This window comes from Phaseolus vulgaris, chromosome 3, assembly GCF_051622355.1.
Source record: "Phaseolus vulgaris cultivar YP4 chromosome 3, ASM5162235v1, whole genome shotgun sequence".
In the NCBI taxonomy this organism is placed as follows: domain Eukaryota; kingdom Viridiplantae; phylum Streptophyta; class Magnoliopsida; order Fabales; family Fabaceae; genus Phaseolus; species Phaseolus vulgaris.
The window spans coordinates 21,754,479-21,826,567 of NC_143500.1; the positions used below are offsets into that span (position 1 = coordinate 21,754,479).

The window sequence follows — 72,089 nt, forward strand, 5'->3', positions numbered from 1 at the left end:
ATCAATTGGAGATAATAAGTATTTTTTAACCTTTATTGATGCTTTTTCAAGGAAAACCTGGATTTATCTATTGAAAGGCAAGGATGAGGTATTCCACTGCTTTAAAATATTTAAAGCATTTGTTGAAAGACAGAGTGACAGACTAATTAAGATGGTGTGTAGTGATGGAAGAGGTGAGTACAAGTCTAATGAGTTCAAGAGGCACTATGAAAAACTTGGGTTGCAGCATAACATAACCTGTCCCTACACACCTCAACACAATGGAGTTGCCTAGAGAAAGAATAGAACAATCGTGGACATGGCGATGAACATGCTTAAAGCGAAAGGTATGCCAAATTATTTTTAGGTTGATGTCGTAACATGTGCGGTATATTTGATAAACAGATCACCCACTCGGAGTGTTCCTAACACAACCCCGATTGAGGCATGGAGCGGATTCAAACCCAATGTGTAGCACTTGAAGGTATTTGGGTCAATTACTTATGCTCATGTCCCCAAGGCAGCAAGATTGAAGTTGGATGATAAGGCAGTGAAGATCATTTTCATTGGATATAAGCATGGGGGATACAAACTGTACAATCCAATGACAAAGAAGGTGATTATCAGTCGTGATGTTACATTTGCCGAAGATGAGGAATGGCAATGGAATGCAACAACTGAAATGGATTCGAAAAAACGATATATTTACGTTTTGAACAATGATGTGGAAGATGGAGTCACTCTTGAAGCACCTACAGTTCAACCTGAAGTTGCAGCTCCAATTGCAACTATGATGGAGCGACCAAGAAGGCAGCAACGACAACCTGTACACCTTTAAGATTGCGAAGTAAATCTTGATGATGAAGTTGATGACAATGGAGATTTGGTTCACTTTGCTTTTCTTGCAGATTCAGAACCCGTGAGACTTGCAAATGCCATTCAACACCCCAAATGGCAAGAGGCTATGAATGAAGAATCGATGGCGATTGAGAAAAACAATACATGGCAGCTCACTGATCTTCCAAAAGGACACAAAGCAATTGATGTGAAGTGGGTGTATAAGATTAAAGTGAAAGCAAATGGTGAGATTGATAGATACAAGGCAAGGTTGGTGGCTAAGGGATTCGAGCAAAGAGAAGACTATGATTACGAAGAAATATTTTCTCTTGTAGCTCGAATGGAAACAATGAGATTAATCATTGCTTTAGCTGCACAAAGGCAATGGAAAATTCACCAAATGGACGTCAAGTCTGCGTTTCTAAATGGCCCACTTGATGAAGAGGTTTATGTAAAGCAACTGTCGGATTTCATACAATCTGGAAAAGAGGAGAAGGTGTATAGACTAACTAAGACTTTATATGGTCTTAAATAGGCACTAAGAGCTTGGAACAAAAGGATTGATTCATTTCTTCATGCCACTAGATTCAAAAAAATGTACATCAGATCATGGTCTTTATGTAAAGACTAATGATTATGGAGATTTGCTAATTTTATGTCTTTATGTTGATGATGTGATTTTTACAGGAAGTAATCTCAAAATGATTAGTGACTTCAAGCATATCATGAGGAAGGAATTTGAGATGAATGATCTCGGTCTTATTGTTGAAGATGGATGTTGCCCCTTCAAGACATGTGTTTGATGAAGCCAATTGTGTAATTTTCCTTAGTGTTTGCTTTTGATTTAAGGATGTCTTAGGGATAAATAAATAGATTATTTTCTTAAACTGATGCTTTGACAAAGTGCTTTTGAAAATCAGGTTTTATGCATCAAGTATCTTAACTAAGTTTTCATTCCATCAAAACGATAGTGATAAAATGTTTCTGTTATAGTTTTGAAAATGAATTTGTTCATTTGTAAATTAATAGATTCTTTTTAGTCTGGTGCCATGTTTACCTTAAAAGGCTTTTTACGTTTTATCCTTGCACTAGGGTGTTTGACTAAGTCTTCTTCATATAACAAATTCTCTAACTGCCTTTGAAAATAAATCTGTTCATTTTATTTTCAATCTATTCTTTTTATAACAGCTTTAACTATTTTTTGAAAAGTCTGTTATAAAATGTTTTTCTATAAAAGGAGAGTTGTTAGAATATATGGCTTTAAACTAGAGGGGGGGGGGGGTGAATTGTGTAAAGAGAGTTTTCGCAATCTATTAAGCCTTGAATGAAAATACTTCAAAAATACCTTGATTAAGAAATCAGTTTTTCAAAACACAAAGCCAAAAGCACAGCACTGGGAAAACAATCGGTTGTTTCGCAGAAACGATCGATTGTTTATACCAGTAAACAAATATCAAAACTGAATTCTAAAGAGTTAGGGATAGAGAAAATGTACACAGATGTTTATACTGGTTCACTCCAAACCCAGAGCTACATCCAGTCTTCTCAGAAACCCTGAGGAATTCCACTAAGCAATCACACCTTGATCACTTACACCACAACCAAGAAAGTGACCTTGAACACCTCAAGACACACACTCTTCTTGGCCAACACACCAACACTTTTGAAAATGAATCTGTTCATCTGTAAATGAATAGATTCTTTTTAGTCTGGTGCCATGTTTACCTTAAAAGGCTTTTTACGTTTTATCCTTGCACCAGGGTGTTTGACTAAGTCTCCTTCATATAACAAATTTTCTAACTGCCTTTGAAAATAAATCTGTTCATTTTATTTTCAATCTGTTCTTTTTATAACAGCTTTAACTATTTTTTGAAAAGTCTGTTATAAATTTTTTTTCTATAAAAGGAGAGTTTGTTCTGTCTTTTAAGGGTTGTTCAAATAATCGAGAAAACAAGTTTTACAACAGAGAAATAAGAATTTTCAGAGGATTAGCATGTGTTCTTGAAAGATTTTCCAAATCACAAAGTGTGCTTGTTCTTGGTTGGTTCTAAGGCTTGGTTAGAGGTGTTGTCACTATGTGAGCAATCTGTTCTACTGGTTTAAGGCAGATTTCTGCATTCTCTATCAGTGTATTCGTTTCTTTCTTCAATTTCTTGTAATGTGTGGTTGTAAACTCTTCTTGATAGGGTTTCTTGAAGAGTGGTGTGTACTGGAATAGTGTTTTTCAGCAAAGTGTGCCATGTTCTTGTAGGGTTCAAGAACATTGGTTTTTGTAATTGTTTTGAATTGTGGTTTAGTGAATTTCACCTTGGATTAGGTGAAGAATGGATGTAGCTCATTGGAGTGAACCAGTATAATTGTTTTGTGTTCATTCTCTCTTAATCCGTGCACTCAATAACTGCTGAATAAATTGATCTGTCAAGAAATAAATCTATTCAATTGTATTTGAATCTGTTCTTTCTGGGCACGTGCATACTGTTCTTGATTTTCTGGAAAACTCCCTGAAGAACTTCTGCATAAGTCTATATGTGTTGAAACATCAGAGAAATTCATGTTTTGTGGAAGTTAATACAATTTGTTAAGTGTTTTAAAAACAAGCATTAACATCGCATTCAAAGGTTGTGATTAACTATTGTAGTCCTCTGTGTTAGTTCTGTGAAAATCTATTTGATCTTTGCTTGTAGATCATCTAACTCAATTCTAAAATCAAAAGTCATTCAATTGAGAAACGCCTTAAAATGCATAAATAGTATACAAATAAATCTGTTCATTGCTAAATAAATCGATTTATTTTCTGTGTACTGTGATAAAATTTGGTTATGCGCGAAAGTTTTAAAAGCTCAATTCACCCCCTCTTGAACTTTGGCACTATTGAACCCAACACTTATGTCCTACTTTTTGGACATTGAGGTCATCCAAGGAGACGATGGAATCTTCATTCATCAGAGGAAATTTGCTACTGAGTTTTTAAAGAAGTTTAAGATGGAGGATTCAAACCCAGTTAAGACTCCAATTGAAATTGGAATTAAGCTCGCGAAGGAAGGTGATGGGCGAACTGTAGATGCAACATACTTTAAGCAGATTGTTGGGAGCCTTAGATATCTCACGTGTACTAGACCTGACATATGTTATGTTGTGGGATTTGGTCAATCGATACATGGAGTCACCTCGACAAGTTCATTTACAAGTTGTAAAGAGAATTATGTGCTACATCAAAGGTACTACAACTTTTGGTCTATTTTACTCTTCATCTAAGAAGATTGAGATCGTCGGGTACTCAAACAATGATCGGGGTGAAGATTCAGACGAGAAGAAGAGCACTAGTGGTAATTGGTTTATGATCGGAAAGACTGTTTGCTTGTGGTCATTAAAGAAATAGTCAATTGTTGCATTATCTACTTGTGAAACTGAGTATGTAGCAGCATCAACAAGTGCTTGTCAATCAGTTTGGCTTAGCAATATCATGACTCAAATTGGTTTTAATCTAGATGTTCCAATTAAGATTTATGTTGACAATGTCTCTGCAATTAATCTTGCAAAGAATCTGGTTTTTCATCAAAGAAGTAAACACATTGATATTTGATATCACTTCCTGCGAGACCAAGTTGGGAAGAACATGATCAAATTGGAATATTGCAGATCATAAGATCAGATTGCATATATTTTCACTAAACCATTGAAGATCGATGTTTTCATCAAATTAAGAGATCTGTTGGACATGAAGGTTGTTCCAAATCAGAATTAAGGGAGGATGTTGGTTACTAATTCAGATTTTATTAGCCTTAAACGTTGGTTATTAATTCAGATTTTATTACCCTTAAATTATTTACTGTTAGTATTCCTATTTTATAACTTTCAGTATTTGTAATTTTATTATATATATTATTGAAGTAAATCAAAATGTATGAATCAGTTCAACAGTTTTGCAATTTCGTGCAATTACGTTCAAACAGTTTCTATAACCTTTTTGCCTTCTGTTATTTTCTTCAATTAGTTTCAACAAATATAAGAAAATATAAAAAAAATAAAAATAAAACAATGTTCTCCATTCTTTTTTGAAAGTCTTAGCATCAATTTCATACAAGTTTCATTATATATTGCATACCATTCTATAACATAACATTTAAAATTCCACATATGAATTCAATATACAAAACAAATGTCTACTTTGCATAAAAAAGTCATATATAATTCAAACAATTGAAAAGACATGAAGAAAAGAAAAGAAAGAATGAAAAAAAGTTTTTTTTATGCTAACTTGAGCAAAAATTTATAACTTAAGCGAGAATGAGTTTGCTTGAGCGAAATGAAGTCAAGATGACTGATTTTTCAGTATGACAAAAAATAAACTCACTTTAACAAGAACAAAACTGAAGAACAAGTCAAGTCCAGATATATTTTTGCTTGATCGAGAATTATCTCACTGAGCAAAAATATCATAAAATCAACCTCAACAAAGTACTTAAATTACATTTCCATATCTTTTTCATAAATATTTCAATACTATCACTTCTAACCAATTCTAAATGATTAATGCAAATAATTATTTTCTCAAACATCTTTCTTAAATCAATTTCATACACTCAAAATCATTCAAAAATTCAGTTTAACTAACTATATACTTAAACATGTATAATATAGTTTCCAAATTAAATTAGTATCTAAATCAGCCACCTTAAAGTTATATTAAAATATAATAGCTTCCCTTACTTGAAATTCTTTATTCCAATGAAAATTTCAGCTCAATCAGAAAAACCACTCCATAATTTAAGGACCTAAAGCATGTTATTCAAACATCATCAAATCTCAATATGTGTTAAAACAAATTGAAATTGACTGTAATACTTTTCTAAACTATTCACGTCAAGATTGATGATTAAATCATAACAAAAACAAATAATAAAGGATATTTATAGTAGAAATGAACTTACTCTGATTAAAAATATGACCGAATAGAAATGTACTCTAACTCTTTAACTATGACATGGAGTGATCAAATTTTAGAATAATTGAGAATTAGTTAGAAAAAAAAAAGTAAAGAAAGGAAGAGAGAAATGAGAGAGTAGATAAACATGTGGATAAGAAATTGCATTCTTCAAAGTGTAAGAATTGAACACATATAAAAGTAATTTTACCAACTTAAACACCATATTTAACAAAAGATAATTGTTTATAAGAAGATCATTAATATTAAGAAAGAAAAATTTCATGATTAAATATTCAAAATACATAGTTTTTAAATCTAATCACCTAGCTGAGACTTCTTAAATAGTTGAAGTAAAAAAAAAACAAGTAAACCTTTTTTTTCTTTTAATCTCAATCACTCAAATACTCTCCATCCCTGATTTCAAGACATTGTTGTAAAAATTATTTATTTCTTTTTTATGAGACTATTTTAAAAGTATTATTATATTTATTATTTTCTATCAACTTTTATTATTGTTTTAGTTCATAAATAATAATATTATGAATGGTCAATTACTTTTCTCTAATAAATATTTGGAGAATTGAAGAGTTTAATTTTAAAAGCATACATCATAAGATTATCCTCTCTACATACATTAATTACGTAAGGATTGTTTAAAAATATAATTACAAACAAAATTTATACTACTAACTAAATTAATCAAATTTCTTTATAAATATAAATTAATTATTATTGTCTTATATTTAATTTCGGAGGAAGTATAGTATAGTGGTATATATTTGTAGTTTTTTTTTTTTTTTTGCATTAAACAGACATTCTCAAACGAGTTGTTATTTCTCACTGTATATATAAAGTAAAATATAAACAAACAAAAAAAACATTTGGGAGATAATTGTGACAGGAATCAGTACCTTCATTGTTGCAAATTGCAATCAACAAAATCCTTCTTAAAATTAAAAAAGGCACAAGTTGTTCGACAATTATGACCTCTAAATATATTATAACTCATTAAAAATAATCTACGATAATTATAAAGGGAACTTTAGGATAATTGATAAGCTTCTTATTAGAAAAAATAATACAAACTTTAGTAAAAAATATACATCAAATGCATAAATTATACAATTTTTTATTTTTCTGATCAATTGTGGGAAACTAACTCTAATTGTATTTTTTTAAGTATTTATTGAGGGAATTGATAGTATTGATAAAACAGAAAATTAATAAAGAGAATACGTCAAAATAATAATCCTGATTTATTAAAAAAAATCATTAAATATAATTAAATTTAAAGAATTAAATAATTAGTTACTATATTAACTAAATTAGATATTATTTTAGAGACTAAAAAATTATTCAAATTTAAAGTGGTTTCTATTATTAATAAAAAATTATAAAATAGTTTATAAATTTGTATCTAAATAAATTACTTAAATTTTAGTGATTAATATTTTAGATTTTGTACCGGTACGGGGCGAGGCCGGGACCCACCTGGCTGCCCGATGCCCAGTCAACCTGACCGAGACCAGGGGAACCTGGCTGAGGCCTTAGAAGACTTGGCCGACAGGCCGACAGGCCGAGACCTTGGAAGACTTGGCCGACAGGCCGATAGGCCGAGACCTTGGAAGACTTGGCTGACTGTCCGAAAGGTCGAGACCTTAGAAGACTTGGCCAGCAGGCCGAGACCTTGGAAGACTTGGCCGACTGTCCGAAAGGTCGAGACCTTAGAAGACTTAACTAAGACGACCGAGACCACAAGGATTTGGCCGATGGCCGACCCACACCACGGGAACTTGGCCGATAGCCGAACCCTATTACAATTAACACTCAAACAAAGGTCAGTAAAGCTAATCCATCATCAAGAAGTAGGTAATGCAACCCTAAGCGGTATCTACCTCGATAAACGGGCCCAACAAGGTAGGCCCATTAGAATAATATAAATAGCGCGCATCCCAAGGAGTAAGGTATGTCATTATTACTGTTCACCTACCTGAGAGCTAACCACCCGCTTTACTGACTTGAGCGTCGGAGTGCCTTCGCAGGTACCCCCACCATCCGGTGTTCACCCGACGACCGAGTCCCGAGTGCCGAAAGATAAGCAGAAGGAAGAGAAGGATCCCAGTTCATCACTCAACCACCTGCCCGACCGAAGGAAGGAGAAGAAGACTTCAACAGTTCTCTAGGTCCCATCTCCCTAGCAGGAACAATTGGCGCCCACCGTGGGGCCGAGGGAAACTAGCTGAAGGAAAAAAGTAGATGGTTTCGACAAGAAGCATGGAAAGAATGACTGAAGCCGACCAAACAATGCTGCTGCTGTCTCTCCAGAGGGAGATGGCCGAGATGCGAATAAAGGCCGAGGAGGCCGCTCAGAAAAATGAGCAAGAGCTGCAAGTTCTCCGCAGGGAGAACGAAGATATGAGAAAGAAGCTGGGGGAGGGAGGACCCTCTGTCATACCGACGAACGTGGTCGGAAAGTCCTACACCTCTCCCCCCAACCCGGATGTGGCCGAGGGGACGAGAGGCCAACCCCCTCCCCGCGAGACTGAAATGGGCGACGAGTCGTGCCTAATCAGATCCACCCGGACGACCCTGACGGCCGACCCGAACCGCCGTCACCCCTTTACGAACAACATCATCGAAGTCCCACTTCCTGAGAAGTGGAAGGACTTCAACCGAGACCGATATGACGGGTCGACCGACCCGGACGAGCATATGGACGCCTACACCACCCATATGAGTCTCTACACCTCGGACGACGCTGTCTTGTGCCGAGTGTTCCCCACATCCTTGAAGGGTGCAGCCCTTAGCTGGTTCACCAAGCTCTCACCCAACTCCATCGACAGCTTTGCCACGCTCGTCGCAAAGTTCGAAACACAGTTCGCGACCAGCCGACCGCATCATCTGACCTCAATCGCCCTGGTAGGCATCCGCCAGGAGAAGGGAGAGTCGCTGAGAGCCTTCGTGGATAGGTTCAGTAAAGTGGCGATGAGCATCCGAAATCTGAGTCCGGATGTCGCCATGCACCACATGCTGACGGCCCTGCGCCCGGGGCCCTTTGCCGACAACCTATGCATGCAACCGGCCGACAGCCTGGATGAGCTGAGAAAGAGAGCCGCTAAGTACATGCAGCTGGAGGAACTAAGAGAGTTCCGCAACCAGGCCCGTGCCGAGGCCGGCGGAGAAAGGAAGGAAGAAAAGGACCGCCAGGCGCGGCCGATACAGAGAACTGACCGGCGACGGGAGAATCGAGACCGACCAATTCGATTCTCGAGATACACGTCGTTGACGGCTGAGAGAGGGAGGATCTTGGACGAGGCCCTCAACGCCGAGTTGATCCCTCCCCCAAGAAAGGTAGCCAGCCCAAATAATGCCGACCGGAGGAAGCAGTGTCGGTACCATCAAAACACCGGACACTCGACCGACAAGTGTCAGGCCCTCAAGGATAAGATCGAGGAACTTATCCAGGCTGGGCATCTCCGCCGTTTCGTCAGGAATGGCCGAGACCAACCCGGCCGGGCGGATCCACCCAGGCGGACGAGGTCACCCCAGCGCGGCCTAGAAAACCAAAATAACAGAGGCGACCGGCAACCCGCAAGGGCCGACCCCTCTCGAAGGGACGATCCCCCAAGGGAGGGCGATAGGAGAGGTAACCGAGAGGTTATCAACACCATAGCCAGCGGTTTCGCCGGGGGAGGAAGCACAAACAACGCCTGGAAGAAGCACCTCCGGGCGGTACACCAGGTAAACGCCGTGGCGTTCCGACCAAGGATGCCACCCATCACGTTCACGGACGAAGACTTTAAAGGCGTGGACTACCGCCAGCAAGACGACCCGATGGTGATAGCGGTCGACATAGATCGATTCACCATAAGGAAGACCCTCGTGGACCAAGGAAGTTCGGTAGATATCCTCTACTGGAAAACTTTCAAGGCCATGAGAATGACCGAGGCCGAGATGATGCCATACGACGACCACGTGGTAGGATTCTCGGGCGAGAGAGTGGGTACCAAGGGATATATCGACTTGTACACCACCTTCGGAGAGGGGAAGAACACCAGGACCATCAAAATCCGGTACCTGGTCATCGACGCCAACACCTCCTACAACATCCTCCTCGGCCGACCATCCATCAACCGGCTGATGGCCATAGTATCAACCCCCCACCTCGCAATGAAATTCCCTTCAAAGACAGGAGACATTCTCACAGTCCACGTGGACCAGAAAGAAGCACGAGAGTGCTACGCCGAGAGCCTCCGGGTGGAGCCTCTAAGGGCAGACACCTCTCCCCTTCGGGCGAGAAAGTCCTCCCGAAAGGACCGCTCCCCCAGGAAGGACCGGCTGAGAGAGGCCCAGCCAACCGTGGCACTAGTAGACCTCAATCCCCGGGCAACCGAGGACAGGCTAGAGGCAAGAGAGGAGCTGAGGAGGGTCCCCCTCCTCGACGAAGAGCACAGCACAGCTGTAGGGACAACCTTGGCGGCGGCCGAGGCCGAGGTCATGCACGCCGCGCTAAAAAAGAATGTCGACATGTTCGCATGGACGCCGGCCGACATGCCGGGAGTCAGCCCGGATGTCATCACCCATCGGCTGTCCATATTCAAGGAAGCCCGCCCGATCTCCCAAAAGAAGAGGGACTTGGGCGACGAAAAACGACTCGCGGCGAAGGAGGAGGCCGGAAAGCTCCTGTCGGCCGGATTCATAAGGGAGGCCCGATACACGACATGGCTGGCCAACGTCGTCATGGTTACCAAGCCTAACGGTAACTGGAGGATGTGCGTCGACTACAGAAACATCAACAGCGCATGCCCGAAGGACACCTACCCCCTCCCGAACATTGACCGCCTGGTGGATGGGGCGGCCGACCACAAAATTATGAGCTTCCTGGATGCTTACTCTGGCTATAACCAGATAAGCATGCACCCGCGGGACAAGGAGAAGACGGCCTTCATGACGGCCGATGCCAACTACTACTACGAGGTCATGCCGTTCGGCCTCAAGAACGCCGGGGCGAGCGCCTCATGGACAAAATTTTCAAGGGTCTGATAGGCCGGGCGGTAGAAGTCTATGTGGACGACATAGTCGTGAAGTCCGACTCGTTCGAGCAACATCTGAAGGATCTGGACGAGGTCTTCAAGGCCCTTAGGGGAGTCAACATGAAACTCAACCCCGAAAAATGTACCTTCGGGGTGGAGGGAGGAAAGTTCCTAGGCTTCATGCTCACCCACCGAGGGATAGAGGCCAACCCCGACAAATGTCAGGCCATACTCAGCATGAGAAGCCCGAACACCGTGAAGGAGGTGCAACAACTCCTAGGACGGCTGACCGCCCTCTCTCGGTTTGTCCCCCGCTTGGCCGAGAGGACGAGGCCGATCGTTCAGTTGCTCCGAAAAGGTAAAAAATTCGTCTGGGACGACCAATGCGAGGAAATCTTCAAAAAATTCAAAGAGTTCCTCGCGTCTCCGGCCGTCATCCAGAAGCCGAGACCCGACATCCCAATCCTGGTATATCTAGCAGTCTCGGAAGAAGCAGTCAGCGCTGCCCTAGTGCAGGAAGCCGAGGGCGAGGAGCGACCCATATACTTTGTCAGCCGAACCCTCCACTCGGCCGAGACCCGATATCAGATGATTGAGAAGGTGGCCCTCGCACTCGTCCTCACGGCAAGACGAATGCGCCCCTACTTCCAAAATCACTCCATAACTGTAAGAACCGACTACCCTATTTTTAAAATTTTATCTAAACCGGACCTTGCAGGGAGAATGATAGGATGGTCGGTCGAACTCTCCGAGTTCGACATACGTTATGAGCCGAGGGGCGCCATCAAGTCTCAATGCTTGGCCGACTTCTCGGCCGAGCTGACACCACTGCCCACCCTCTCGGCCGGTTGGACTCTCTACGTGGACGACTCCTCAAATAAAACAGCGTGTGGAGCGAGAGTCGTCCTGGAGGGGCCGGGCGATCTCCTCTTGGAACAAGCCCTCCAGTTCGGATTCCGGGCGACCAACAACCAGGCCGAGTACGAGGCCTTGCTGGCCGGGCTGAACCTAGCCTACGACATGGGAGCGCGCGAGGTTACATGCAAAAGCGACTCCCAGGTGATGGTCGGCCAAGTTAATGGAGATTTCGAGGTTAAAGAACCTTTGCTGCAGCGATACTACCATGCGGCCAAAAACAGTATCGCCCGCTTCAGCAAAGCACCCTTGCAACACATACCGAGGGAGGACAACAAGAGGGCCGACATCCTGTCCAAGCTCTCGGTCACCAAAAAGAAGAGCCATCAGAGGTCGGTCATACAAATATGGCTGAGACACCCAACTGTGACGGAGGCCAAGGCCGAGTGTCTAGCTGTAGAAGAAGAGGCTGAGACCGACAGTTGGATGACACCTGTCATCCAATACCTGACAGACGGCACGTGCACGGCCGACCAAGAGAAGGCGATGAAGCAACAATGCGCCCGGTACACCATGATCAACGAAGATTTGTATCGGAGAGGCTACTCAACCCCCCTGTTAAAATGCATAACCAGCAAAAGGGCCAAGTATATCCTGGCCGAGATCCATGAAGGAGTCTGCGGAAATCATGCCGGGGCGAGAACTATGGCCGCCAAGGTCTTGAGAGCCGGCTACTACTGGCCGACCGTACAGGGCGACTGTGCTGAATACGTGAAGAAATGCGCCAAGTGCCAAGAATTCGGCCCCCTCCTCCACACCAAGCCGGAAGAATTGCACAGCATCATCTCCCTGTGGCCGTTCGCCATGTGGGGGATGGACATTATCGGTCCATTCTCCCCAGGGAAGGGGCAGACCAAATTCCTCCTGGTGGGAGTCGACTACTTCACAAAATGGATCGAGGCCGAGCCCCTCGCCTCCATCTCGGCGAAGAATGTGCAAAGCTTCGTATGGAGGAGCATTGTCTGCCGATTCGGCGTCCCACACACAATAGTAACTGACAATGGCCGACAGTTCATCGATCGAGGCCTGCAGTCCTTCTATGACGACCTGGGCATCAAGTCCATCACAGCCTCGGTAGAACACCCACAAACCAATGGGCAGGCCGAGGCCGCCAACAAGGTCATACTCAACGAACTAAAGAAGCGGCTGGGCAAAGCAAAGGGCCGATGGACCGAGGAACTAATCGAGGTACTTTGGGCGTACAGGTGCACCCCCCAAACTACCACGCAGGAAACACCCTACAGCCTGACGTACGGAACCGAGGCCATGATCCCGGTAGAGGTGGCCGAGCCCACCATACGACGGCAAATGTTCGATCTCACCCTAAACGAGGAAAGCCTAGCGGTCAACCTTGACTTGGTAAGTGAGCTTCGTGACAAAAGCAAGATTCGGGAGGCTGCCTGCAAAGCCCGGGCGTCCAGACGGTACAACACCAAAGTCCGGCCGAGAGGTTTCCAGAAGGGCGATCTTGTCTGGAGAATGCGCAGCGACGCAAGAAAAAACGAAGGGAAGTTCTCATCCAACTGGGAGGGGCCTTTCCGAGTCCGAGAAGTCGCACAAGGAGGAGCCTATCACCTAGAATGGCTTTCAGGAAAAATTGTTCCAAGGACGTGGAGTGCCACGCACCTCAAATTCTATTACAGCTAAAATGAATAAAATCACGCACTCTTTCCTCACCCAACCAGGGAGGTTTTAACGAGGCGTTTTCATCAAAAGTGTTGGAAATATCCTACCGAAAGTATTGGCCGAACGCCCGCTTGCTCGATTAACATCGCAAGTGCCGGCCTGCCGAAGGCCCACTTGCTCGATTAACATCGCAAGTGCCGGCCTGCCGAACGCCCGCTTGCTCGATTAACATCGCCAGTGCCGGCCTGCCGAATGCCCACTTGCTCGCTTAACATCGCAAGTGCCGGCCTGCCGAACGCCCGCTTGCTCGCTTAACATCGCAAGTGCCGGCCTGCCGAACGCCCGCTTGCTCGATTAACATCGCAAGTGCCGGCCTGCCGAACGCCCGCTTGCTCGATTAACATCGCAAGTGCCGGCCTGCCGAACGCCCGCTTGCTCGATTAACATCGCAAGTGCCGGCCTGCCGAACGCCTGCTTGCTCTATTAACATCGCCAGTGTCGGCCTGCCGAAGGCCCCCTTGCTCGCTTAACATCGCAAGTGCCGGCCTGCCGAACGCCCGCTTGCTCGATTAACATCGCAAGTGCCGGCCTGCCGAACGCCCGCTTGCTCGCTTAACATCGCAAGTGCCGGCCTGCCGAACGCCCGCTTGCCCGATTAACATCGCAAGTGCCGGCCTGCCGAATGCCCACTTGCTCAATTAACATTGGCCGAACGCCCGCTTGCCCGATTAACATCGCAAGTGCCGGCCTGCCGAATGCCCACTTGCTCGATTAACATCGCAATTGCCGGCATGCCCACTTGCTCGATTAACATCGCAAGTGCCGGCCTGCCGAATCCAACATTCGCAAATAGTGGCCGAACGCCCGTATTATACTTACTCGAATTTCGACGATCGTAGATATTGCCGATCGCCCTCATATCACTCGCTCGCATTTAATGGCCGATCGCCCACATTTCTACTTGCTCGAATTTTACATTCGCAAGTAAATGGCCGATCGGCGGTAATTTTACTTGCTCGAATTTTACATTCACAATTTAATGGCCGATCGCCCACATTTTTACTTGCTCGAATTTTACATTCGCAATTAAATGGCCGATCGCCCACATTCTCATTTGCTCGAATTTTACATTCGCAATTTAATGGCCGATCGCCCACATTTTTACTTGCTCGAATTTTACATTCGCAATTAAATGGCCGATCGCCCACATTTTTAGTTGCTCGAATTTTACATTCGCAATTTAATGGCCGATCGCCCACATTTTACTTGTTTGAATTTTACATTCGCAATTGAAGGGCCGACCGCCCATCTTCTTGGGAGACCGATTGAGTAACAAATTTTTATGCCAAACTGATAAAAGAAAGTTGGACGATGCATTAATAAACAAGAAAGACCGGGCGATACATCAAAAAGCAAAGTAAAAAGGCCACACCCCGGCCTGGGAGGAAATTAAAAACAAGAACAGGCCACACCCCGGCCAAGGGTAAAACCTAGTCTTGAACTTCCACGCACTCTCCCTCCTCAGCCTCGGCCTCCCCCTCATGGGTCCCGGCCGCCTGAGCCTCCGAAGCCTCCAAAGCTCCCGCCTCGGCGCTTGGAATCAACCGACCCTGGTGAACTTCATAGTCCATATTAAAATCACCAGAGGCCGGCGGTCCCCCATAAAGAAAATGGGCTTGGCGCACGGCTCGGTTGAAGCACTGCTTAAGCAGCTCCTCCGACTCGTCATAATTCTGGTCGAGCTCAGCTTCAACCTGCTCCTTGGCAGTTTGGAGGGCGGCCAATTCAGCGGCCAAGGACGACAGCTTCTCCTCAGCCATCCTCTTCACCTCAACAGCTTCGGCTGCCGCCTTCAAAGCCTCCTCTTTAGCCGAGGCCAAAAGTCGTCTCTCCTCGGCAGCATCCTTCTCAGCGAGCTCCCTCTTGGCAGCCTCCCGAGCGGCGCTGGCCGACAGGTCATCATTGGCAGCCAAGGACCGCTTCAGGTTCTCTCGAGCCTCGGCCAGCTCTTGCTCCAACCGAGAGACATCCTCGGCATGCTGGCCGTGACCTTCAATCCCTTGCTCAACAAGAACGATGGACCGGCACATAAGCTCCAGCCCACTCTTCAGCAGGTCCAAGGGGGCGACCGACCGGATCGACTCCCGGGTCCCCTCAGGGAGAGCCACGCGAACTCTACGCGTAAACTTGTGACTACCCCCTAGAAGATCTAAGGCCGAGGTCGGCGGCCGATGACCACCAGCTGAAGCACCGGATGCTTGGTCCACGTGCCGAGGCGAGAGAGAGCCCACCTCGACCAACTCGCGGCGAGAAGGAGGCGGCGTCGGCAGAGAGCCGGGGGAACGATAGGTGGTGGCAATGTTACCACCATCCCTCGCCCTTTTCTTGGACTTCCGGGAAGGACCGGCCGGGTCCCTCTCGGCAGCAGGGGCGGCAGGAGCGTTCGCAGGAAGAACGTCGATGCTTCGACGTCCCTTTCGGTCAGCCGCCCTCTTCCGGTATTCGTCAAGGACGCTAACGCCGGCCGGTTTCTCTTGAACCATTATAGCTGCACAACAAAAACACAAGTTAGAAAGCGTAAACGAAATTACCGACCGACACAACAAAAACGCGAACCCATACCCCTAATGGCCGCCCAACGCGCTGACTCGGTGTATGCACCGATCAGCGATCGGCAAGGAAGCTTCCTTGGGAGTGCGTCGAAGAAGGAGAGAATCTCCACCTCCTCCTCACTCTCCGTCGGCCTCGGCCAAAACTTAAACCCTGTGGGTTGGGAGGTCCAATATAAGGGGAACCGAGACCGACCGGCTCGGTCAAAGAAAAAAGCCGTCGCCTCGAGCCGAATGACGACCTTGACAAACCTTTCCTTAAACCGTTTATACGAGACCGCGAAGGGGTCGAACAATACACGTCCCGGCCGGCCGGCCAAAGAGAGCCAAGAGGCTAAACGACCGGGGTAAGAACCATAGTAACAAAGAAAAGAAGAAGGGGTGGGGCGAAGCCGCATGACGTCACACAGCAAGCGAAACGCTTGAAGGGACGCCCACGTATTTGGATGCACTTGGGTGGGCGCCACGTTGAGCGTCCGTAGGACGCCCATTGTGAACTCATCAAAAGGAAGGGAGACGTGAAGATCTGAAAAAAAGCAAGTATACATATAAAAAAAGGGAGGACCGGCATCAGCCCGACCCATACACACCCTCTCGGTCGGACCACAAGGCAGGATTCTAAAGTAATCTGGATCCCTAGAATCGTCGGAGTCCTCGCCCGCTTTCAACACCGGGTACTTAGCCAAAAATTTGGCCACAGACTTCTCGGTATCATAAGACGACGAGAACTCAACAACACTAGGATCCACCAAACTAAAATCCGCGAGTGGAACGACCGTCGGGGGTGATCCTGGCCGGTCGCCAACGCTAGCGGGGGGAGAGTCCGGCCGGGCGACAACGGTAATAAGGGGAGAGTCCGACCGGTCAACAGCGTTAACCGGGTCGTCCCCCCTAACCACCTCTACCATGGGTGGCACCTCGGCCACCCCAGCCGATAAGGAATCAGTGGCAGACGAAGAGGATGATGAAGAGGTTGACAAAGAGGAAGAAAGCCCAAGGGCAGGAGAAGGACGACCGAGAGCGAGGGAAGAATGACCGGACGAGGGGGATGTTGGCCGAGACACGGATGACATCATTAACCTGTGAAAAGAACAGAAAGGCGAAGGCAAAGCTTAGCAAGAAGGCCGAACAGTCACTCGGTTCTTAGAGCAGTGGGCGATGGAAGGCTCGGCTATCAGATAAACTAACTCAGAAAATGCAAGGTTTCAACACTGTTGAAGACCCCTATTTATAGGGCCCATGGGCCTCGGAATTCGAAGCGACGAGTCAATCTCAACCGTCAGATCTCTTAGATCCAACGGTTCACAATACTTCCCGCCCGAAAAACCCCTCATTAATGCCAATCATGTCACGTCACCAAGGGTCACGTCACGCCGCCCAGGTCACATCACACCTCGAGAAATGAAATAGCCGCACGACCAAGGGAGACCGACCGACCCCCATCGTTAAAGACTCATCGGGCATAACTTACGCATCTGCCCTTGAGTCTGGGGGGCAAGTGTACCGGTACGGGGCGAGGCCGGGACCCACCTGGCTGCCCGATGCCCAGTCAACCTGACCGAGACCAGGGGAACCTGGCTGAGGCCTTAGAAGACTTGGCCGACAGGCCGACAGGCCGAGACCTTGGAAGACTTGGCCGACTGTCTGAAAGGTCGAGACCTTAGAAGACTTGGCCGGCAAGCCGAGACCTTGGAAGACTTGGCCGACTGTCCGAAAGGTCGAGACCTTAGAAGACTTAACTAAGACGACCGAGACCACAAGGATTTGGCCGATGGCCGACCCACACCACGGGAACTTGGCCGATAGCCGAACCCTGTTACAATTAACACTCAAACAAAGGTCAGTAAAGATAATCCATCATCAAGAAGTAGGTAATGCAACCCTAAGCGGTATCTACCTCGATAAACGGGCCCAACAAGGTAGGCCCATTAGAATAATATAAATAGCGCGCATCCCAAGGAGTAAGGTATGTCATTATTACTGTTCACCTACCTGAGAGCTAACCACCCGCTTTACTGACTTGAGCGTCGGAGTGCCTTCGCAGGTACCCCCACCATCCGGTGTTCACCCGACGATCGAGTCCCGAGTGCCGAAAGATAAGCAGAAGGAAGAGAAGGATCCCAGTTCATCACTCAACCACCTGCCCGACCGAAGGAAGGAGAAGAAGACTTCAACAGTTCTCTAGGTCCCATCTCCCTAGCAGGAACAGATTTTAAAGTAGTCTCTAAGACTAATATAGACTAATTTAGAATACTAAGTAACTAAAACCTTATAGCTAATTGTTAAATCAAATTTAGAAATTATTTTATAAAATTTTATTAATATTAAAAACTACTTTATATTAATAGTTTTTTTAGTTTATAAAATAGTTTCCAATTTAATCAAGTAATTAATTATTTTAATTTTTAAAATTAATTTTTATTTAATACTTTTTTATTCATTATTTATTTAATGTGGAACAATGATAGAAGTTGGTATAAAATTTGAACCGAATGAGACTCCAATCTCATTATTATAGTTATTAGAAAAAGATAATTTCTGTAAAAAAAAAAAATCTTAATAGATGGAACAAATAGATGTATTTAAAGAGAATAAAATAATATTTTTCTTCCACAGATCAGATCAGGTTCTCAAACAATTGTTGTGACTCTGATTCTCGATTGCATTATTTATTTTCGGTGATAGTTTGCATATGAGGTGAGGTGAGATACATGCAAAAGAACACTTCAACATTTAAGTTGGGTTTTAATATTTTATAGTTTGAATATTAATTATTGTAATAAATACATATTTTTGTTTTAATGGAGTAATAATATTTATATCATCGTACTGAATTTCTGATTATGGATTTGGATTATGACAAATGATCTCAATAGTAGGTAACATTATATCATGATTATATTGATCATATTATGTCAATAAATATTTATTAAGCTCTGATAATCATTTCAATCATTACTTGTACGTTTCTAAGTCTTCTTAAAAAAAAATAAGAATGCGACTTAAAATCTTTTATGGATCATCATCTATTTAAAAAAAAAATTGTGAAGTCTGATTAAGAGCATGGTGTCGATCGAAATATGGTGTAATGTTTTTTTATGGTTATTTATGGTGTAATATAAGATTGAATGAATTTAATCTATGTATTATTTTTACACATCCATTTAATAAAAAAATATTTTTTCCCAAGTTATGCTCGGTTAGAAAATATTATCAAACTCAAATTGACATTCACAAGTTAAACTCAAATTAAGTTTTAATTTTTTTTATTATACGTACGCAGGAAAAAAGAAGAGTGATTACAATAATTATGGATGAAAACCATGGGTGAACATGTGTTTTTTCTGTGGATTGTGAGAGCAACTTGAAAACTAAATTAACAGGGCTGCTGGTTGAATTTTAGGCATCAATAGATGTTTGTACTAGATTAACAATAATCTAATCAAATAATATTTTAACACATACTGATGGGACAATGACACCAAGAATCTCTTCCCTATGCACATTATATATAAAATGAGTTTTTATCTAATTGTGTTCTTATTCTTTTGTTTTATTCGGTTTAAGAATAAGAAGGGAAGTGAGTGAAAACAAGAGAATAAAAAGTTAGATGATAGTTAGTAAGAAGTAGTCAATTCTTATAAATTTATATTTACTTATATATTATAAATTATTTTTATTTTTAAATTAACGTGGATCTCCAATACACATCCTGTTAAAATCCTAAATTTATGTATTTCAAGATCCTAAATTTATGTATGACAGTATATAACGTGTTAAAATCCTAAATTTATGTATTTCAAGATCCTAAATTTATGTATGACAGTATATAACGTATGATTGACATTGTTAATGAAAGAATCATCTATTTTAATCATATTGGTGGAAGATTCTACACTGTCTAGAGATTAAAATATTTTATTTTTTATTATATAAATGAATATAAATTTCACATTTTTATGAGGTTGCATTAAGTTTAATGATGGAGATCTCACATCGACTAGAGATGAAGACGAAGACAATTTATTGTATATAAATGGGTGCAAACTTCAACTTCATGAGTCGGTTTTATGGAGTTGAGTTAGGTTTAAAGTTCACTTCGTAATACTTAAAGTTCAATTCTCAATATGACATCATCTGATTTCGATTAAGGTACATACAAATTATATAATACATAAAAATAAAATATTAAAATAACATATACTGAAAATCTAAAATATTATATAAGATAGATTTATTATCTAATAATATTTATGATTATTTTTCAAATAATTATTTTTTTAACATTAGATCTGTCAAAAATAATTGTGAGTTAACAAATATAATTTAAAAATAATTTTGTTTGTAAAAATTATTGTTCTCATTCTTATTAGAGCACCTATTAATATTTATAAAATGCAAAAAAACTTGAGAATTAACACATACATACATGTAACTAACGAGTCTAAGGTTGGTTTGAATATTCAGGTATTACCTCTTCAACTGGGGAAGATTGATTTTTCTTCACAGAGAAGGAAAAGAAAAGTTAATATTTATATATAGGGTTGATTAAGCGCTCTTTTAGTTTAAAATAAAATTTCCAAATCATAATATATATTTTTAAATTAAGGAAAAATGTGGTTAAAATGGTGAATCATTTTGACACTATTTGAGTTTGATGATTTATAAACAACAATAATTTGTTAGACTTTACTTACTCATTGATTAAATATAACAAAACAACTAAAATAACAAAATAATTCATTCATCTATGGCTCGTTGACAATAAAGTTTATTTAATGTATCAATTACAAAAATATAAAATAAATAAATTGAATTAATTCTATCTATTTAATTTTATGGATGATTAATTATCTATCTTTTATTGTTCAAAATTCAAAAGGTTTTCTAATTAATACTTACATATTAAAATTAATCCAATCAAAACTTTTTACTTAAATTTTTTTAAATATTTTAATATATTTATATTTGATTTTTTTTAATTTTAATTCAGAATATTATTTCAAAAATAAATTTCTATTTTTTTAAAATGATTTTTATGGATGGATTGGATATTCATTCGTTAAAAAGAGATAATAAATGGATTGAATTTTATAATTATTAAATGGATCAGATTGAATTAATTTTTAATTAAGTTTTCAATAAAACAAAATAATATTTATATACTTTAAAATAGTATAATGTTTTTCTCTCCCAAGTGTATAGCCACCCGTACCACTAGACGAGAAAACAAAAAAGTGAAAAAGGTTCAAACGTATCGAAATACAGCAGTAAAATATGATCCAGTCAAGTTGAAATCGCTAAAATATAAACATTATGATCATGATAGTATGTTTATCTCTTATACAAATGACTAAATAAATAAAATATAATTTGCTTTAAATTTTAAATTACAAAAAAAATACTTCTGAACAAAAATAATATAGGTTTATAGTTGAAATTAATTTTAATATCCATAAAAATGTGTTTTGTTTGGAATTAAAGGTGCAGGGTGAATGACGTAGTTGAGTGAAGCGTGGAAAAGTGGAATAATAATAATTGGAATAAAAAAAGTAAGAAAGAAAGTGACGTGGAGGTTGTTCTTTGTGGATAAACGCACCTTGTTTTCTATTACTCTTTAATCATCTAATCCACGCCCACCGTTTTCTCACATGCGCCCACAGATTTAATCTTCTGGAATTTTCATTCTTCAATATTTCTATAGCCTGTGCTTTCCTTTTGATACATTCTTTACCATGTGCTATCTTCATCACAAAATAACTTATACAGAATAAAATTAATAAGGGTTAAAATAAAAATTCATTTTATTTATAAAATGTAATTTTTTTAAATATCTTCAAACGTTAGGCTATATAAAATAATTATATTTTTATATCTAAATCATAATTATCCAAATTCATATCATTTTAAATGCATTTTCAATAAATTTATCTAAGATTCAAATCCATATTTTTGAATTTTAAATTAAATTTATTTAATTAGATTTTGATTAGACGTAAATTAAATTATTTCTCAAATTTATTAAATCTAAAGTAAGAAGAGTTTAAGTTATATAAAGTTATGAAATGTTGTATTATATCACATCTAAATAAGACATAATTAAGTTGGTTGAGTGAAGATAAGTTAGATTGGGTTATGTTAAAATCAAATTGTGTTAGTTCAAATTTAGGTTAGGTTGGGTCAAGCGAAACACAAATCAGGTTGAGTGTCTGGTTAGACCCAACCTTAAATTAAATTGAACCTAAGTCAAGTTTGGTTGAGTGTAACACTCCGAAAATACATCTAACTATTAAAAACGTTCTACGTATTTCTATACAAAATTAGAATTTTTTCAAACATTTCTAATACATGATTAGGGCATATAGAAATACAAATATTTACAACATAAGTTTCAAAGTCAACACCCTAAAGCTCTTCAGACCCTCCGACACCTGTAATATCATCTGCTCGTGTACGTAGTACAATCATCGCAGTTCAAACACAACAAGAAAAGCAAGGGTAAGCTAGTGAAAAGAAATTGCATATCATATCTAATTCTTGCAAAAAGAACCAACCAAACAAATCATTTATAAACATTTCTTTAAATGTTGTCATGTAAAATTTCAATATCAATTTCATCATTCATATAGATCACACATGGATCTATTTTTAATCACAATCATTGGATTTCATTTCAATCCCACTTCGTCTTCCAGAATACATTTTTTCAACCAAAATAATACAACTAAATATTTTTTAAATGATTTCATTTTAAAAAAATTAATAAGGTTTCTTAAAACAAAAAGATTAAACTGAAATTATATATAGTAAGGACGATTTGATGAGTACGAATTCAATTATACTACATTTTACAAAAATAGTTTTTCACATATACGATTTCAACATAATTATTTTTTTATCTATTAATTAAAATTATATGAACCAAATTCAATTTATTCACAAATGATATCCAGCCAAAATTTAACTACCACTCGTATCTTTCATATACCATATTTTTGAAAATTTCATGAATCATAAACATGGATAGTAATTTCTTTAAAATTGTTTCGTAATTTACACGCATATTTTTGTCCAATTCTAAAATAAAAAAAACAAATTACCCATTTAAAACAAAATACGAAATCAAATTACACTCTTTTAGGAAAAAAAACATATTTAAAACATCTAATATAATATATATGAATACTACACTGGTGACAGAAGATACTGTGAGGATGTGTTATTTGGAAGAAGAGTCTAAGCAAACAGTGTGGTGGTTGGTGGGGGGTCGATCCAACTGGAGAAAGCAACTAGAAATGACCAAACAAATAAAGGTGGAATGAATTTGTGAAAGTGACAAAAGGTTATTGAGGATTCCTATTTCCTAAGTTTCACAAAACCTACTTCTCCTTTTGATTATCACCCACAAACACTCCTCCAACTCCAACTTCTTTAAACAACAAAAACAATCCAGGGACCTTCACTTTGTTTATTGAGGCTGTCTCGTAGCCACGTGTATTCATTTATCGCCCTTCCTTTCACAATAACGTCTCAATTTCTCATTATAACGTCAAACTCCTTTCTCTGAAAACAACATCTCTTCAATGGGACAAGATACATAATTTCCACTATCGGAACTTCTTCACCTCCCATTAATTTAAAAATAACTGTCCCAATAATCTACTCAAATATGTAAATTTCATAAAAAAAAATACTTACTCTAATTTTATCTAATCCATAAGCCCACTTCAAGATAATAAACATTTCAAATTAGATAATTTATTTTTTTAACTCATTTTTAATTAGAACACAGATATTTTTAGATATAATAAGTGTTCCTGCCGACGATACTCCCATGTCTGATTTTCTGTGCCTTTGTTCGTTCCTTTCTCTCGATCAAACACCTGAAATCACAAAGAAAAATAGGCGTCCTAGAGGCCGTTTGCACTCCGACACTCAAGTCAATCTTAGGGCTAGGAAACACCAAAACTATTAAGCGTAAAGCTCTATGTCACTGTGTGTATTCAACGGCGCAAAATGAATAGCGCACCTTACTAAGTTTGTTACTTCCCTTTATATAGCCTAGGGTTTCCACTGTTTCCGTTACCCACTCTTAGGATAACCTAGCGCGTGGGGTTCCCTAACTAGAGTGCAACCTCTGACGGGACGACCACCTGGATGCCTCCTCGTGCACCTGATCTCTGGGGTCACCTGTCCTGGGAGCGCCTTAGTTGTTCACGTGCCATGCATGCAGCTCACCCCTGGAACGTGACCCTTACAGGTCGTATCTCTTCCAGTGGCTATTTGCTTGTGTTACGCCTGAACGCGTCATCCACACCACACGCATGGACTCTTGTGACCTAGGCTTCTCCCTAACTGATAACTGGTGTGTGGTCTGGGATCCACCTTTAGTGGCCCAGCTCTGCTGTTTGAGTCACCGATGTTCGACCTCTCTACACCGCCTAGTGACATGTCGACACATCCCGGTGACCGATGTCTGACCACTCTTCAGTATCTTGGCGCATGCGCCTCGCGGGTCACTGAACCACGCCGCTCGAGGGACCCAGCTTACGTGACCCCTTTACTACCAATGGTCAACTAGACCCGATGACTGGTCTGTACATAAGCCCCCCAGTCTCGAGTTGTAACTTGTTCAGCGAAGAGACTAAGTCCTTGCCCCTGGCGAACTACGTGGCTCTGTACGGCAGGACATGAATAGTGCACCGAAGTGACACTTCTCTCTGTCCGCTTAGATTTGTGCGCACGTGTCTTGATCCAACGACCACGACTTAACGTCGCTCGCACTTCTCAATTTATGTTAAGTATTCGAAAACGCGAGCTCCAAGTCACTGTTCCATCATTCAACTTCTTCGATCGCTTCACCTTCTTCCTCAAGCGTTCTCACGTTTGGTTGCGCCAAGTTCAGAACTTTCAAACCCTCTGATCAAAAGGTATGAACTTTACCCATTGATCGCTCTTGTTTATTGATTCCGACGCTTGATAATGCTTGGGACTGTTTAATTTTTCTGCTCTTTCGTCGCTCCCCTGTTTCTTTAGGTTTTCTCTGAGTGTGGGGTTTTTTTCTGGTTTTCGTTGGGTTGCGCCATCACCCTCTTCTAAACCTTGTTTTTCTCCTTTCTTTTTCTTGCTTTTAGCTTTCTTCGAGATGGCTCGAACGAAAACAACGTCCAATCCTCCTCCCCAAGTAGATTACTGAGCCCTCTACCCCTGGGCTTTCGCTGAGCTCCTCGCCGAGACCTCCACCCTTACCTCAAGTAAGGACGTGGTGACACATTGGGACAGTGAGCCTAAATGCAATGGGCGAGCATTCGGGAGAGAGAGTGACGTGTATGTCTCGGTTCGTCCCTGCACAAAGGGTGAACTCGTCTGCGCGGACAATCTTTGCAATGGAGGGGATCCCTTTTTCTTCCTCTACCAGACTGTCTTCAAATGTATTAAGCTGCGTCTCCCTCTCACTAGCTTTGAAACTATTGACGAAAATCAACGTGGCCCCTGCCCAACTGCATCCCAACAGCTGGGCGTTTATGAGGGCCTTCTCTATCTTGTGCAACCACTTTGGGCACCCTCCATCTGTCGACGTCTTCCTTCACCTCTTCGGAGCCAAAAACCCCGGGAAGAACATCTGGGTGAGTTTTAGTGGTGTGGCTGGGAGAGTCCTTCTCACGCTCTTCCAACAATCCTACAAGGGCTTCAAGGGGAAGTTCTTTAGGGTGTGCTACTCCCCTAACGACCCCACCCTCCTCGACGAGTTCCCCCTGTACTGGGTGGGGGAACTGAAACTCTAAAAGCCTAAGACCCTCGAGGAGTTGTCTTCCGCTAATTGCGAGGTTTGCCAAACCTTCATGAGTTTGAGAGCAGTGTTCAACACTGTTGAGTTAATCAAGCGCGAATACGATGTCGCGACCCTCAAGGGCTACATCGGCATCTCTTCCTTTATGCTCATCTGCTTCTTCTACTTGTGCATTCTGCTTGTGTATTCTGCTTCCCTGTTTGCTTACCCCTTATGTTCAGATAGTCTCATATCTTCATGTCCCTTACAGGTATGGTGTTGAGCAAAGAGAAACAGACGAGACTAGCTGCCGTCCTTGCTCGTCGCCAAAAGGAGCCTGAGGCCGCAGGTGCTTCTGCTCCTGTCGCCCCCGTCTCTGTCGTCGCCATGCCTTCCCCTACTCCTTCCGCTCCCATTGTCGTGGTCCCTCTTGTTGCGGTCCCGGCATCCCCTGCTCCGGCACCCCTGGGGGAGGGGTGGTAGAGATCGAATCCAATGAAGAAACCGCGGAGGGCCCCATCTTCAAAAAGCGTAAGGCCATGGTGGCGGTGACCTCCCAATCTTCCATCACGGGCCACCCTGCGTCTCTCTGGGACCACCCACTAAGCGCTTCCTCGCCTACTGGCCATCTTGCGCTCGAAGGTGACAGCGAGAGCGCCCCTGCCGCTCCTTCTGCCCGCTGTCCTCCAACATGCCCTCAAAGGCTTTCAAACGAGGGTGGTGGAGGATCCGGACGAGGGCACCGCGAGGGAAAGGTTGGGCTTTAATTTTGGGTCCTCCTTGCTCAATCCACCACTTTCGTAAGCAGGACTGAGGTGAGAATTAAGAAGGAACTGGCCCTGGCTGAGGAGGAGAAGAAAGAGGAGATGGCCTTGTTGGCTCGCACTTTCGCTACCCGCGAAACTGCCTTAGAGCAGGAGTTGGCCAGCCTCTGTCGAGTTGAAAAGGACCTCTCCAAGCGGCTTCATGACAAGTGCTAGGAAGTTCTTGAACTGGAAGCCAGGATCTTGCCCTTGCGGACCAGGGCGATCGATCTGGAAGAGGAAGCCAAGGCAACTAAGGCTAAAATGGCCAGGCTTGAAGAAAGGGTTACCGATCGGGAGGTGCAACTTGGTCATGTGGAGACTGAGCTCATTCAGCAGGCTGAGAAATTCAAGGCTGAGCTAATCCAACAGGCTGAAGAGTTCAAGAAAGCGGAGGCTGAGCTGCTTGAGGATGCCGCCGATGCGTTTGCCTCGGAGTTCGAGGGTGCCCTTGAACAGGTTGCATGCACGTACCCTGAGATAGACGTCTCATACTTCGCCACCTCGAAGCGGGTCGTGGAGGGGCAGATCGTGCCTCGGACACCACCATCAGAAGTTTGGGCATCCCGGTCGGCAACTTTCTTGATGTATGAACACTTGTAACCTGTTTACTTGTACTAATCTATTTGAATGCCACCCTCTCAACTTGCGTTCTTTGTTGTTAATAGATAGCCGTTGCAGTGTGTACTGACTTCCGCTAACAGCGCTAACGATCCTTTATGCTTTAGGTAATACGCTTCTCCACCCCGCCCCACCTTATCTCCTCCTCCAAGGGCGCGGAGGTGTACACGCGAAACATTAATTGGTCTCTCCCTTGTTGCTTAGAGTTAAGGAGTTTAACTGGTGAATCTTGCTTCCTTACCCTGGCGTTTTCACTCGAAGGGGGAGACGTCCTCTACGGACCTTCCTGCCCTCCTTTGGAGCTTCCACCCCAAGGGGACAAGCTCGTAACTGACCCCAGCATCGCCCAAGGGTGAGAAGGATTTATCTAGCGAACCATACTTGTTCAGTCTTGGCGTTCTCACTCAAGGGGAAGGTATTCTCTGGCAAACTTACACTTCCACTCTCGAGACTTCTAACCCAAGCGAACAATTCGTAACTGACCTCTTCATCGCTCAAAGGCGAGGAGGATTTAACTGGAGAACTACTTCGTTCTACCTTAACGCTCTCACTCAAGGGGGGAGGTGTTCTCTACGAACATACATTTCCCGCACTCGAGACCTCTAACGTAAGGGAACCAGTTCTTAACTGACCTCATCTTCACTCAAAGGCGAGGAGGATTTTACTGGTGAACTATTTCGTTCAACCTTAGAGTTCTCACTTGAGGGGGGGAGGGGTGTTCTCTACGAACCTACCTTTCCCCTCTCGAGACCTCTAACGTAAGGGAACAAGTTCGTAACAGCTTTGTACAAAATTCGAGAAAATATTTCAATCGAAATTTATTGGGTGACCTCATTAAAAAACCCTTAGAAGGGAAAAAGAGTGTCCCCTAAGAACTATGTACAATGTCACTATTCAACTGAAGTAAAACTTGAGGTTGACCGCGTTCCATGTACGAGGGATCGGGCCTCCTTCAAGCATCTCAAGCTTGTATGCTCCATTCCCAAGGGCCTCTGTCACTCTGAAAGGACCAGTCCACTTGGGAGACAACTTGTTTTCTAGTTGATAGGGGTGGGCTTTCTGCATTACCAGGTTGACAACCTGAAACTGGCGAGGCTTTAGCTTCGAGCTGTGCTTGTACTCCACCATTCTCTTCAATGCTTCAACTTTGATTCTTGCTTCCTCCATGACTTCCTCCTATAGGTCCAGGTTCACCTTTCTTTCTTCGTTGGACTCTTCAGCCACGAAGTTCAGGAAACGCGGCGAGCTCTCATGGATCTCCACTGGAATCATCGCTTCCAACCCATATACCAAGCTGAAGGGTGTCTCTCTGGTGGTGGACTGGGGAGTGGTGTGGTAAGCCCACACGATTCTAGGAACCTCCTCTGCCCAAGCTCCCTTGGCCTTCTCAAGCCTTCTCTTCAGATCTCTTAGCAGGACTCCGTTGGCAGACTCGACCTGCCCATTCGTCTGAGGGTGTTCTACTGATGCAAATACCTGCTTAATTCCAACCTCCGAGCATAGTTTACCCAGTTGTTGGCTTGCGAACTGCGTGTCGTTATCAGACACCAAGCGCTTCGGTACCCCGAAGCGGCACACTCTGTTCTTCCACACGAAGTGTGTGACCTACTGGGTCGTGATCTGGGCTACGGGCTCAGCCTCGATCCACTTCGTGAAGTACTATATGGCTACCACGAGGTACTTCATCTGCCTTTTTTCCAGAAGAAAGGGTCCCAGGATATCGATTCCCCATGTATGGAAAGGCCAGGGGCTGTGAATTGACTTGAGCTCCTCTGGCGGCGCCTTATGTCAGTCAGCGTGCTGCTGACACTGTTTGCACTGCTGCACGTATCTTATGCAGTCTTCCCTTACTGTAGGCCAATAATATCTCGCACGAGTAGCTTTTGACGCTAGAGATCGTCCACCGATGTGACTCCCGCATATCCCTTCGTGGAGCTCTGCCATTATGTGTGCGCATTAGTCTTCGCTTACGCATACCAAGATCGGGTGGGTGAACCCGTGTCTGAACAGCTCCCCATCGATGAAAGTGTACTTGGCAACATTTTTCTTTATTTTTCTGGCTTCTGTGGGTTCCGGAGGGAGTGTCCCATCAGCCAAGTAGCGCTTGTAGGGCGTCATCCATGTTCCTCCTAATTCTTCAGTCGTGCAAACCTATAATGATTCTTCCCCAAGCATTGGGAATGTGCTTACCTTGGGCGTTTGGAGTGTCTCCTGGGTAAGTGACCAATGACTCGTCGACACTCCTCTCGATGCGCTGACCTGGTGCACCCAGTTATCGGCGGTAAATGTTCGAGGTGTCTTCAAGGTTTCTTGTATGACCGTCCTCTGCCCGCCCCCCTTGCCCGAGCTAGCGAGTTTAGCCAACAAGTCTGCCCGAACATTCTGCTCTCTTGGGACATGCACCAACTCGAACACCGTGAAAGACCCCTTCAAAATCTGAACGTACCCTAAGTAGGCAGCCATTTGAGGGTCCTTGGCCTGATATTCACCAGTCACCTGACCTGTGACTAGTAGGGAGTCGTTCTTCGCTACCAGACTCCTCGCCCCTATTTCCTTTGCCAACAACATACCTGCAATGAGGGCTTCGTACACCGCTTGGTTGTTGCTTGCTTTGAAGGCGAACTGTAGGGCCTGCTCGATCAACAACCCGTTTGGTCATTCTAAGATAACACCTGCTCCGCTGCCTTGTTGGTTAGAGGACCCATCTATAGAGAACACCCATCGGAAGTTGGCTTCTTCCTGGTGTGCATCTGCCGAGGAGAGCTCTACCACAAAGTCAGCGTAAACCTGACCTTTGATAGGGCCTCTAGGCTCATACCGAATATCGAACTCAGAAAGTTCAACCGCCCAGCGCACCATCTTGCCTGCCACATCCGGCTTTTGTAGGACCTTGTGAATGGGTAGATTTGTCATCACTGTTGAACCAAGTGGTGTTCAATGTTTTGAAGAATCCAAATCCTTTGAAGGATGATGAAGCCTCTGCTTTGCTTGATGCTGTTGTGCTGGTTTAAGCTTTGTTATGGGGTAGTTCAATGTTGTAATCGACCCTTAGATTAAATCTCAAAGCAATTAGCATCTCAATTTTTTATCAAAGCAAAATGTTTTTCAAACTAAGTTGAAACAACCGATTGTTTTGTCGAAACAACCGATTGTTTACACTTAGGTGTTTTGAGAAAGTTTGAAAACTGTTTTTGAATGGTGTTTTTGTTAAGTAACAAAACAACCGATTGATTCGAGAAAACAATCGATTGTTTGTTTTAAAACCATAACAGAAAAACTGTTTTCTTTGACTGAGCTTTAAATGCTTTAACTGAATACGCTCCAGTCATTAAATGCTTTGACCAATCATCTTTAAATGCAATTAAGAGTTTGTTAAGTTTTGATAACAAACTATATTCTTAGATATATTCTGAAAAACTGTTTTTAAGTTTTAAGAATCTTAAAACAGAGTTTTGATCTAAGAGTTTTTAAAAAAAGAGTTCTGAGATTGCTAAAGAGTTGAGAGATTGATCAAGGTGCTGAATAGGATTCTTCTTGTATTGATTTCAGATATTCATCTGTAACAAGTGTAATCTTTGTAAACTGCTGAACAATTCGTTTGTGTGTGTTGCTGAGATTGGTTGTGTGTTCTTGAGGTGTTCAAGATCAGCAATCTTAGGGTTGGCCAAGGAGAGTGTGTGTCTTGAGGTTTTCAAGGTCATTCTCTTGGTTGTGGTGTAAGTGATCAAGTGGTGATTGCTTAGTGGATATCCTTAGGGTTTCTGAGAAGACTGGATGTAGCTCTAGTTTGGAGTGAACCAGTATAAACAACTGTGTACAATCTCTCTATCCTTACCTCTTTAAATTCAGTTTGTTTGTTGTTTGCTGGTATAAACAACCGGTTGTTTCGAAGAAACAACCGATTGTTTTTCCTGGTATTACAGTTTTGCTTGCTGTTTTGGCTAACTGAATTGCTGAATCAATTGGTTTCTGAAATAAGTTCATTCTAGCTTTGAAAAGTTTGCGAAAACCTCTTTAAACAATTCACCCCCCCTCTAGTTTAAAGCCATCTTTTCTAACAATCACCACCATAGTGAAGCTCTGGAAATAATGGCGAAGCCTTCTCGCTGAGAATACCACCGCCAGGGCTGCCTTCTCTAGTGCCTGGTACTTTACCTCAGGCCCTTGCAATACCTTACTCATGAAGTGAGTTTCTGAACCTGGTCCTGTTCCTGAACAAGGACTGAACTGATCGCCCGGTCATTCACCGCAAAGTATAGGTGATGAGCATATATTTATTCACACTCACTAGCCTTATTCATAGATTATTGGACTATAATAATAAATAAATCCATTATTTTAATTAACATTCTTATAATTGGGTTTATTTGGGCCTTAACTATTATTATTGTTAATTTTTTCTTTTTAGAGTAAATTATCCAGAGGAAGCATCTACCTTTGTGAATGGGCAAAATATGCAAATGTCCCAGTTGCTTTTTGAACCAAAACAGAAAAAATATTCTGAGGAGAAGAAAGAGAAAATAAAAGCTACAAGATTCCAGAAACAGAATTGGAAGCAAATCTTCTGCAAAATAAAAAGAATTATGGAAAGTGGAAACTGTTTACAAAATCTAAACTGCAATATTTTCCCAAAATCTTTGGAGCAGAAAAGCCTATAAAAGGACACAAGCATCAAGGAGAGAAGAGAGAGCTTCATAGGATTTTCTTAGTTTATTTTCCTCTTAGTAATTCTTTTGTTTTGCCTCCGCATGGAAGGCTAAACCTTTTTTATTGATTCTTTTGTAATTCCCCATTGAGTTCTGAGGTTTTGTTCAATAAAAGTTTCAATTTTTAATTCTCTATAGCAGTTGTTTTTATTGTCTAATCTCCTGGAAAACTGGTTTTTGTGAGAGGTTGTACTTGAACGCATGATTGAGAGTCCTCCTTATCTTAAACTTTGGTTTCTTAGTTAGTTCGCATTGTTCTAATTAATTTCTTGGGCGCATGATTCAAGGGAGAGGAGGTAAGCATTCCCATGGAGTATACGCATGGAACAAAGTGGGTATTGATTAAACTAGTAGACGCATGCTTTACTGGTGAGTTTCAGTTGAATCAGATCGGCGCATGTTCAATCTGGTTTAGCTCTGTTGGAGGATTGAGAAAAGATTAATCTTTAGAGAACCTGTGAAGAATTCAATGGTGGAAGAACATGGGATCAACCGTTTTTTATTTACTATTTTAATCTCTTTTATATTTTCTGCACAACTATCTCAAACCCCCTTTTTATCTTTATTGTTATTGCTAACTTTTATTGCTTGCAGATAGATTTTAAACCTTGATCAACTGATTTTACTATTGGATTCGTTGAGAGACGACTTGGGGACATTTGTCCACAATTATACTATCATCTCTCTAGTATTAGACAATTCTACGCTAGAATCATATTAATTTGACACCAAAACGACAGCTATCAATAGGCGAAGCGGTGTGTTCGGCTGCGGTTTGCACAGGACTGGAGGGTTGGCTAGGTACTCCTTCAGCTTGTGGAACGTCTCTTTACCATTTTGGGTCCATAAGAACTTATTGTTCCTTCTTAGGCACTAGAAGTAAGGGTGACCCTTGTCTCCTCCAGTTGATACGAACCTGGACAGGGCAGCCATGCGCCCTGTTAACTGTTGTACCTCCTTCACTGAACTTTTGCTTCTCATCGCCAAGATTGCAGCGCACTTCTCTGGGTTCGCTTCTATCCCACGTTCGGTGAGCAAGAAACCCAGAAACTTCCCTGCTTCAACTCCGAACACACACTTCTCGGGGTTCAGTTTCAGTCTGTACCTAGTTATTGTCGTAAATAGCTCTTCCAAGTCAGCGAAGTGCTGCTCTTTCACTTGCGAGGTCACCACCATGTCATCCACGTAGGCTTGTACGTTTCGCCCTATCATGGGCGCGAGCACCCTGTCCATTAGCCTCTGGTAGGTGGTGCCTGCATTTTTTTAGCCTGAAGGGCATGACCTTGTAGCAGTAGCAAGACAACTCAGTCATAAACGCTGTCTTGCACTCATCCCTGGGATGCATCTTAATCTGGTTATACCCAGAAAAGGCATCCAGGAAGCTGAGCATCTTGCAACCTGAGGCGCTGTCAACCAACGCGTCGATGCTTGGTAGAGGGTAAGAGTCTTTCGGGCATTCTTTGTTAAGGTCCGTGAAGTCAACGCACATTCTCCACTTCCCATTGACCTTTTTCACCAAGACCACGTTCGCCAGCCATTTTGGGTACTGTATCTCCCTGATGTGGCTAGCGTTTAGCAGCTTCTGCGTCTCTTCCCTGATGACCTGACACCTCTCGTCATTAAACTTCCTTCGCCTCTGGCGGACAGGTCGAACCTTGGGGTCCATGGTTAGGTGGTGGCACAGGAAGTCTGGGTATATGCCAGGCATGTCCGAGGCGGACCATGCGAAGGCGTCCAGGTGGCGCTCTATAACCTCGACAATCCAATCTTGCACCACTTGGTCGAGAGCATTGCCAAGCTTGAAGACCTTCCCTCTAATCTCTCTATCCTTCACATCGTCGACCGGCTCAGGTCGCCTCTCCCTGGCGATCTCTGCACGGGTGATTTCTGCTTTGGTAGGCCTCTCTTCACTTTGTTCCCGATGGGTGATAGAGGGCACTGCTCTCTGCACTTGCTCCCCCCGAGCAATTCCTGCATAACTGGTCTCGGGCTGGGCGACCTCGTCTGAGTGCGGTGCGCGCGTAGTGACCATGAATACCCCCCTCTTCGTTTTGAGGTTGTTCTCGTAACACCTCTTGGCCTCCTTCTGGTCTGACTTGATCGTAATCACCTTCCTTTTCAAGTCAGGAAACTTCATCTTCATGTGCCTCGTTGACGCTACCGCCCTCAACCTGTTCAGCGTTGGTCTGCCCAACAGTATGTTATATGCGGAGGGGGCATTGACGACGAGGTACCTGATGTTCTCTATACGGGACGTGGTACCATCTGTGAAGGTGGTCCTCAGCTCTAAATGCCCACACACCTCCACCTGGTCTCCTACGAAGCCGTACAGGCAACCCGTATAAGGCCTTAGCAGATCACGGGACAACTGTAGTTTGTTGAAAGTCCTCCAGAACATCACGTCTGTCAAGCTTCCCTCATCCACTAGGACACGGTGTACCTTTCTTCCAGTGGTTACTACTGAGATCACCACCGGGTTGTTGTCGTGTGGGACACATCTCAGAGGTCGGCCCTGGTGAAAACGAGGTCCACGTCGAGCATGTCGTACGCTTCTTGCCCTTCTACCGACATTACTGCTCGTGCATACTTCTTCAGTTGGGAAGCGGTGCACCCTCCTCCTGAAAACCCTCCTGAAATGGTGTGGATTTCACCATGCACGGAAATTTCATGCTCCTGGCCACCCCCTGTCATCGCCACGTCCTCGGTCCCCTGTGTCTTCTGCATGTAATCCCTCAGGAAACCGTTCTTCACCAACTCGTCTAGTTGGTGTCCCAGCGCCAAGCAATTGCGTATGGGGTGACTGAACGCTTGGTGGAACTCACACCAGACATTCTTGTTGGGCCCATGCTTCTTGTCGGTCTTAGGGGGCATCTTCAGCCTCTTCGCTATGTTGGGGATAATAAACATTTCAAATTAGATAATTTATTTTTTAACTCCTTTTTAATTAGAACACAAATATTTTTAGATATAATAAGTATTTTAATAAGTAGATTAAATTACTGTTATATTTTATAATTTACATTTTAATCCTTAAATTATTATTATTTTATATATTTTTTAATGAATTATAATATCAAAAGTTTGAGAACTACCACTACAAGAAAAAATGGTTTTAATAGGAATTTATTTTTACATTATCCATGATTAAAACTTCTATTAAGTCATTTACCCAGAGTTGTAGTTTCCCCCGCTAAACCATCCTTGGGGAATGTGTTTTTCGGAGTTTTTTTAAACTTTAGAAAAAGTATTTCAGAACCCATGTTAAATATCATGGGTTTCAAAACCTCTGTAAAATACCATTGGTTAAAAACCTTCATTAAATACCATGGGTTTCAAAACTTGCATTAAATACCATGAGTTTCAAAACTTTCATAAAATGACTTGCTATTTGAAATAATCTTCAACCCCATTTTTCACGATCTCTATCGATTTTCCTAACTTCTCTCTTCCACCGTAGACACATTGCTATTCGACACATGCTCAATGGTCGTCGACGACACTCCTAGCAAAGAATCACAAACCACTATTACCTAACTCGACAACAAATGATGTTTATCACTACTTTATATATCCTAAATAATTGCATTATCTGTCATATGTGGGCTTCAAAGCCATGTGTGTTATTACCTAAATATTGCAAGAACATATTGTGAGGAGAAATTAACTTTAATACTTCTCAATTTTACAATGAATTAATTATTATATGCATTTTAAAATACAGACCTTAATTTAAAATATTTCAAAATTATGAGAATTAAATATTAACAATTATAACTAAAACTAAAAATGCACATAAAATATACGAACATCAAAAGTTAAAACAAAATAAGTCAGGTTTTTTTTGAAGTATGAGCTCAAAACAAAAAAACTAGGAATTATATAAACCAACTACCATCAATCATAAAAAAATATGAAAATACTATTGAAATACTTATTATCGAAGGTCATTTTGCTGAGTTTTTAAAATGATTTTTTGAAACTTTAGAAAACTTATTTGTAATATAAAGTTACACTATTCAAAATTTTAGAAAATTTAGTTATAAAATATATTAAAGCTATATAGATTTTAATTATTTATTTATAGATAGATTTAATTTTATTTATTTATTTATTGAAGTTTGAAAAATTTGGAGTGTTAAATTTAGGTTCTACAATAAATCTTTAGAATTTAACGAAGGTTAAAAAATACCTCCGTTATTTTGTTGAGATTTTAGAATAAACCTTTGAAACTTAATAATGTTAAAAAGATTTCTGTTAATTTGCTGAGGTTGTATAATAAATTTTTGGAACTTATTGAAAGTTAAAAAAACTCCATTATTTAGCTGATTTAGAATAAACCTTTGGAATTTAACAAGGGTTAAAAATGTTGAAGATGAATGTTGCTCATTCAAGTCAATGTGTTTGATGTAGCAAAGTTTGTGTCTTGCTTTGAATATTGTTTTTGTACTTGGGTAGTCTTGTATATAGGTTAGCGTGTGTTTAAAGTGAGCTTTTTGCATCGTGACCCACCTCTTAACCCTTATCAAGGTGATAAGATCAAACACAATGTTTTTCTCATGTTTTTTCACAAAATATGTTTTACTGCACTGAAAATGAATTTGTTGTTTCTCAAATGAATAAATTCTTTTCTTTAACTGATGCCTTGTTTTCTAAAAGTTTTTGATAATTGTGTTTTTGCACCAAGTGACTTGGGTCAGCCTTTTTATGGTATCAAAACGACTGAGTTGCAACAGTTCAGAATCTCTCTTTGCCTTTTTGAAAATAAATCTATTCATTATAATTTCAATATGTTCTTTGTGTAACAGTTTTTTAAACTGTTTTTTGAAAATCTGTTATAAATCATTTCCTTTATAAAGAGAGTCATATCTCACTAAAACGGTTGTTGAGAAAACGAGTTTGCAATAGAGATTAAGAGCTTTTAGAGGATTCAAAAGAATTTGCACGTGTTCTTGAAAGAATTTTCAAAAAGATATTAAGGTGTGTTTGTTCTTGTTTACTAGAAGCTAGGTGGAGGTGTTGTCACTAGTTTTTGCAATCTTTTTTGTTGTTCTTATCAGAATTCGGCAGTTTCTTTCTTGTTGTATTCAATTTCATTATTCTTTTCTTTGTAATTGTGGTTGCAAGACACTTCTTGATAGTGTTTCTTGAAGTGTTGGGTGTGCTGAGATAGAGTTTTTCAGCTAGTTGTGCCTTGTTTTTGTAGGGTTCAAGAACATTAGGTTGTGCAATTGTCTTGTACTATTTTGTTTAGTGCAATTCACCATGGGAAATGTGAGACTGGATGTAGCTCATTTGAGTGAACCTGATGTGATTCCAATAGCCACACAGAACAAGATTCTTGACATTTTTAGGAATCACCTTGAGCTGGAAAATATAGAGGCACTTTTCTTAGAGTTGGATCATGGTTCTAAGACAAGAACTCACCAATAACTAGTACCAAATCCCAAACTCATTTGGATGAACCAAATATTGTCAAATTGAATCAACAAAGGAATTAAAATTGAAAAGACCGAACAGAAATAAACCAATATTCAATTGAACCGAACAGAATTAAGAAACAAAACAGAATATAGGTGCTGGAAAATGGAAGAACCGAAACTAAAACAACTCAAAACACAAGGCAACATGAACAATTGTAGAAGAAGAAAGGAAGGAGAAGAGAATGCTCATGAAGATGGAAGGAGGATGGATGATCTCGCCACTAGAAGTGTGGAATGCTCCTAGATGAGAGTGATGCCGCCACTTGAGGACTCCATGGATCCATCAAGATAAGACTAGGAAGAAGGCTCCAAAAGCTCTCCAAAGGTCACTCAAAATTTGAGTATAGTTTTCTTAGATTAATTCCAATCTGAATTTTACAAAGGAAGCACCTCTATTTATAGCCTAAGGTGCTGAAAAAAATAGGTGGGAAATTTCAAATAAACTCATTTGAAATTCCCACCAAAAACAAGTCACATGGGAGGTGTGACCTTTTTCTACTATGTCACCTCCCAAAAGCTACACCTACACCTATCTACTAATACACCCCCCTCCTAAAGCTCCTAACTAAAGCCTAAAAGATGCTAAAACAAAAGAGGTTTTTAATGTTTCCCTCTAAGCACCTTCAACTAAAGAAATTACAAAAAGAGAAAATAAATGTCCTCTAGCTCCCAAAGCTTTGAACATGCTTCTTGTAATCCTTTGAGGTGGACTTTGACCTCCATGGGCGTCCTCCATTTGTGCCTCCACCTCTTCTTGATCTTGTTGATTGGCCTCCATGTCCTCTTGAGCTTGATCTCCATCATACTCCCCGAGTTGGAGAGAATTCGACCACGAATTCTGGAGACCAATGAAAGGTCTAAGAACATGATGCATGAGGCGCATGAAGGTACTTGGTGCATTAGTTAAACCAAAAGGCATAACTAACCACTCATATAAACCAAAGTTGGTCTTAAAAGCCGTCTTCCATTCATCACCCGGTTTGATACGGATTTGATTGTAGCCGCTTTTAAGATCAATCTTTGAAAAGATTTTAGAACCATGTAATTCATCCAACAAATCATCTAGTCTAGGTATGGGATGCCTATACTTAATGGTTATGTTATTTATGGCCCTACAATCCGAACACATTCGCCATGTGCCATCCTTTTTTGGCACTAAGATGATAGGCATAGCACAAGGACTCATGCTATCTTGCACCCACCCTTTCTCAATCAAAGCCTCAACTTGTTGGCGAATTTCCTTGGTTTCACTTGGATTGGTCCTATATGCTGGACGATTTGGTAAAGAAGAGCCCGGTATCAAATCAATTTGGTGCTCAATCCCTCTCAAAGGTGGAAGTCCATTTGGAGGATCTTGAAACACATCTTGGAACTCTTCTACCAAATTTTCCAAGCAATGAGAACTATCAACAAGTGATTCTACTCTAAGAGTTCTAGGGATGGCTAAAAAAAGAGGATGATGAGCCACTATTTCCCTTTCAATTTCACGCCTAGACACAAGGAGTGTAGGCTTAGAACTCTTATCTTTTTTATCTTTTTCACTCTCCCTCTTTTTCTTCATGATAACTTGGTCCTTATGGACTTCTCTTGGAGAGAGAGATTTTAAAGTAACCTTGTGACCATGGAATTCAAAAGATAGTTTGTTGGTAAAGCCATCATGTAAAACTTTTCTATCAAATTGCCAAGGCCTTCCCAAAAGAACATGAGTAGCTTCCATGGGCACAACATCACATAATACCTCATCTTTGTATTTTCCAATGGAGAAATGGATGAGGACTTGTTTATTAACAATTATTTCTCCTACTTCACTAAGCCATTGTAATTTGTAGGGCTTTGTATGAGAGATAGTAGGCAATCCAAGCTTATCTACTACTCTTGTACTAGCCACATTTGCACAACTACCCCCATCCACTATCAAGGAACAAATGTTGTTTTGAATAAGACATCTTGTATGGAAAATATTTTCCCTTTGACTTTCATCAAAAGGTTGTGAAACTTGTCCAAGAAGTCTTCTCACAACTAACAAGTCCCCTTCAAGTGGACATTCACTCTCTTCCTCACTAGATGCATGAGAATGCAATGAATGCTTAGGAGAATCCGAATCATGCTCACTAACTACAATGCCCTCATGCATGTACATACTTCGTTTGGAAGGACAATTTGCAGCAATATGACCATAACCCATACATTTAAAGCATTTAGTATTAGATGTTCTAGTGGGAGACTTTGGTCTAGAAGTTGATGGCTTAGATTCCTTGGGTTTGAAAGAAGAATCTTTGGAAGGATGTTTAGAAAAAGAAGTTTTGTTTCTCCAAGACTTGGAGTAGTATCCATCATTGGAAGCATTTTTAAAAGAGTTTTTCTTTGCAAGTTGGGCTTCCACCTTCATTGCAAGATGAACTAAAGAGCCCAATGATGAATACTCTTGTAACTCAACAATGTCTTGAATATCCTTCCTAAGACCACTCACAAACCTAGCAACCATGGCTTCTTCACTTTCTTCTAATTCAATTTTAAGCACAAGCGTCTCAAGCTCCTTATAATATTCATCCACATTTAGCGTGCCTTGTTGAAACCGTTGGAGTCTCAACATGAGGTCTTTCCTAAAATGTGGGGGCACAAACCTAGCGCGCATGTGATCCTTTAAAGAGTTCCAAGAGTCCACGGGAGGACCCTTGTGATAGATAATGTCCTTTACAATTCCATGCCACCATTTCATGGCATAATCACTAAACTCTAGGGTGGCTAGCTTGAGCTTATGCTCATCTTGGATCTCATGGATCTCAAAAATTTGTTCACACTTAGCCTCCCAATCTAAATATACATTTGGATCACTAGAACCATTAAAACAAGGTAACTTGACCGAAGGAAGCTTGGACTTTGCATCATGATAGAAGCCATTGCCGTAGTGAAGTCTTTCCCCTTGGTGATGATGTCTTTGTCCATGGACTTGGGGTGGAGGTCTCCTTCTCCTATGCTCATCTTCACGGCCAACATCATTTGAAGAAGCTCTTGAAGATGGTCTATGAGAATGATGTCCATCATGGATAGAAGGAGATGGTCTAGCTTGTTGGACCTCCATCTTTTGCATTTTCTCCTCCAACCTTCTAATTGTTCTTTGAGCTTCATGTAATTCACCAAGAATTGAAGCTTTTGAAGGAGAATTCTGCTTGTAGGATGCATCACTTGAAAATCCAGCCATTTGTAATTAAAAAAAACAGCAAACACACAAAACAGCAAACAAGTTAAAAAAAAATTAGCAAAAACAGTGAGCTTTTTGGCAATGAAACTGCCGAAATGAACTAAGGCTGAAAAGATATCACTCTCAAAGAAATAATGTTCTTGCACCAATCTGATCTTGAGGCCTTGGAATCCTCAAATGAAATATGTCAAAGCAAGCACACCAATCTTAAGAGCAAACCACCACAAAACCAAAGAAACAATAAAGACAAACAAGAAAAGGTATAAGCAAGGAAAGGTAATTGCAAAAGGAAAACTATATGTAAGACAAACTCAAAGAGTAAGAATGAAAGACAATCAAGAAAATAAAGAACTCAATGAGAAAAGTAGGCACACAAAAGAATACCTAAGGAAAAGCACTAGAGTAGATGAAGAAAACAAAAAATATTAGCTACTGGAAAAAAAAAAAAAATTTATGCAAACTGTGCTTGATATTCACTGATTTAACTGGAACGTTGTAGAGCGAACTGGATTATGAAATTTATACCACAGAAACTTCAAGATGTTAACTCAAAAATGGCACTGGAATCAATTAAAAACAGTAAACCAATTGAGAGAAATAAATGTTTTAAAATCGCTGCCAGATTACCGTATTTTTTTCGGCAGGAATGTACACTTTTTTTATTTTATTTATCATTTTTTGTGTACTTCATATTTTTGAATGATTCTTTTTTCTATTCTTTTCTAACACTTTGAATATCTCAAATCCAGAATTTCAGAATTTTACAGTACGTAAATCAGTTGCAATAAGGAAAAACAGTAAGCACTTTTTTTCAGAAACAGAGGAATCCTAATAGGAATAAAAAACAGGATGATGAACTAGCAAAGACATAATAGAAAATGATGTATTGGAACTTGTATAGGTCTAGAATACAAGTATGAACTCAAATCTAAAAAGAAAATGCACAAAGGATCAACATCAATTCAGAAAATTATATGACACCAAAGCAAGAAACAATCAAAACAATAAAAGTACTACTAGAAGTAATGACATATATGGAATAACATGACTAAGACAAAACTTGACATGATTCAAAAATTAAAAGACACATCACAAATTGTAACAAGTGAAAGGAAGCTTAAGGTAAACTCTAGGAAGGATAATGCCATTCCAAAAGAGCAACCATACTCATAAGAATTATGAGTGCCATAAACCTTTCCACAAACACTTGGAGCAAAAGAAAAAACAGCAAGAATACTCAATTAAAATTCTAAAACAGAAACTTAAATTGCAAGAAATTAAAGAGCTCTTGAAATTAAAGTGCACACAACTCAACAATTAAACAAGAAGAACCTAAGACTCATGATACCACATGATGTGATTCCAATAGCCACATAGAACAAGATTCTTGACATTTTTAGGAATCACCTTGAGCTGGAAAATAGGCACTTTTCTTAGAGTTGGATCATGGTTCTAAGACAAGAACTCACCAATAACTAGTACCAAATCCCAAACTCATTTGGATGAACCAAATATTGTCAAATTGAATCAACAAAGGAATTAAAATTGAAAAGACCGAACAGAAATAAACCAATATTCAATTGAACCGAACAGAATTAAGAAACAAAACAGAATATAGGTGCTGGAAAATGGAAGAACCGAAACTAAAACAACTCAAAACACAAGGCAACATGAACAATTGTAGAAGAAGAAAGGAAGGAGAAGAGAATGCTCATGAAGATGGAAGGAGGATGGATGATCTCGCCACTAGAAGTGTGGAATGCTCCTAGATGAGAGTGATGCCGCCACTTGAGGACTCCATGGATCCATCAAGATAAGACTAGGAAGAAGGCTCCAAAAGCTCTCCAAAGGTCACTCAAAATTTGAGTATAGTTTTCTTAGATTAATTCCAATCTGAATTTTACAAAGGAAGCACCTCTATTTATAGCCTAAGGTGCTGAAAAAAATAGGTGGGAAATTTCAAATAAACTCATTTTAAATTCCCACCAAAAACAAGTCACATGGGAGGTGTGACCTTTTTCTACTATGTCACCTCCCAAAAACTACACCTACACCTATCTACTAATACACCCCCCTCCTAAAGCTCCTAACTAAAGCCTAAAAGATGCTAAAACAAAAGAGGTTTTTAATGTTTCCCTCTAAGCACCTTCAACTAAAGAAATTACAAAAAGAGAAAATAAATGTCCTCTAGCTCCCAAAGCTTTGAACATGCTTCTTGTAATCCTTTGAGGTGGACTTTGACCTCCATGGGCGTCCTCCATTTGTGCCTCCACCTCTTCTTGATCTTGTTGATTGGCCTCCATGTCCTCTTGAGCTTGATCTCCATCAGAACCAGTATAATCTTGTGGTGTTCAAACTCTCTTAATCTTTGCACTCATTTACAGTTTCGTGTATTGATCTGTCAGAAAATAAACCTGTTCAATTAAAATTGAATCTGTTCTTTTTGGGTTTGTTCATACTGTTCTTGATTTCTAGAAAACTAATCTAAATAACTTGTTGAAATTTGAGTGTCTAATTTGGTGATAATTGAAGTACATTGTTCTGTAAAAATCAAGTCTTTCAATTGGCACAGTTCATTCAAGTGTGTGGTTTGATATACAAGAATTGTATCTTGATTCTACTCTCTGTTTTTTCTTTTGTGTATAAAACATTGCTTGTTCATCAATTCTCTCAATCTCTAGAAACCATATAACTGAAATGTTGTTTTGTTAAAGTAAGCAGAAAAATAAATCTGTTCATTCCAAAATAAATCGATTCGTTTGCTTTGTTCTATGAAAAGTATGAATCTGTTTGAAAATTTTAAAAGCTCAATTCACCCTCCTCTTGAACTTTGACACTAATAAATCCAACAAAAAAAACCTCCGTTATTTTGCTAAGGTTTTAAAATAAACCTTTGAAATTTAACGAAAGTTAAAAAAAATCTGTTATTTTTTATGGTTTTAAAATAAACCATAAAATTTAACGAAGGTTAAAACAACCTCTGTTATTTTGTTAAGGTTTTAAAATAATCTTTGGAACTTATCGAATGTTAAAAAAAATTCTGTTAATTAAATCAATTTCTAGATTATATTAATCTTCGTTAATTAATTTTTGTTAAAAAAAAAAATTTCTTGTAGTGTACTCTATTAATGTTGTTTCGGTGATAGAAGAACTCTATTAATGTACATTAGTAATTGGTGAAGCTTTTTATCTATTTTTTTTTTATTTCACCACTTTCACTTGGTTTGGAAATAAGCTCCCCAACTTATGATCTTTTGTTAACCAAAAACCCACATAATAGAAAGATGGAGAACCTCCATCAGTTGTTCTAAGAGGGAATTGTAGAAATTGTCTTTAAATTATCTCCTCATAATTCCTTGTGTTCTTACAAGGTTGGGTTCCTCCTAGAGTGACTCCTTCTGTCTTCGTCTTCCGGTCTCCATGGTCTCTAGGCGTGGTGATCTCCGGGTGGTTCTTCTTTTCACCGAGACGAGTGGGGGGAACCTGCAAAGGCACTCCGACAATCAAGTTAGTCTGAGTACAAAGTGCAGGTGAGTTGAGAGTGAAAAATTACCTCTAACGCTGGGTCTCCTCTGGTATTTATACATTTTGAATGGGCCTTAGCTGTCATGGGCCTGTTTGTGGGTCCAAAAGAGGGCCTAATCCCCCCTTAATCACATTTTACCACTAAACAGGCTTAATTATGGCTAGTTGTGAGTTAACGAGTTGTATTTGGATTGAGAGGGTCATTCGATCTTCTTGGCCATTCGACCTTCTCGGCCTTCTCGGCAATCCGGTAGAACATTTACCCCTCAAACTCGAGTAGAGCAATTTAAGTGTCACGTAGAGTTTGTAAAAGAAAAAATGCTTTATCTTTGGCTAGATGCTCATCCCGGGTCATAAGCCTCCCAGACCCTAGTAGAGGAACTCTATGCAGGGTTTTATATGGTCGATAGGCCGAGTGGTCGTTACTCCGTGTGACAGGCATCCCCACATGACTGCTATGTCGTGTGATTGCGCATATGAGCTGGAAGTCGAGTAGGGAAGTTTATTGGAGTGTTCGAGGCGCGTGGATGTGACATGCTCTCAGAAGGCACAAATTCGCGTGATGGTTCGTATTCGCCCTTTCCTCCACCTATAAATAAGAGTGTGGTGGGTTCCATTTTTCACGCGTTAACCGTGAATTTGCTTTGAGAATTCGAGAGCCGAGTGAGTTTTCTTTATAATCTGCGTGTATCGGTTGAAGAGTCTTCGAAGGTAACCATGTCTTCCTTTTCTGTCACCACTTTATTTTCACCTGTGTCAGGGGGTCTGACTAGGGGAAGGCTTTTGGCCATAGATGTTAGTTCTAGTGATACCGAGAGCACCGAGAAATCCTCTCGGGTTGTCGGTCCTATAAGTAAGAATAATCTAGATCTTGCATTGTCATATTCTTCTTTAAGTGCATATGAGGGGGAGGAGACATGAGAGGCCGAGTATGTATGGGTAGATAATAAGGTTCTGTAGTTTTTCTCCAAGTATCAATAAGCATCCATGCTCCAATTACTCTCAACCCCTAGGAGCAAGACGCCTACTTTTCGGCTCGACCTTCCCAAGTTTATGATGCGTTCATAAAGTTATGCTCGCGCACCCTAGTACTCGACAAGTTCATGGCTTTTGACTTGATGAGACGAGACAAAAACGCGACCGAGTTGGATAGCCTGCGCTCAATAATCTCTTGGCTAGGAATCAAAACCTAAAAGTCGAGATGAACAATTGGAAAATCTTGTGCGCCAAGGCCGAGAGGGTGGGTAAAGAGCTTTCTATGAAGGCGGATGAGGAGATCCGAGGGCTTAAGGAAAGCCTTTCGGACATGACCTTCTCGAACTACGGGTCAGAGGGAAAAATTGAGAAGCTATTGAAGGATTTGGAAATTGCCAAAGACAATGTGTTGGCCCAACATGTGCTCGGCTTTCAAAAGGTTCTTCAACAAGCTACGTTCTTCTACAACATTTCTCTGAACGAGGGAAAGTTCGATGTCGGCAAAGACTTCAACCAGGGCCAACTTATGTTTATTGAAGAAATTTCGAGTGATCGAGAAGTTGTGTCGGCTCCGCTAGGGACTCTAGGCCCCGAGAGGATAGATGTCGATTCTTACGCTCTTTTGTTTCTATTTTTGTCTGGATACACGTGTTTAACCTTCTGTAAATGTGTGTCCTATTTTGTGTAAATTAGCGGCCTGTCGGCCTTTAATGGAATTAACTTTTCTCATGAAATTGTTTCCCTTTCGCATTTTTTGCTTATGTTTTCTTCTTTTACTCGGCTCTTGGCAAGGTGAATTCTACCTTGGTCGGGAGGTTTCTTTGACGCACTCTAGGTAGGGATTCACTTAGGTGAATTCTTCCTTGGCCGAGAGGTTTCTTTGACGCACTCTCGATAGGGATTCACTTAGGTGAATTCTACCTTGGCCGAGAGGTTTCTTTGATGCACTCTCGGTATGGATTCACTTAGGTGAATTCTTCCTTGGTCGAGAGGTTTCCTTGACGCATTCTCGGCAGGGATTCACTTAGGTGAATTCTACCTTGGCCGAGAGGTTTCTTTGATGCACTCTCGGCAGGGATTCACTTAGGTGAATTCTTCCTTAGTCGAGAGGTTTCCTTGACACATTCTCGGCAGGGATTCACTTAGGTGAATTCTTCCTTGGCCAAGAGGTTTCTTTAACATGTTGCCGATAACAATTCAATTATATAGCTGACAAGTCTGCTTTGATTCATCTGATGAATTGATGGAAGAGGCCCAAGGACAAGCCCAAGTGCAAGCCCAACAAAGAGAAGATCCGGGCCTACCACTAGAGCCATGGCCAAGAAGAATCAAGAAGATTGAAATACTGCTATTGATGGCAGGGAAACCTTCTTGTAGGTGTTTAAAATGCAATAACTCTAGTGTAGAGTAGGATTTAATTTTTGTCAAAGTAGAATAGAAAATTTTACTTGTTATTTTTTTAGGTGAAATTTGGTACCTAAAATCTAACCTTGGTTAAATTAGGGTTCTTTGAACACCTAAATTAACCAAGGCCAGTTATGACTAAGCCATGGGGAAGAGAGCACATGTTTCATGTGCTAAAAAGCTTTCCATCACATGCTCCATGTGCTACATCCCAAATAGGCGCCAAATGCAAATGCAAACTTACATTTGAATTTAACTTTCATTTCACTTGTATTTGACTATTCCAATTTCGGCCCTCCAATCCTATATAAGGAGGTGCTTGGCTCATGAAATGGTAAGATTATTCTAGAGCAAATTGCTACCAAAATTATGCCAATTTTGCTCCTTGTCTCCTACCTCTCTAGGATAGACATTTTAATCTTCATTCTTCACCTTTGCCAAGTGAGATTGCCTCACCACTCACTCTCCACACCTATCATGCACCTTCAATGAGTCCAGCTCTCTACGTGAGATCCTTGCTCATTCTCCTCCATTGAAGCTTTCGCCACTCCAAAGAAATTGCAAACAGATGAAGGCACAACTCCATCATGACTCATTAAAACCTACCTCAGCCAAAACCTTTTTTGGGGAAAAAGACCGATATTAGGAAAGAGTACATCTGCAATACATATAAGCTAAAGTACATTTTCAAGTGGCTTGCATTCTAGGTCCTTGGCATTTCTCGACCATCCAGCTGCTTCAAGCGGTAGGGTCCATTGTGTAGGCTTTCTTTAAATCGTCATTCCCAATTCGAATTGAACTTACCATGTGTTGTAGTCTTACGAGCCTCTCCTATCATCCTCCATACAAGATCAATTTCTTGGAATGCCCGTGGCTTTGTTTTGAGTTATATCTCATGGACACCCTTTGCTTACATGCTTCTTCTTGTATCTTTTCCTTATCGTGCAACTTCTAAAGAAAATCCAACTCGGTCTTCAGGCATTCGTCGTTCAACTTGAGGTTGTCAAGTTCACGTTGGATTGTTGGCTCTCCGACTTCGACTAGTAACATGGCGTTTGTTCCATAGGTGAGGTTGTACAGAGTTTCCCCTGTAGTCGAGTGCGGGGTGCACCTATAGGCCCAGAGGACTTCGAGGAGTTCTTTTGTCCACCTTCCCTTCATGCTGCCTAACCTTTTCTTTAACTTGGTGAGAATGACCTTGTTTGCGGACTCGGCTTGTTCATTAGTCTGTGGGTGTTCCAATGAACTTGTTTTGTGCCAAATGTCGAGGCTGTCATAGAACTCAACAAGCTTTCGGTTTATAAACTGTCTTCCGTTGTCAGTGATATTAGTGTGTGGGATGCCGAATCAACATACTATATCTTTCCAAATAAAGTTTTGCACCTGTCGAGCGGTGATTTTTGCTAGAGGTTCCGCCTCAATCCACTTAGTGAAATAATCCACCACCACTAGCAGGAATCTTCTTTGCCCAGTTGCTGGTGGAAAATGGCCGACTATATCCATCCTCCATAAGGCAAAGGACCGGACCTTGGAGAATTGATATTTTGCAAGTCTTAAGGGTGAAGGTGTATGAGAGAACCACACTCGGCAATTTTGGCATTTCTTAACAAAATCAGCACAATCAATTCTCTGGGTGGGCCAATAATAACATGCTCTAAGTACCCTTGTTGCCATTGTTCGCGCTCCCCAAGCGTAGGCTGCATGCACCATGGTGTAGCTCCTTCAAGATGTATTCAGCCTCGGCTTTGGATACACATTTAAGCAGCGGAGTTGAGAAACCTCTTTTATACAAGTCATCACCCACCAAGACAAATCGAGAGGCATTTCTCGCAATTGCAAGGTCGCGACATTTCTTCTTGACCTCCTGGTCTTCCAGAACACCCTTGATCTTAGAAATCCAATATACTTCCTCTTGCCCTGTCGTCATGCATTCTTCTATCGCAACTGATGGAATAGACAAAGTTTGTTGTAAGATGGTGTTGTGTCGGCCTTTCTGCTTACTACTGGCCAATTTCGACAAGATGTCAGCTCGATAGTTATCTTCTCACTTTATGTGATGTATGGTGGCACTTTCAAATCCTGCCATGATGTTGACCACTCGGTGATAATACTTCAAAAGCACATGATCCTTCACTTGATACTCCCTGCTAATGTGACCGACTGTTAGTTGTGAGTTTGTCTTACATTCGACCTTCTGGGCTCCCATGTCTTTAGCCAGTAATAACCCGGCTATGAGAGCTTCAAACTCAACTAGGTTCTTTGACACTTTGAAACGAAAGCATAAAGATTGTTCTATCTAGAGACTTCCCGGCCCTTCGGGGACAACTCTTGCTCCTCCTCCGCTTTTATTGGAAGACCCATCAACATATAAAATCCACAGTGCTTCCGGCTCTGAGTTGCATTGCAGCTCCGAGGTAAAGTTGGCTTAGCATTATGACTTAATAGGCCTTCTCGGTTCATAATTAATGCCAAACTCTTATAACTCTACTGACCAACCGATCATTCTTCCTGTCAGGTTAGGCATTCGTAATACCTTACTAATGGGGAAGTCGCTTCGCACAACAATTTCATGACTTTGAAAATAAGGTTGAAGCCTCTTGGACGCGTGGACGAGGGCTAGAGCTACCTTTTCAATCATCTGGTATCTGGTCTCGACATATTGCAATACTCGGCTTACAAAATAAATCGGCTTCTGGTCAGTTGTGCCTTGAACGATGGCAGAACTAATGGCTTCCGATGACGCGACAAGGTACATTAGCAAGGGAAGTCATGTGATAGGTTTGCTTAACACGAGAGGCTGGGATAACGTTTGTTTGACAACTTTGAATGCTTCCTCACATGTTTCATTCCACGAAAACCTTTCGGCTTTCCTTATAGGCCTCAAAATTAGATTTATCCTATTCGCTAGCATTGGCATGAACCTCGAAAGTGATGTCAACCTTCCTACTAGTCATTGGACCTTCTTCAGGTTACTCGGACTCCTCATGGTCTCCAAGGCTTGGCATTTGTCTGGTATGACTCCAATTCCTTGATTAGTTAGCATGAAGCCCAGAAATTTGCCACTCTCTACACCGAATACGCACTTCTCCGAATTAAGTCGCATGTCGTACCACCTAAGTTGGTCGAAGATCTCGGCCAGGTCGGTTGCAAGTTGCTGGTGTTGTTGAATTTCACAATCATGTCATCGACATATACTTCCACTGTTTTCCCAATTTGTTCCCGAAACATCCGGTCCATCAACCTTTGGTAGGTTTCTCCTGCATTCTTCAATCTGATAGGCCTAACTTCATAACAAAAGTTAGCCCTTTCGGTTAGGAAAGATGTCTTCTCCCGGTCTGCCAGATTCATAAGTATTTGATTGTACCTAAAATATGCGTCGAGAAAACTTAAAACTTTGTGATCGACAGCTCCGTCCACTAACCAATCAATACTAGGTATTGGGTACGCATCCTTAAGGCAAGCCTTATTAAGATAAGTGTAGTCGGTACTCATCTGCCAGTTCCCATTGTTCTTCTAGACCAACACTATATTCGTCAACCAGGTAGTGTTATGTATTTCCTGGATAAACCTGACATCCAGGAGCTTGTGTACTTCTTGTTCAACGATCATCCTCTTCTCTTCCCCCATCTTTCTCTTTTTTTGGACTATCGGTTTTGCCTCCTTGCAGACTAAGAACTTGTGGGAAATGATGACTTTTTACGGCAAGTGCACCGCGTTTGTCAGAAGTAATAATTGTCCCTAAGGACGGATATCGATCCCACAAAGAACAGTGAATCATCGAGTACAATATTCGCTAAATATAACAACAAAACAATAAAAAAGAGTGTGAAGTGATTATGTTGGCACTGATCAATAAGAAAACAAACAAAGAATTAGTTGCTTCAATTGGAAAAATTGGGATTAAGTTTCATCTCTCTCACTCTCATGTATTTTGATTAGCATGTTAATATTAAGTTCTTTAATTGAAATTGATGCCCGTATAAAAATCATTTATATCGATTCCTCGCATATAAAATCCTTAAGAATGTTCCCTAACTATCGATCCCTCGCATACTTATAAGAACAACTTAGAACGAAGCTCAGACGTTTAATAGCAATTAACATTTCAAGTCTATTCCTAGCACTCAAATATGTTAAGTATTGTTGTTTAGGTCCGAACCCTAAAAATACCTCCCGGTCAGATTTAAGATTCTCAATTTGTCACGGAGAATTAAAAGTAAAACAACAATACCAATAATCAATCAAGAACTGAATATTAATATATAAAATATCACCTCAATACATAAGAGTTTGAGCAGATTACTCCCAATCCCAAAGGGTAGAATTAGCCACGCATACTTCTATCACCTTCCATTCTCCCAATTGGGTTACAATTCACTCTATGGTGTTTTCCTCTCAATCTGGCACCCTAAGGTTGAGCCTCTAGCCCTCTATTTATCCTAGTTTTCTAGGGTTAGGTTGTTTATTGTGTCGCGCTAATGGGCTAAATGATAAAACATAAAAAGGCCCAATCTTTTTTTCTTTCTTTTTTTCTTTCATTCTGGGACCTTCTATCTTTATCTTTTTGGCTCAAATCATTCATCTTTAATCCAAATCTCCAATCTTCCTCAGAAATCTGCAATTAACACCAAATTTGGGAATAAAATACTCTTATTCAAATAAAGATCATAAAAAATGTAAAAAGGTATAAATTCATAAATTAGGGATTATTTTATATGTAAATTAGCAATAAATCCTCATAAGTGCCTATATTTTAATATGAAATATTACTGAAATTAGACACTTATCACTCTCCCCAACTTAAAATCTTGCTTGTCCTCAAGCAAAGTAAATGAATATATTTGAATTTAAATATCAAACAGCTTAATTCACTAAACAACAGATCAAATTAGAAACTTATGATGCTTCCAAATTCAAATATAGAAAATTATAGACACAATCAATTTCCAGGATCAAATCAAAACAAATAAATGACAATTCATCAAGGAATATCTTCTCATATGCTCACGGGTAAGTGTTTCTCTATATTTTCACTGAATCATAACAAATCACAGTTGCTTTTCATTTCATCTTCAAATCACAAACATATTAGAAACATGAATCTTGAGGTCTTTTCCAGGGTTGTAATGAGGTTGGGCTTCCAAAAAATATTGGTTTTTCTTAGATAACAAAATGCACATATTAAAGAAGAAGAACATATCTACAATTCAATTATCGAGAACATATATGTTATCTAATTACCACTTTCTTTCGATGTCACATTTTCCCTCATTTTCTTTCTGACTTTTCATGATTTTCATGAAATTTTTCTATCTTTCTTTTCTATTTATTTTTATTCTTCTGTTCCTTTTTTTTCTTTTCAATAATAGGAAAAGATTCTTCCTATTTTCAACTTTTTGACTTTCACAATCAGAACCAACCATTCCCTTTTCTATATGTATTGCATCTATGTTCTCCTTCCTTAAACATGCTAAAGGGTAGGAAATTATATCAATAAAGGTTAAGGTGCAATATTAACAAAAAAATTCTTGGCCCAAAGGGGATAAAAAAAAATGGAATTCTAATATAAAGGTTGGCTTTTTGGCCCTGGCTCCTAATTAACACAAACAAATGCCTCAATCATCTTCATGCTCTTTTATGATGCAACAAAAATAAAAATTAAGCAACCACAACTGTCAATTCATCAGTAAAACTCTCAAAACTGTTTAAGGTTCACACACTCACTTGGTTTAATTGGTCTCATTCCTTTTTGTCTTGTCATTATCTGTCCTAATCAATTATCTTGTTAAATTTTCATGTATCATAATTTTAACTACATTTGAATATGGATTCAATCATATTTTCTTTTCTAACCTGTGTCTAATTCATCTCACTATTTAATATTTAAACACAAATTCTTTTTTCCACAATTCAAAATTAATATTCTAGTTCTTTTTTATTTGAAAAAAAAATAAACAAATTAAAACTGAAATTTATTCAAGAAAGATAATTCAAGACTTAAAACGAACAAACTAACAAAACATGAAATTTATTCAAAATAAGCAATATAAACAAACTAAACAAATAAGAAAATAAACAGAAAACAAAATAACCGAAAAATAAAATAGATAAAATAAGACAAAATTCAAATAACTGAAAAGAAAAGAGAATTAGAAAGATAAAACCATATTTTTGCTCAATCCTCTCTTCTTAAGAAATCATCCAGCTTTTTGTTAAGATCTTTATCTACAGTCTTTGCTTCATTTGCTGGATCTGCCCCCTAAATAATAAAACCTGTCCCCAGGTCAAAATACATAACATAGGTTGGGTTTCCCTTGAAATTCTCCATGGTTTACCAGTTGGTCTTATTTGATAGAAGTGATTGGCTAGACAGAATTTCCTAGCCACTTCATTATTAAAACCATATGTTCTCCCTCAACTGGTGATAGGTACCGTCATCATCATCTCTCAGTCTTTTCTAACTTCTCTCCTTGCTTCTTTTTTCTTTATTTTTAACTTCTATTCTTCTGGGTTGTCTTCTCAATTGTATAAAAACTTGTTTTCTTAATATCATAAGACAACTCAAGCAAAGATTAGTATAACAAGTAAATAGTTTTTTTTTTAAAAAAAAAATGAAATAAAGAAAACAGAAAATTTAAAATAACAAGAGAAAGAGAAATAAATAGTAAATGAAAAACAAAACAAGAAAAACAAAAACTTACTTAAATAAAAACTAAAAAATAAATAAAATAATAAAACTATAATTTTTAACAAAAAGAAAAATAAAATAAATAAAAACAAGAATAATATATAAAAACTAAAAATATACAAAATAAACGAAATTAAATAACTAACTAAGAAAACTAAAACAGAATATATAGATAAAAAAAAACAACTTGCGTAAAATAAAAACTAAGAATGAAATCAAAGAAAATAATAAAACTAAAAATAAAAATAAAAATAAAATAAAATAAATAACTATTAAAAAAAATGAAACAAAAATAAAACAGAAACTAATAGTAATAAATAATAAATAAATAAGAACTACGTAAACTCTAAATAAACAACTTAAGCTAAACGTAAAAATAAAATATGATCAAACAAAATCCAAATCAAAATAAAATAAAAATATAATAAATACAAAAATAAAATAAAATAATTACAGTAAAAAAAAAACTACGTAAAAAATATAAAACAAAAAAAAGTAAAGAATAAAATAAAATAAAATATAACAAAACAAAATAAAATAATTACAGTAAAAAAAACTACGTAAACAATATAAAAACAAAAGAAGTAAAAAAAATAAAAAATAAAAAAATATAACAAAACAAAATCAAAATAAAAGAAATAAAGTAAACAAATAAAAAAAAACTTAAAAAAAAATTAACATAAAAAACAGTTTTACAAAAATAAAAATAAACATATTCACATCTAAAAAAAAACTTTGTACGTATTCAAAACTAGAGAAAAAAACAAAATCTTTACAAAATAATAAAAAAATCTAGAAAACAAAAAAACAAAATTATTCACATCTAAAAAGGAAAACAAAATATTTACAAAAATATTCAAATTAAAAAAAATAAAAACTAAAAAAAAATTATTCACATAAAAAAAATAGTTAGTATATTCACAATATTTAGGAAATTATACTCAACAAATCAAACCTGTCCCCGGCAACGGCGCCAAAAACTTGATGACTTTTTACGGCAAGTGCACCGCGTTTGTCAGAAGTAATAATTGTCCCTAAGGACGGATATCGATCCCACAAAGAACAGTGAATCATCGAGTACAATATTCGCTAAATATAACAACAAAACAATAAAAAAGAGTGTGAAGTGATTATGTTGGCACTGATCAATAAGAAAACAAACAAAGAATTAGTTGCTTCAATTGGAAAAATTGGGATTAAGTTTCATCTCTCTCACTCTCATGTATTTTGATTAGCATGTTAATATTAAGTTCTTTAATTGAAATTGATGCCCGTATAAAAATCATTTATATCGATTCCTCGCATATAAAATCCTTAAGAATGTTCCCTAACTATCGATCCCTCGCATACTTATAAGAACAACTTAGAACGAAGCTCAGACGTTTAATAGCAAATAAATAAGAGTTTTTAGCCAATATGGAGGTGATCACATCCTTTTCCTCTTCCTTCAAGGTCGAACCCATACGAGTATTTTGCCCCGGTTACCCTGTTGAACAAGATACTTTGATGTCTCCAAATCCAAGTGAAAAGCTTAACGACCTTGCTGTTGTTGCGTGTGTGTGTGTCTAGTTGTTTAAAACTTGTTAGTTCACTCCTTAAGATGATCAAAGCTCAATTGAATCTTTAACATTTTGGAAATATAGATTTTCTAAAAGGAAGTGAAATTTCAATAGGTCGAAATTTCGAAACAACAGGTTGTTTGACACTTAGTAGATTTCAAAATGATTTGGAAAAACTTTGTCTTTTCCTTTGCTGGCAAACAAATTTCAACAGGTTGAAATTTCGAAACAACAGGTTATTTGACACTTAGTGGATTTTAATGCTGTCAAATAAAAATCAATCGGCTATTTCGAAAAATCAACCGATTGTTTTGTTGAAAACCTTATCAGAATTTTGTTAAGTGGTTTTTCTGTTTTAAATGATTCCAATAGTTTTTGGGCTTTTGTTGTAACTGCTTTAACCATTTAATTGAAAGATGAAAAGGTGATTTTACGCTCCTATGCATTGACTAAGAAAAGGAGATCAATCAAAAATAGTTTTCAAGTTTTCAAAGAGCTTTTGGATCATCTCAAGTGTGGAATAGAATTGGGTCTTGTATTCTGATCTTTGATCTTGTGATTTACCCAGGTGTATTCTATTCCCTGCCTTCTTAATAATTGTATTTATGTATTGGTGTTGCCAAAAAGTGTTGTGTGTTCTTGAGGGGATCAAGATCAACATTCTTGGTGTGGTTTTTGCCAAGGAGTGGTGTGTGTTCTTGAGGGGTTAAAGATCATTACTCTTGGTGTGGGTAGCTTGTAATCTAGGGTTGATTACATAGTGAATTCTCAGTGGTTTCTAAGGACTGGATGTAGCTCAGGTGTTGAGTGAACTAGTATAAACATTCAGTGTGAATCTCTCTATTCTTAGACTCTTTAAATTGCTTTAAATATGTTTTTATAAACTGCTGATAAAAACAACCGATTGTTTTGCAAAAACAACCGGTTGATTTTCTGCATCAAGCTTAATAACAGTTTTGTATTTGGCTGGATAGATTTTCCATTCATTAATTTTTCATAGCCTTCACTCTACCTTCAATACTTGCGAAAATCTTTCAAAAACAATTCACCCCCTCTTGTTTTAGCCCTATAATTCTAACAGACCCATCTGCCATGAGACAGTCTCTTCCTTTGGTTCTACGCGAGGCTCATCATTCAGCCTGGGGTCTAGATCATTCATGACTGTAACCTGATGAACTTCAGGCCTTCGACTTGGTGCTGGTGGGGGGATTCTCAAACTAGCGACATAATATTCTCTCGTAGTCTTTTGATCCGAATGAAGGGTCACAACCTCCTTGCCCCGACTTTCACTATCGGTGAGGAATTTCATGGCAAGGTGGGGAGTTGAGACTATGGATCCCAACTTGTTGAAGGATGAGCTCCCTATAAGGATGTTATATGAGGTTCCGCATCCACCAACAAGTATTTGATCCTAATCGTTTTACAACATTCATTACCTTCGCCAAACTTAGTGTCAAGATCAATGTATCCTGAGTGTTTACTCTTTCTCCCGCGAATCTGACTATTTGATCATTATATGGCTCCACGACATCTAGGGATAGACTCATTTTCCTGAATGTTTTCCAGTAAAGAATGTCGACATAGCATCCTTGATTTATCCGTGTTTTCATGACCACAAAATTGGCTACTTTGATGGTCACCATCATTGGATAATCGTACTTTGAATTGATAGTTCTGAAGTCGGCATTAGTGAAGAGGATATGTGACATACTTCTTTTTCCCCTTCTATGAATGGACTATACCGAACTGATAGCTCTAAGATGTCTCTTCTGAGATGAGGAAGTTGTTCCTCCTCCAGCAAAGCCACCTGCGATGGTATTTATCACGCCACGCACAGGTGCGACATCTCGACAACTACGTCCTTCCCTTCTCTCCCGACCATCCCTTCTGCACCTCTCCTCACGGTGGTCCTGTGTTCTCCCTTCATCGGCTCTCGGCCTTCTATCCTCTTGTGTGCTTTGAACAAAACGACGGTGGTGGCCAACTTGCACCAACTCCTCGATTTTATCTTTTAAGGCCCAATTGTCTTCCGTTGTATGGCCAAAATTACAGTGATAGCGACAGTGCTTCGTCTGATCCGCACTTGGCGAAGTGGTCGTTCTCTTCGGCGCCGTCATGAGGTCGGGGTTAAGAGTCTCCTATAATATTCTTGACCTGTTGGCAGTCAGAGGAGTGTACCGAGTGAAACGTGGTGACTTAGGTAAATCACTCGGCCTTCCGGAAGGCATAGGTCTGCTCTTATCAACCTTCCTCTCATCCTCTTCAGGCGCCCAATTTTTGGCACGAAACTCTTTCAATTTTTTCAGCTGCATGAACTTGACAACTCTTTGACAAAACTCATCTAGATTCATTGTCGGCTTCTTGCATAGACTGTCTGAGAAAGGACCAGGCTTGAGCACAATCACCATGTGATGCAAGGCTACCTCAGAACTTAGGTTGCATATATTCAGTGCCACCTTGCCAAACCTTTCCATGAAAGTTCATAAGGATTTTGTCTTCTCTTGCCGAACGTTTACCAAAGCGATAGATGTGAGGTGGTGTGAACGAATTGTAGCGAACTGAGCTCCACACTTTGTCACCAATGTATCAAAACAATCAATAGAGTGTGCTGGCAGGCGAGTAAACCAACTTAAAGTTGCTCCCTGGTGAGGAATACTCGACATAACAAAGCATCCTTCGCAGTTTACAAACTGACTTGTATTATATATGCATCCACGTGCTCATCCGGGTCGGTAGTTCCATCATACTTGTCAAGTGTTGATTTTTTTGCAGGTACTCGACAAGGGTGCCTCCATGATTGATTCCACAAAAGGACTTCACCGATGGGTCATTCCCAAGGTGCTTGTTGATGCCGACCAAGTGTTTTCTTGATAAGAACTTTCGGCTTCTTCAGTTCTCGGATGTGTGTTTTTGCTTTGGGGACGCTTCCCTTCTATAGTCTCTTGGACTGTCGGATCTCCATTAAGTTTCTGCTTCATCCAAACATTTTCCCTCTTCAAGGCCACCATCTCTTCCTCATTCTTTCTCTTCATCTCTTGGATCTCTTCCTCATTTCTCTTCTTAAGCATCTCCATCTCCATCTCCCTCCTCATTTGCATTATCAACACCATTGGGTCAGGTTGGTTGGTCTTAGCACCTCCTTGCGTATTCGTGTTGTTTCTCGTCATGTTCCTTTTGTTACCATGTGAACACTCTAAAAGGTTTTTTCCTGGTCCCACGGTGGGCACCAAAATGTGTTGAAGATGGTTGCTGCCCCTTCAAGATTGTGTTTGATGAAGACTTGTATGTAGTGTTTGATGAAGACATTTATGTACTTTCCATGTATTTTGTGCTTTGCTTTAAGTGTGTCTTAGTTAAGTGCTTAGAGGTTGTCTAAGAGTAGCTTTTTGCTGAGTATCTCACCTCATAACCACTGGCCATGTGTTAAGAACAAGCATAAGTTTTCTAAAACTGTTTTGCACATGTTTTACACAAAAACACGTTTTACTGCATAAAAATAAATCTGTTCTTTTCTAAATAAACAGATTCATTTTCTTCACTGATGCCTTGGCTAAAGTCTTGTAAAAATTGGATTTTTTGCATCAGGTATTTTGACTAAGTCTTCTTCTTTTCAAAACGACTGAGTTTCAGATAGTTAAACTTCCTCTGTTTTCGTTTTGAAAAATAAATCTGTTCATCTGTAAATGAATAGATTCTTTTTGCCTCTGGTGCCATGTCATGCTTAAACGTTTTTCAGTTTTATCTCAGCACCAGAATGGTTGACTAAGTCTCCTCACTTAACAGATTCTCTAACTGCTTTTGAAAATAAATCTGTTCATTTTATTTTCAATCTGTTCATTTTATAACAGCTTTAACTGTTTTTCAAAATTCTGTTATAAGCTGACTTTCTATAAAATGCAAACTTGTTTCTGAGTTTAACAACGATTCAAACAGTTTATACATTTGCAAAAAACAAGTTTTGACAGCAGAGAGTTAAGTGTTTTCAAGGATTAGCATTTGTTCTTCAAAGATTTCAAAAATCAAAAAGTGCTTGTTCTTGGTTTGGTTCCAAAAGCTTGGTGTGAGGTGCAGCTACTGTTCTAGCAATCTTGCCTACTGGTTTAAGGCTGATCTTTGTTACCTCAATCAGGTGTAGTCGTTTCACTTCTTATTACTTGTAAAAGTTTGGTTGAATCCTCTTCTTGATAGGTGTTCTTGGAGAGTGGATGTGTGTGTATGAGTGCTGAAATAGGTTTTTTCAGCAAGAGTACCTAAGTTCTTGTAGGTTTCAAGAACAGTGGGAAGTGTACTTGATTGTACTGTGTGTTAGTGAATTCCACCTGTTGTTGGTGAAGACTGGATGTAGCTCAGGTTGAGTGAACCAGTATAATTGTTTGTGTTCATTCTCTCTCTCTCTCTGCAATTTCGTTTCTGCATAATTGATAAAACAGCAAAGAAATAAATCTGTTCAATTGAAAATAAATCTGTTCTTTCTGGGCACAGTGCATACTGTTCTTGATTTCTGAAAAAGCTGTTTTAATCTGATAAGAACATATAAAATCTGCTAAAAGCCACTGGAACAGATTGACTGTGATAGGTTGCTCAAGAAAACTGTCAACGTCATTAATTGAACCTTAAACAATTGCTTAAAATTGAAGCTTGCTGTTCTGTGATTAAGTGTTCTTAATTTCTGGAAAATTGCTTAACATTAAGAAGAACATTCATAGTCTGTTAAAAGCCACTGGAACAGCTTGTGTGCAAAGATCACTCAATTAATTAGCATGCTATCAATTGAACCTTAATCACTTGCTTGAAATTGAAGCTTGCAGTTTTCTGTTTCACTGTTTTTCAAATCTGATATTTGTGTGTGTGCTGCTGAAAATTTTCACTGCATAATCTTGTGATTAATCTTGCTGAATTAAAAGCTTTTCAAACAAAAACGGTGCTGAAATAAATCTGTTCATTTTTACATAAATCGATTTATTTTCTGTAAAACTGGGTTAAACACTGTTTCTGCGAAGAAGTTTTAAAAGGTCAATTCACCCCCCCTCTTGAACTTTGGCACTATTAAACCCAACAAAATGTTCATACGAGGTCGGGTTCCTTCTAGAGTGACTCCTTTTGTCTTCGTCTTTTGGTGTTCACGGCCTCCTGGCGCGGTGGTCTTCGAGTGGTTCTTCTTTTCATCAAGATAAGTTGGGGAAACTTGCAAAGGTACTCTGATGATCAAGTTAGTCTGAGTACAAAGTGCATGTGAGTTGAGAGTGAAAAATTACCTCTATTGCTGGGTCTTCTATAGTATTTATACCTTTTGAATGGGTCTCAACTGTCATGGACCTGTTCGTGAGGGCAAAAGAGGGCCCAATCACGCCTTAATCACAATTTAAACTAAACAAACTTAATTACGACTAATTGTATTTCCAAACTGTATTTAGATTATGAAACTCATTCGATTTTCTCGACCATTCGAACTTCTCGACAATCTAGTAATACACCTTGAACTTGCAATACATCATAGTTGTATAGTTGTAAAGGGTTATAATAATTTATTATGTATATCTTTTCAGAATAAAAAAATTTGTAGCATAAAGCATTTGAAATTATCGTTCAGGCTAATCTAGATATTTAGTGCCTATTATAATCCGTTTTACGTCATGGAACACTTAATTCACGTCCACACAGAAGCTAAGGTTCTGCGTTCTTCAAATATTGCATGATGCTCATTAGACCTCCACTTCAATATTGGTTTGAAAATCAACATGCTTACATCACACAAAAAATATATCATATTATATATATATGAAAACTACATCCACGTACATTCACGTCGACACAACAAATACTTTAAATTTTTATAAAATGACATGAGAGGAGATATCGTGTGAACAACAAATTATAGGACCAACCGTCATCGTTAATTTTACGTTTGCTACAAATAAAAAACACGGTATTAGGTTACAGGAATACAACCCAATAAAAATATACTCATTTGATGATACCAATTTCATTGCACCTGTTTTGAGAAGGTCTCTATAAAGTTCGTTGACTGATTACTTATTGAACATGATCTTTAACACAAAATATTAACTTAATTATGGTACTGAAACTCATATAGAATTCAAAAGGTTAATTCAAAAAATTATTTTATTCTCGATCCTGTATCACGATTCTATAAAAAAAGACATTTTTTGCACTTAACTATCTCAATTAATTAAATAATATTTATTAAATTCAATTATATCAAATCAAGCATTAAAATACTTTCTACAGGTTTACCACCTGTTCAAATACCGCACAACATTTCCAACTGAAATCAACCGTTCAGAAAGATTAAGGAAAGACCAAATTTTTTCCAAGTGAAACCAATCAAGAATTGTTTATTTACTTCCTAAGCCTCTGCAACAGACTTATGGTAGATTAAACAAAAATGATAAATTGCATCACTATGAAGAAAAACATAAGATTTATTAATAAAAAAAATGCGATTAGTTGGAGTAGCTGAGTGGAGGGGACCAAAGTTTGGATTTTTTGCCGTCCTTTCATGGTGTATGGAAGAAAATCCCTGGCATGTCGTTGGTTTCAATCACTCTTCATTGTCATTTTTCTATTTTTCCACCTTTTTCTTCTTTTTAAACATCGATTTTTATGGGGGTATATTTATCATGGAAGGCAATATTCTTTCATTTTCACATTAAACATATATATATCTACAGTTTTTTATATGGAAAAAATATATTTAGAAGTTCAAAGCAGTGTTTATACCGAACGAAAGATAAGGAAAGAGTACTCTTAACAAAGTTTTACGGTTAAGAATTAAATTATATTTGACTTAAAGCGATTTAAAATTAAATTGTAATCAAGGTAGTCGAAAGTGTTGAACCGTATGTGGTGCAGGAATGTATATAATTATGAAGACAACGTCAAATGTGACTTACCTAAGATGCCGTCGTACTCATCTTACCAACCCAGATAGGAACTATTTATCTTTTTATTTTCTATAGAACTGTTTATATATCTTGAGTTTACATTTATTCTTTTTAAAAAGTAGTATGTACATTTTGATATCTTAATATATGTTTTTAACCTCTACATGTTGAAATTGTTAGAGCTTAGACTAGTATACTATATGGTATTTTGACCTCTCAATTCAGATGTGTCCAAACACGTCTAGATCGAGAGGTTGATCTCCCATACGGTTGTCGACATTTCGATCCAAACAACACAAACCATTCTCAGAGGAATGTGCCTGACAATGATAATTACTTGAACAATGGACATAATTAAAACTGTAGTATAACATAAGGTCAAGATTATGCCAGAGGTCCAATACTATTCACAACCCAACTCAAGACCCACCACATATAAGTATAAATGTATAAGGGGCAAGTAAAGTTAGTTAGAAAGTATTGCTTTTATTGCTACCTCAAACATGTACACCTGATTTGAGCATCAAAGTATTCCTGGAGGCATCCACTCTCACCTAGCACTGAGATGACCGAACAGAAAAGATCTAATATTCAAAAAGCAGTCGAGGACGAGACTGACAAAAAAAAATCGAAACAATCATTATTAGCACGTTCCAGAAGATGCAAATTGAGTATTTGAAACATTGTGTTCTACAACAAAAATTACCAAGTATCTTCCTTGTCATACATTAATGAGGAGATTTTTAAACTCTTCATATGTTGTTTCAAAAATGATTTTGCATAATAGGAGAAAAGGATGGTTAGAATAGAAGGGTGGTGGCATGTGAGGAGGCATACAAAGAAACTAGACTCACGTCTACACGATTTCATAATTATTGTGTTGGTAAGTCGCAGGATTTGGTAAATTGGTTTGGTTTGTACTCCAAATGGAATACCCATCTGATATCATAATAACTTGGAGATTCCACTACATTAGTTTATTTCACTTTTGAGTCACCAACGAAAGAAACTCCACCCCTCTTTTTTGTATTCTAATGTAATCACCAATAAATATGCTCCTTTATTGGTTGCTAGCTTCAAATTGAGATGACAACTATATCACTCATAAAAAAGTTAGACCAAACTTGATGTTTAACTGAGAAATCAAGTTACATGTTTAATTCTTAAATTAGATTAATACAACAAAATAGTAAAGAATTAGACAGGTTGGTTTAAGATAAGTGAAAGCTAATTTAATACTTATTTAAGCAGCTTTTACGAATGTCTATTTTCAAACTTAAAAAAATGTCATTAATTTATCGTAAATAAATACTAAAAGTATTGATGTCTTCATCAATCTAATCAACTTAAAGAATTATAATATATTTAAAGTTAATTGCTAATATTTGATCTTTCATTAACAATTTCTTGATAGAGAATGTATATGGACTAGAGATAAGAATCACTATAAAATAATCATTAAATAGAAATCAATTTTAAAGAAAAAAAATAATTAGTTATTATATTGACTAAATTAGAAATAATTTTAGACACTAAAAAAATTTTGGTTTCTAAATTAATTTATATTATTGATAAATAGTTTCTAAATTGGTATCTAATTAGTTACTAATATTTTAATTATCGATTATTTAGATTCTAAATTTGGTAGCAAAAACATTGGTAGCTAATTATAGATATCAATTTAGAAACTATTTATCAAAATAGAAACTAATTTAGAAACCAATAATTTTTTTAGTCTCTAAAATGGTCTCTAAATTAGTCAATACAACAACTAATTATTTTTTGTCTCTAAAATTAGTTTCTATTTAATAATTTTCGTGTAGTGGATATTTCATAGTGTATAAGTGGATGCAAACTTCATCTTATAAGTCAGTTTTATAAGATTGAGTTAGGCTTAAAGTCTATTTCTTAATATGGTATCAAAGTGACAAAACATGTCAGCCTGGCCCGTTTTGGCCCGACACGCCATTGGCCCGCCGAAAGTGGGGCGAGGTGGCGGGCTAGCCCACCAAGATTGTGTGGGCTGCAAATAGTAACATGTACCGTCATAGGACAGGTTCACTGATTGGTTCGTCACTTTTCAATATTTTCTATTTTTTTTTGTCTTTTTTTTTGTTTAGATCTATTTACTTTGTTATAATAATTGATATCACTTATTTGACAATAAAAATACAAGAAAGAGAAATAAAATTAAATCAAATTTTCCTATTCTAATGAAAGAAAGTTTAATACCTAACAAAATTGTATTGGTCGGTACCAGACGAGTCAGCATCGGCCTTGATGACTGATCGACCATGTTAAAAACATCTCAAGGCATTTAATAAATGATAACAACGACAATTACAAGAGCACTTAATGAGTCATATTCATGTCCCTGATTATGCGAGAAATATCTCTGACAAATAAAGATGATTAACTGAAAGATACTCTTCAAATATGCCAACATACTCAGATACCAATATATCTTCCTATAAATCAGGGATCACGTTACACATTAGTGAACAACTGATATTCAGCCCATCATAATAAAAACTCATGACTAAACACTATAAATAAACCCTTTATAAATATGTAAGGTACGCTTTTAATCAATTACGAATATACACTTTTTACACAGAGTACTTACTTGATCATCGAAGTACCTTTTTTAGGTCACCCTCGACCGAGCATTAGCATTTGAGGAAGGAGACTTGAAGGAAGGAATAGGGAGATCACCAACACGTCAACAATTGTACTACCAGTTCCAAGTATTATCTAGGTCTTTTTTGCCTATACAAGTACAATTGGCACCCACCGTGGGGTCGAGATAATAATCAATTTCAGCATCAACTCCATACTAGCAAAAATAGTGTCAACAAGGAACATAATCAACCACAATCGGATCGCAGAAAAGTAGGTCACAATAATCCAAACACTCCATACGCAAGTGGAGGAGATGCGTAAAAAAGGCTTGGAAGATAAACGGGTGAACGAAGAAGAGGTGTGCCTTCTCAAGGAGCAGAATAAAGAGTTGAAGCAACAAATCAACGGATCCGAGCGAGAGGAGCAATCCCAAACGCAAACTCATCAGAGCTCCAGGCGACCAAACGGTCCCAGCCGGCCGATGACAACGAGGATTCATAAGGACATCCTTTTATGGATGAAATAATGGAAGCACAACTCCCCTCTAAATGGAAGGGACTGACTATCAGGCTCTATAACGGTTCCACAGACCTGGACGAGCACTCGAACGTTTTCAAGACACAAATGAACCTCTACATGACAAACAAGGTTTTGTGGTGCAAGGTTTTCCCTAGCCCTCTCCAATAAGGGGCACTAAGTTGGTTCACCCGACTCCCACCTAACTCGGTGAATGAAAAATGGGGAACATACAACACATTAACGAGATAAAATTTATTATTAAAAACCACAGTTCCAGAATATTCAACATAGACATGATTACCATTAGGTAGATTAATGAGAATAGGTTTAATACTTTTATATGTAGTGAAAGCAGACAAAATAATGCACACATGATCTGTTGCCCTAGAATCAAGAATCTAATAATTTTCAGTGTTATGTAAAGCTCAAAACAATATTATCCATTGAAGATTACTCAAGAACCCTGTGACTGGAATCTCAGAGAAGGATCCCATTTGATTTACTTGTGCAGGATTTGTTGAAGCACTGCTACTACTATTTTGTCTAAACATGTCAAACAAATTTGATATTGTTGATTTGTAAAATGACTATCTATGTTTTCTTGTTATTTTGGACATGTCTCAGAAAGATTTTCATAAAAAAATAATCACATTATTAGCTTGATTAGTTTTACCACTACTATAAACTTTGTACCCAAGTGGATAACCGTGTTTTTGGTAGCAAGTATCAATGGTATGACCATTTTCGTTACAATAGGTGCATAATTTTCTATTGTTATTGATCTTGAAAGTTCTATTTTCTTGATTAAGAAAACCAATCTTCTTAAAACAGAAAATTTTAGAATGACCATAACCACAAAAGGCACATATCTTAGAAGAATTCACACGATTAGAATTAATATTGTTGATATTGGAAACAAAGAAACTACCAGTCAGTTGCCTTTCTTGTTGGACCACTAGAGAATTTTTTTTTGTATAGATGGTATGGGATCCATAAGTAAAACATAGGATCTAATGTTGTTATATTGATCATTTAAACCCCTAAGAAACTGCATCACTTGGTCCTCACATTTTCTTTGACATATGACAATGACAACGAAACAGGAACATTTTGTTTGAAAAATGCACAAAGGATTAGGCCTAAAATTGTCTAACTCATCCCAAATTATCCTTAGTTTGGTAAAATAATAAGTCACAAACAAGCCATCTTGGTTCAAAGAAGCAACTTCAAATTGCAAATAAGATATTCTCGACAAATTACCTTGAGAATACCTAGTTTTTAAGTCATTCCAAATATCCAAAGCCATTTCCATCCAAACAATGTTTTGTCTAATAGATATAAGATTGAGTAAACTAACCATGATACCATCGTGTTATTATATATGTACCAGGCAAATAGGTAGGATGATTTTTGCCTGGACAAGGGTGCGTACCAAGGATGAACTTTATTTTGTTTTTTGCGCTTAACGTTGTCATAATTGACTGACTCCAAGAATGATAATTCGAAAAATCACGCACCTGCGACACCAACGGAGCAACAAGGTTTTCTCCACGATGCAAGTAAAGGTAACTGCTCGCTGATTGGTTTAGGGTTTAATTGGTCCATTTGAGTAGAGGAAGAAGAAGAAGTATAACATTCTCCTACCATATTTGTGAAAAAAGAAAACAAAAACCAAAAAGAGATTGAAAAGAAAAGGTCAAAGTCATCCGGCAGAATTCTTCAAACGAAGAGCTCTGATACCATAATACAATTATTGTGATGAAGAACCATGTGAGCAAAAAAGGTGAAGACACCCTCAACAATTTGAAGGGATCAATCACTCAATAGCGTGAAACGCTTTCTACAAACAGAGAAAGAAAGCAAGAATGGCACGAACTAAGAATATGTGTGTTTGTATTTGCTGATTGGAGAGGAATAGAGCAAAGAAATAAAAAAAACTTTCCTTGTGCCTTTCAAGAGATTGTGGAAGAAATCAATATAGACCTAATGCTATTACGACCTAATGCTATTACGGTTTTGCCCTTCTAAAAACTTTAAAAATTCTTCTTCCAACCATACACACGGTGCATTCTTTATTTATTTTATATTTTATTTAAATATTGATAATGAATAATTTAGATTTATATTTATATAGGATTTTAATTTAATACTTTTATTTATTTTATATTTTATTTAAATATTGATATTAAATAATTTTAATTTGTATTTATTTAGAAGTTTTTATAATTGAAGAATTTTGTTAATTTAAGATTTATATTTATTAACTTTTTTTAATAATTTAGGAATTTTGTTAATTTAAGATTTATATTTATTAATATTTTTAATAATTTAGGAATTTTATTTGTACAAAATATATTTGTGAAAAATTTGTAAAATATTTTTACATAAATTTTATTTTGTTTATGCATAAAATAATTTAATTATATTTTATTTTAATTTAATTTTAACTATAAGGATACATTTGTAATCTTACACTTTTATTTATTTAAAAATAACTTTTCATCAATCACACATATCACATTATTCACTAACTTTCATAAACTTTCTATTAACTTCTTATAATCTTTTTAATTTAAACAACCTCAATTTTCACTCACTTTCATCAAAAATCCAAAAATATTCTTAAATCCACTTGCTCAAATCTATCTTCAACTCCAATAAAACATAAGGAAAAAGGAAAGAGAAGAATGATTGAGAAGAGAAAGAAATTGAAAAGTTTATTATTGTTCCCTTTTGCAGTTACAAGAACTTATATAAAGGAAAATAAAATATTAAAACATGGGCCAGAATTCATGATGGGGGTACAAAAAGAAGAAGGGTCGAATACAAGTTCAAAATAACTTTATCACGAGTTGTAATTACAAATGGTGATTCTTTTAAAATAAATATAGTTAACATTTATGAAAAATAAAAATATTATTTAAATAAATAATTGGGTTAAGTTAGATTATGTGGGATTTAAGAATTTGTATTTGAATTCGACGGTTGCATACTTACGAGTTATATACCTTAGAATTTGATAAACATACTATAGTTTTTCTCACGTATATATGGAGTTGGGATCCAAATTTAAACTCAACACCAATTTAAAGCATATGAAGTATACTTATAAAAATATCATCTAATAGCATTGGAAATTATTAATCATCCTACCCAAAAAATTGATGATTAAAGAAGGTGAAAACAAAATTTCATTTTAAAATTGGAACAGATAAATATCTTACAAGTCAAGAAAAAAAATATTATATTTCCATATAATGCCCGAGTACTCATTTCTTCCCATAAAAGGCAATTCCAATATTATGACTGCATAGAACAATTTGGGTTTGGGACACATTTTCATCATAGATCAACCCTACCTAAAAAAATTTAGGTGTTTCTTCCTTTAAAATTTTAGCATGCACCTCCATCAAATTCCACCATGCACCCCATATTAAGTAAAATAATCAAAATACCTCATGTAATTAGTCATAATTTTGGAAATCTCTTTTCGAAACATTTTTTTTTTTGAAAAATACATTCCAGAACGTCTAATGTATTCTGAAAAAATTATTTTTAAAATTTTATTCTAAAAAATGTTTTCAGAAATATATTTCATGAATTTTGGAAAGTATATTCTGAAAATATTCCAAAAAATTAATAAGTCACTTAAAAAGGGTAAAACAATCATTAGTTTATAATTTTAAATAATGAAAGCCCGTATTATGATTCCGGAAAGCTCTATCTAAAACTCTAAAAAATCTATTAAGAAAAATTCATTCCAAAATTTATATAATATGCTCTAGAAAATTTATTTTGAAAATTCTGTTATGGAAAACATGTTCTGAATTTCTTTTTCTAAAAATATATTTCATGAATTTTGAAAAATATATTTCAAAAATATTCCATAAAAAATAATTCTAGAAGTTATTTTTAAAAAGATAAAACAATCGTGTTTATAATTTTATAAAATGAAAGCCATGTTATTCTCACTCTCCTTTTTTTTCTCTCTTCCAACTTCCTACCTTTTTTTATTGACAAAAATCTCTTAACTGAAACAAATTCCCATTATATCATTTTTAAAAATTATAAACAATGAAAACATTTTCTAGCTCAATTTCCTATCTAGCACCATTCACACTTTTATTTCCCTATCTAACACCCTTTTGTTTTTATTTCCTTATCTAGCACCCTTTTGTTTTTATTTCCCTATCTAGCACCCTTTTGTTTTTTATTTCCCTATCTAGCACCATTTCATAAATAAATAAATAAATAATTATTTTTTTTTTATAATTTTAATTTTGAATACATTAAAAAATAAGTATTTTTAATGTTTAAAATAGTTAGAAATATAATTAATGAATAAAGAAATGAGTTTTTACAAAATAAAAATAAAAAAGTAATAAATTAAAAATGTTTAGTTTAATTTTTTTTTAAGAATAAAAAAAAATAAAAAATTAAACTCTACAACAACATAAAAGTTGAAAATCTATAAACATAAATTAGTATTTTTATTATTATTATTGATAATGTAATCATGTTAATTTCAAGTAAAAAATACAGGACATAATTATAAAAAAATCAAAGTCAATTAGTATTAATTAATATTGATTGCACAAATAATATTGAAGTTTCTATCCACCCTAAATGCAAAATCCTAAAAAAAAACTAATGCAATTGTTACACTTAATGCTTAAAAATGAGAAGAAGAAAATGTAAAATTAAATAAATATAGAAAATAAAAACAACCACATTGCAACATATATTTTTTTCCTCCTGGATATTCACGCATGTTACGAAAGACTATTTGATGGAACTCATAAATGAAGAGTATTGACCTGCGTGCCCAAGTCCCGACATAAAAATAACCTCAAAGGGGAGACCTAAGTCAAGTCGAATAAGGACTGATATGTACATAAGATAACAACATGATCGAACAAAAAAATGTTCATATTGTTAAACACCATGACACACAAAAAGAACAAGTCCCAACATTATTGGATTGTGTACTTCTCATCATTATTTAATGTTGTATATTTATGTTTTTAGTTATTATTTTTTTCTGCCATTGTTTATTTATTTTTGTTTTTTGTTTTTATTTTATTATTGTTGTTTTTATTTTCTATACTTATTTATTTTTGCATTTTTTTCTTCTAATTTTTAAGCATTAAGTGTAGTATTTGCATTAGTTTTTTTTTTTAGGATTTTGCATTTAGGATAGATAGACACTTCAATATTATTTGTGCATTCAATATTAATTAATACTAATTGACTTTGATTTTTTTATAATTATGTCCTGTATTTTTTACTTGATATTAACATGATTACATCATCAATAATAATAAAAAAATACAAATTTATGTTTATAGATTTTCAACTTTTATGTTGTTGTAGAGTTTAATTTTTTATTTTCTTCATTCTTAAAAAAAATTTAAACTAAACATTTTTAATTTATTACTTTTTTTTATTTTGTAAAAACTCATTTCTTTATTCATTAATTATATTTCTAACTATTTTAAACATTAAAAATACTTATTTTTTAATGCATTCAAAATTAAAATTATCAAAAAAATATAATTTATTATTTATTTATTTATTTCTGAAATGGTGCTAGATAGAGAAATAAAAAATAGAAAGGTGCTAGATAGGGAATTAAAAACAAAAGGGTGCTAGATAGGAAAATAAAAGCAAAAGGGAAAATAAAAGTGTAAATGGTACTACATAGGAAATTTACTCACATTTTTCTTGTATTAATTTAAGAAAAATATTAAACACAGCAAAAGCTTTGTTTTTTCAATATTCTTTGTTCCGTTATTCATTTGTTTAAAAAGAAATAAGAGAACAAAATATGTTCTGTTTTGTTAGATTTTTTTAAAAAAATATGGCATTAAAGTAATACTAGTTTATGCAGGGCAAAAATTGATAGTGAACCGCAGTTTGATAGCACGAAAGATTTAGCAGAATGAAAAAGAAAGATTTAGCAGAATGAAAAAGTGATGTTAGGAGATGTGGGAAGAGTAAGAGAAAGATGTCTCAGTCTCATGAAAAAACTCTAATACTTATTCAAAAAATGGTGAAAGTGCCTCCACCAAAAGCACTTTTGCTGTTCAATTCCTCAACCTATGAGGGCATTCATCACACCCCTCACTCTATCTCTTTCATCTTAAACCATCTCCTATCCCATGACATGCTACCCCAAGCTCAATCTGTTATCTTGCGTCTTATCTCTGGTCGAATCCCCTCCTATGCATTCTCACCCTCCTCCTTAATACCTCAACTAACACCAGCCCATTTCACCTCTTCTTCCACTTATGCTCCTCTCTATGAAGCAATTGTCAATGCTTATGTTCGTTCTCACTCCCCTGATCAAGCCCTCACTTTTCTACACCAGATGATTCATAAGGGTCATCTTCCTACATCAAACACCTTCAACAATCTTTTGTGCGCACTCATTAGGTCAAACTGTTTCGATAAAGCTTGGTGGGTTTTTAACCAATTGAAGATTAAAGTTGTTATGGATGTCTACAGTTTTGGGTTTATGATCAAGGGTTGCTGTGAAGTTGGTGACTTGATGAAAGGGTTTCGGCTCGTGACCATGTTGGAGGCGTTTGGTTTGTCTCCTAATGTTGTTATATACACTACGTTGATTGATGGGTGCTGCAAGAATGGAGATGTTATGCTGGCAAAGAAGTTGTTTTGCAAGATGGATAGGTTGGGGGTAGTTGCGAATCAGCATACTTACAGTGTCTTAATGAACGGTTTTTTCAAACAAGGACTTCAAATGGAAGGGTTTCAAATGTACCAGAATATGAAGCAAAGTGGAATTGTGCCAAATGTTTATGCCTACAATTGTGTGATTAGTGAATATTGTAATGGTGGGATGGTGGATAAAGCTTTTAAGGTGTTTGGTGAAATGCGTGTCAAAGGTATTACATGTGGGGTTATGACATAAAACATTTTAATAGGTGGGCTGTGTCGAGAGAGGAAGCTTGGGGAAGTAATAAAGTTAGTTCATCGATTCAGCAAAGTTGGTCTTAATCCTAACATTGTTAGATACAATACATTCATTATACTAATAAAAATCTGTATCTAATACGGATATTTGCATATGAATTAAATGTCGTAAATGTGGTATGTATATAAATATTATATACAGATTTTTTTATATATAAGTAAAAAATTTACATACAGATATAATCTGTATGTAACTTTTACGCCAAAAAACGAAAAATATTATATATAGATTCATTTAGTATGTAAGTTATTTAAAATTTTAATTAAAAATAAAACTATTACAAATGTAGGGTAAATTTCCTATTTAGCACCATTTACATTTTTATTTTCCTAACTAGCATCTTTTTTATTTTATTTCCCTATCTAGCACCCTTTTGTTTTTATTTCCCTAT

At 38.2% G+C, this 72,089-nt stretch overlaps 3 protein-coding genes across 3 annotated transcripts; 2 read left to right on the plus strand and 1 right to left on the minus strand.

Annotated features, from left to right (window-relative positions):
• The first annotated feature begins 7,999 nt into the window (after positions 1–7,999).
• Positions 8,000–10,786, plus strand: LOC137839346 (uncharacterized). The gene is made up of 2 exons (XM_090300085.1): positions 8,000–10,588; positions 10,652–10,786. Exons 1-2 carry the CDS (start codon positions 8,000–8,002, stop codon positions 10,784–10,786), a joined length of 2,724 nt encoding a protein of 907 aa, XP_090156211.1.
• Positions 10,787–33,002: 22,216 nt separating this feature from the next.
• LOC137839345 (uncharacterized) lies at positions 33,003–34,223 on the minus strand. Its single transcript, XM_090300086.1, has 2 exons — positions 33,333–34,223; positions 33,003–33,176 (listed from the first exon to the last, which is right to left on the minus strand). Exons 1-2 carry the CDS (start codon positions 34,221–34,223, stop codon positions 33,003–33,005), a joined length of 1,065 nt encoding a protein of 354 aa, XP_090156212.1.
• A 36,422-nt stretch (positions 34,224–70,645) lies between these two features.
• Positions 70,646–71,732, plus strand: LOC137805831 (pentatricopeptide repeat-containing protein At4g11690-like). Its single transcript, XM_090300414.1, has one exon. The coding sequence runs from the start codon at positions 70,712–70,714 to the stop codon at positions 71,633–71,635; it is 924 nt and encodes a 307-aa protein (XP_090156540.1). The 5' UTR covers positions 70,646–70,711; the 3' UTR covers positions 71,636–71,732.
• Positions 71,733–72,089: the final 357 nt, after the last annotated feature.

Coding starts and splice junctions, on each gene's coding strand:
- LOC137839346 (XM_090300085.1), top strand. CDS start 8,000: ATGGTTTCGACAAGAAGCATGGAAAGAATGACTGAAGCCGACCAAACA. Junction 10,589..10,651: donor TCCCGAACATTGACCGCCTG/GTGGATGGGGCG, acceptor GGCTATAACCAG/ATAAGCATGCACCCGCGGGA.
- LOC137839345 (XM_090300086.1), bottom strand. CDS start 34,223: ATGTTCTGGAGGACTTTCAACAAACTACAGTTGTCCCGTGATCTGCTA. Junction 33,177..33,332: donor ACGTGGTCTTGGTGAAAAAG/GTCAATGGGAAG, acceptor GGGTATAACCAG/ATTAAGATGCATCCCAGGGA.
- LOC137805831 (XM_090300414.1), top strand. CDS start 70,712: ATGTCTCAGTCTCATGAAAAAACTCTAATACTTATTCAAAAAATGGTG.